Below are 53358 nucleotides of genomic sequence, written 5' to 3'. Positions count from 1 at the left end.
GTGGATAGGGGGGTGCTCCCTCTGCTGTTTCCTAAATTCTGTAACATTGTCTACTCTGATTTTTTTTTTAACTACTGTAAGGCCTAGGCCTACTTACAGTGGTAGCATACACACTTCAATGCCAAAAATAAAATGTCTCTTCACCTGCTAAATCTACTGTATGTTAGCAACCGCGTTCTCTTTCGGATGCGTAGAGCAAAAACGTATAATAGCCTATCTAAATGAGAGATGCGCATGCATGGTAATTTGTTGTATGGTTACTTTGGGAATATGAACTCAGAAAAGGAAAAGGTGCAATGGTTATGAAAAGGTGCAATGGTTATGATATATGTATTATATTTATAAATATTGTCTAGGCTACTCGAGAAACGCGATATTACAGTGTGGCGATTTTAGCATGTAAATCATGGTGGGGCAAACTCAACCATTTTTTTTTTAGATGCATGCCAGCAAAGCCACTACATTACACAACACGAAACAATACATTAATTGCACTATATCACTGACAAACGGTGCCTACAAACTGTTAGGGCCTACATAAAGCTGTCCCAACAGCGGAGCTTTCCTTTCAGCACCATGGAGTGAATCCTTACCACAGCTACACCTGGCTATTAGCAGAGCCACGTCTGGCAGCGAAACGGTTCATTCAGCCTCATTTACTGCCTTTTTAAAAACCATAGTTGATATGACTGACTTGCTTAAAAGGATCGAGCCCTTTTTTTCAATTTTCGCCTAAAATAACATACCCAAATCTAACTGCCTATAGCTCCGGACCTGAAGCAAGGATATGCATATTCTTGATTACACTTTGAAGTTTGAGGAAATGTGAAATTAATGTAGGAGAATATAACACATTAGATCTGGTAAATGATAATACAAAGAAAAAAACATGCATATTTATTTTTTATCATCTTTGAAATGCAAGAGAAAGGCCAAAATGTAAAATACCAGGTTAGGCGCAATTTAGATTTTGGCCACTAGATGGCAGCAGTGTATGTGCAAAGTTTTAGACTGATTCAATGAACCATTGCATTTATGTTCAAAATGTTATCAAGATTGCCCAAATGTGCCTAATTGGTTTATTAATACATTTTCAACTTCATAACTGTGCACTCTCCTCAAACAATAGCATTGTATTCTTTCACTGTAATAGCTACTGTAAATTGGACAGTGCAGTTTGATTAACAAGAATTTAAGCTTTCTGCCAATATCAGATATGCCTATGTCCTGGGAAATGTTCTTGTTACTTACAACCTCATGCTAATCCTTAGCTCAACCATCCCACGGGGGGACCAATCCTGTAGTGGTTTAAAAAAAAAAAGGTTTCTAGTGACTCCTTGTGGATTTGTGTAACTCGATAAGAACCGCATTCTCCTTCAATAATAATGAATGCAGACATGAGTTTTGACTTTTTAACCATACACAAACATTATTACATTTACTGTATATTCAGTAAATTCATAATGTTTGCTCTTACATCATTAACACTTACCCCAATGTATAAGCAAGTGCAAGCAAATTAACTGCAACGAGGTAAGCCTTTGTTCAGCACTTTCAAAATGGACACTGACAGAAATTCAGATAGATCTTAGTTCAGAGGCATTAACTTTGCTCTTCTTAAGTCAGCACACAAAGAGAGAGCGAAAGAGAGTGAAAGAGACAAGGTTAGCCTACCATTTTAAGTATTTTATTAAGCCTATGTGGTTTAAAAAGGAAGGAAAATACAATCACTACAAGGGGCGCAATTTCCGCTGTGGATGAGTGGGATATGACATTCCCATATTCTAAAACTGCATTTTTATCATTGTACTGTTGATACTAAAATTGGCAGCGGTGTGCTTTAGGACCATGCGGACGCCTCAGAAAGGCACGGTGCTGCTGCCTGGAGCTGCTGTTTCTGTGTGTGTTGTTTCTCAGTTTAAACAGAAGTAAATGAACTTGGCTAGTCATTTGTTGTACCATTAGAGCTAGCCAAAAGTTGGCTAACATTAGCTAACTAGTTCACTAATTTTAGATTTGACTTTTGCCTCAATCACACTAGACCTGAATCAAACGATGAAACCAGTGGCCAAGCAATTGAATACCGATATTCTGACGTTCTTTGACAGCGCAATGTGAGTTTTTATTAGAGTCAGTGTAGCAATGTAATGTTATTGATCGGTCAGTTTCCCGAGCTAATTTCCTACTTTTCACACTGACACAGTATTAGAAGCTCAACAGGCTACACTGTCATGGTGCACAGTCAGTACACAACACTATGCTCATCATGTCTTAGCAGGATCAGATGGTAACAGGTGTCGCTGCAGCGTCAAACAGCCAGGGAAGTCCAGTCTACGGAGCTCAGGTGAATTTTGCAGTATATTAGCTATAACAGTCAGTGAATGGATACAAAGTTCCATGTTGAGTTGATGGGTAGACTACAGTCTGGGATCTGGGAATAATGGTCATTTCAATTATTGAACCATTGATTCTGTTATTGGATAATATAATGTATACATGTACGTGAAGGTAATTCTTTGTCATGCCTCATCTGAGCAGGATCAGATGGTGACTGGTCTCAGCAGGGTCAGGCAGCCAGGGAAGGCCTGTCTGTGACGGAACTGAGGTGAACTTTTGCAGATGCAACACTTTATTCTCTCTGTGCAGCAAACACTGGATAAGCCAGAAACTTCAAAATTGAAACTATTTTAAGACAAACCTGAAGTTGATTTTCAAACTGTATCAAAGGGCGATAGAGGCTTTCCCCGATGACACAAAACATGTCAAACAAAAATGTGAGGAAGACCTGGGAGACACTATTGATGATGAATGGATACAGATATGTTTGAATGCCCAGTCATGTTCATATCATCTCAGACATAAATTACTGCAGTTTAAAAATTCTTAAGGTTAGGTGGGGTGCTAGGGACCCACCTCGCCAACATCCGGTGAAATTGAAGGGTGCGAAATTCAAAATACAAAAATCGTAATATTAAACATTCATAAAAATACAAGTGTCATACATAATTTAAAAGCTTAACTTCTTGTTAATCCAGCCGCTTTGTCAGATTTCAAAAAGTCTTTATGGCGAAAGCATACCATGCGATTGTCTGAGGACAGTTTTTCCTAGCCACCGTGCTTCTACACCTGCATTGCTTGCTGTTTGGGGTTTTAGGCTAGGTTTCTGTACAGCACTTTGAGATATCAGCTTATGTAAGAAGGGCTATATAAATACATTTTATTTTATTTGACAGCGCCCCACATACAAAATCATTAAAAACATTTTCCAAACCAGCAGAGGCGTCACAAAAGTCATAAATAGCGATAAAATAAATCACTTTCCTTTGAAGATCTTCCTCTGTTTGCAATCCCAAGGGTCCTAATTACACAACAAATGGTTGTTTTGCTCGATAAAGTCCTTCTTTATATCCCAAAAAAGTCAGTTTAGTTGGCGCGTTTGATTCAGTAATCCACCCGTTCCAGTCGTTCAACATGCAGTCAAAGCAATCCCAAAAGTTACCAATAAACTTCGTCCAAACAAGTCAAACAACGTTTATCATCAATCCTCAGGTACCCTAATATGTACATAAACAATACAATTTAAGATGGAGAATAGTATGTTCAATACCAGAGATAAATAACAAAGTGCGCTCCCACGCGCGCCACAAAACTACAGTCCAAATGAGAACCAACTTGAAAAACTACAAATTCTAGCTAATTTTTCCAAAAACAAGCCTGAAACCCCTTCTAAAGACTGTTGACATCTAGTGGAAGCCATAGGAACTGCAATCTGGGAGGATTTCCTTTGAATTGGTGACCTCAAAAAAATTATCCTTGGGTTTTCGCCTGCCATATCAGTTCTGTTATACTCACAGACATTATTTTAACCGTTTTAGAAACTTCAGAGTGTTTTCTATCCACTACTACGTATTATATGCATATCCTAGCTTCAGGGCCCGAGTAACAGGCAGTTTACTTTGGGCACGTCAGTCATCTGAACTTCCGAATACTGCCCCCTAGCTTTAAGAAGATTTATTAAGACCATCCATAGAACATGCTATATGCCAGTGAAATGAAATATCATGCACTCAGAAATATAATTCCTTTGCTGGAGTTGTAAAACACAAAAGGGAACATATTTGCATGTTGTGGTCTTGTGAAGGCTGGCTGAATTCTGGCAAAGAGTATGTTCTTTTATCTCAGCATGTCTACAGATTCTCTGTTCTCCCTGTTTATGTTTGTTTGGAAATGTTGATACGGGAGACTGTTATCTGAAGAAACTTTGTAACCAATCATTTATAGCAGCTAAGAAATGCACTGCCATTAATCGGAAGGCTGGTTATCCTCCCACAATGGATGGAAGAAATGTCAAGTTTTGTATTTGATTCATTACAAGATTAAGGGTATACTGTGCAACTTTCATATGGAATACTATATGACCAAAGGGGTCTGTACTGAAAACATGAGATTTCTTTAGTCCAGCAGTTGCAAGTAGTTACATTTTTTTGTGCCTGTCTCAGTGGACTAATCCATTGAGGAGGCCGCAGGGATGACACGGTCCAAGAATACGGGGATTGTGGCTCAGATGCAAAAGGCACATCTCTCTCCAGAATGCGCTCGCTCCCGCCATATCGTGGGTATTCATTATTTCATAACTTAATTGTATGCATTGTTTGCTGTGTCTATCAGTTGTCCATTACATTTATCACCAGTAGTAGCCGACATTAATCGTTAATTCCCATCATTTCTAATCTGCAATGTTTGGCAAATGGTTACGGTAATTTCTGTTAATGCACTGCACCCTTGATCACTAGGATCCACTTTCATAGATAATATACTGACACACATTATAATATACTGACACACATTGTGCAAACAAACCAACCCTTGCAATATCAACTGTCAATTGCTGAACTTTTTGTTTACAAAATAATAATTTAAAGGGAAGAGTCACTGACAAACATGGTTACAGACCCAACAACATCATAGGCCTGTAGTATCCCCTCCTCGTGTAGAAAAGCATGAGCTAATTATAATACACAAGGGAAGCAAAACAATGAAATACATAATTCCAACATTGCCTAAAATAATGATTAAGATACTAATAAGATAGAACTATATTAGCAATATAGTTCCATACCAATCATTGTTGAATTTACGATTTTCTACATGTGCAATTTTTACGTCCAATGGCCGTTGAGCTGCGTTAGATTTTCAAAAAAAATTCTCTTCATATTACAAGGATAGAAATGCATTTGCCAATAGATTGTCGACATAATTAATGATGATGACTGTTTGTCTAGCTAGCTTGCTTGCAAGCTAAGATTTTCAAAGTATGATGTTGACATGATCAGTCCAATCAAAGCTACAGCAGATATAACGCCCTTTTATCTGTGGCCAATGACCTTGATCCTTCTTAGACGAGCACTTCTAATGTAAATCTATAGCAGCTCCCAAGGGTGCTTGAACTGCCGAGCTCTCATGGTTGATTCTGTGGTGACATAGTGTCCCCATGAGTGACAGAACACTGAGCCAATCACAGTGCAACTAGAGCAGATTACCAATGCCTACACTCCGAGCTTTCGCTGGCTGCCCCTCCAACACAGAAAGCATTGATCACTGAAACATCTGCATTTTGTAGCAGCCTTACTCAAGAAAGCAAGAAAGAGACCATGTTTGTATGCAGATTAATTTTTTTAATACATTGTTCGCAAACTGATACATACCTTGAATTAATGTCAAAATAACATGCACGGGTCGCCACTGATTGAGACATAGCCTACAAACATCAATGGAAAAGGTGAACAGTGGATCGCATAGTGCAAAATACCGGTAGTTTATCTAGCCTATTCACTACCGTGAAGTGGGTCCAATCCTAACTTGTAGGTGAATGCTATTTCATGAGTATGAAACTATAACACCCAGAAAAGATGAGGAATTTATTCTGCAATGATTATGGAAATGAAATCATCTGAAATAGATTTCTTATTTTTGAACGCAAAGAAAATCGAATTTCGCTGTTCTCAATAAGAGCAGTCCGGGGTCGGCGGCGAGGGTCCCCGCTCTAGAGGCGCCACCTAAGTGGGCCGAGCCAGAGGTGGCGCGGGGTCTACGTCCCTCAACAGAGCCGCCACTGCGGAGAAATGCCCACCCAGACCCTCCCCTATGGGTTCAGGTTTTGCAGCCGGAGTCCGCACCTTTGGGGGGGGTACTGTCACGCCCTGACCGTAGAGAGCTTTTTATGTCTCTATTTTGGTTTGGTCAGGGTGTGATTTGGGTGGGCATTCTATGTTCTTTTTTCTATGTTTTGGGCCAGGTTATGGTACTCAATCAGGGACAGCTTTACTATGTTGTCTCTGATTGGGAACCATACTTAGGTAGCTTTTCCACACCGATGCTTTGTGAGTAGTTATTTTCTGTTTGTGTTTTCTGCACCTGACAGGACTGTTTCGGTTTAGTTTATTTCACTTTGTTATTTTGCTTTAATGTTCAGTTGTAAATAAAAATCATGAAACCCTTACCACGCTGCGCTTTGGTCCGATTCTCCTCATCCGACGGACGACACCGTTACACATTAAAAAAGCGAAAGCTACGGTTTGCAACTGCACATGGGGACAAAGATGGTACTTTTTTGGAGAAATGTCTCTGGTCTGATGAAACAAAAATTGAACTGTTTGGCCATAACGACCATCGTTATGTTTGGAGGAAAAAGGGGGATGCTTGCAAGCCGGAAGAACACCATTCCCAACCATGAAAGCATGGGATGGCAGCATCTGTTTTGTGAGGTGTGCTTTGCTGCAGGAGGGATTGGTACACTTCACCAAAAATAGATGGCATCATGAGGAAAATTATGTGGATATATTGAAGCAACATCTCCAAGACATCAGTCAGGAAGTTTTTGGGCAGAACTGAAAAACTGTGTGCGATCAAGGAGGCCTACAAACCTGACTCAGTTACACCAGCTCTGTCAGGAGGAATGGGCCAAAATTCACCCAACTTATTTGGGGAAGCTGTGTGAAGGCTACCCAAAACGGTTGACCCAAGTTAAACAATTTAAAGGCAATGCTACCAAATACTCATTGAGTGTATGTAAATTCTGACCCACTGGGGAATGTGATGAAGAATAAAAGCTGAAATAAATAATTCTCTCTACTATTATTCTGATATTTCACCATTCTTAAATAAAGATGGTGATCCTAACTGACCTAAGACAGGGCATTTTTATTAGGATTAAATGTCAGGAATTGTGAAAAACTGAGTTTAAATGTCTGTGCTAAGGTGTATGTAAAACTTCAGACTTCAACTGTATGTTATGCACCGGCGGCCACCTATCATCTAAACCTGGGAACGACCCTCATACTGTCTTTCTACCCCCTGCTTTATAAATTCACCTGAATTATATTAAGGAAATCCAGAACACAAATTAAACATTTAAAACATGATCAAAAAGTCAAGGGCAAAATAAACATTCACAATAATTTATGCTTTTTATTTTTAAAAAACAACAAAATAACCCAAAATAGAATATAAAAACAAAAAGTAAAAACCAACAGTATTTTCATGACTTTAGATCATAATTACACAAACTTTTAACGAGTGGAAGAAGTTGACAAACTGTTTACACATCACAAAATGTCTGCCAGGTCTGTCCATTTACAATGCTTGCATCTCTATTTTGTGATTGTCTAAAAATAACTAAACAAATCACACAAAACCACACAAATAGCCTACAAGCACAAGCATCATATTTATGGACGCTATCCACAAAAAGAACCAAAACGGAAGAACATATTTAGCTGACAGTTATACTTCTGTTTTCTCTTCATTCTCTCATAATATACATATTTTTTATGTTGGTTTGTTTTTTTAGTGTTTCAACACTTTGCAGCAAAAAAACAAGGAGCAATTTTTCTCCTCAAAAGTTAAAATTATTGATATCATTATTACACGGACAGATGTAATTTTTCAGTCACTGTTATGTCCCAATGAAGTTCGTTTGACATTCTTCTCGCTCATGCAGTACATAGATGAATTTCATTTTTAGGGAACAAAAAATTCAGGTGAAGTTCTTATGTCATTCATTAGGACAGTTGTGGTACATTTTACTGGACAAAAACACCTCTTCTTTCCCCTTCAAGCTTAAGTGTCTCGATTATAGTAATACAAATGGCAGACAATCATTATAATAATACATATGGGTCTGAGTTCTGTACAATACAATAATACACAAAATCTGTTATCAAGATATTGCTTTTGGAGACACTTCTCACATTATCCCAGTCTGTATATACATAACTTGGCACTGTACAACTTTCTGTCCTCTTTCTGTCAGTTTCTTTACTCTCTCGTTCTGTCAGTCCATCTTGATAGGACATTTCGGGTCAAAGTTCCATTTTAAACAGAAGCGTTTGAAAAAAAGAAATCTCATCAAATCACACAAATTATTTAAAAGTATTCTCCATGGCAACCAGAACACATTTGAAGAATAAAATGTACAGCTAGAATTCCCTCCCTCCCAACAAATACCCCTCACAGAATATATGAAAATATGACCATCACGATACATTTTATGTTTCCATAATTTCCCATAAAATGTTAATTGCCATCAAGCCCTTAATTTTTTTCTTTTTTTCTTCAAGAATTCTGGCAGATTACTGACACACAAATGTGCATACACACACTCACGCAAGGCAGTCAGGGATCACGGCGTTCTAAGGCGTTACAGTAAGAGCCAGTGTTCCGCCACCTGACTTAGTTAAGCTGGTGAATCAGGTACTTCAGAAAGAGGGGTGAAGTGGACTGCCTCACAAACCGAACAAGACACTTGACTGACCAAAAGCGTACACTCCATCTTCCCAGAGACCACCAGCCATTCTCCCGTCCTTCCTTCTCTGTTCCTATATATATATATATATATATATAAGATAATATACTTATTAACTTGCTTTTCAGACGGCATCATCCAATACTGTGTTAGTGTGTCTCGTTGATACATTACAGAGCGCCAACAATATCCATGGTACCAAAGTGCAGTTGACCAACCTCGTTCCTGCTGCTTCTCTCCTAGTTCATCGTCAACAGTGTATGCTTACTGTACACTGCATAGCCTCTGAGCATAGTTCTGGTACATTAACCCTACGTTTAGTTTGTCATCACCACTTAGTCTCACTAGGGGGCGCCAGTCTCCAGTGTTCTCATTCCCATTTGATGTTGTTTAAAAAAACGAAGTCAATATGAGTCTATGGCTGTATGCCACAGCCATGTTCAGTACCACTTTGTTCCTTTATTTTGCTCATCAAAAATAATTGACTCAAGGTTGCACTGATGAGCCATGTATGGATAATGTGACACCTATGTAATTGTCTCTCTGTCCCAAGTAACAGGGCCGTCTTTGATGAATATATGTTCAATGCGCATTTTTAAGTGCATGGGGTACATTTTCCTATGTAAAAAAATTAAAAATAAAATATGCATTTGCATTGTACTTCAATAAGTCTGGGTCCACCCTCCTGAGAAGTCCTTGGGTCCCCTACAAAACCGTTATCAATGATCACGACTGCTGAGTGCAATGCTTCAAACCGTTTATTTGTTGAGTTGTTTCATCACTTGAGATGAAAGGTTGGGGAAGAGGGGACACCACCCGAAGGGGGGTCAGAGAAGGGGACCAACCTTTTCACTTTGTGGTCACCTTCTCTTTGTAAATGTCGTCTTCCCTCTTTCCATTTCCCCCCCACCTCTCCCAAGTAAATGAAAGGGGAATGTGCTTGCCAGGTAAGTGGCAACATCATTTTCTAACCACAAAGTCTCCAAATCCAAGTGTCCGTCTACGTAATCGCCGTCCTGACCCCTCCTCTAGAAGATAAGTGACATCTATGGCTGTTGGAAGAAGAGAGAGAAGTTACCAAACACCAATGACACATTAAGTTACCTGTCCGATATTTCCCCCTCATCAATTCAACAGTTTCCATTCTTCATCAAACCACCCCTCTGTCGTAATACCCGTTTCCTCATTGCCTGCTCACCGTTCTTATTGGGTGTTCTGTGTAGCAGATCCAGCAGAATCTTGTTTAGCCGATCCCTTTGCGCCTCCCTCCTGGCCCAGTCCGGAGTGATGGAGGGGTGGAGGGAAGAACATGGAGGAGGAGCTTCCAGCACGTCAACTCCTCTCTCTGCCCTTACCTTCCTCAGCCCCTATGCTCCTCTACCTCCTGCCCCGCCTCCTCCTTTCTCCCTCCCTTTGGCCCATCTGGCCCGTGGTTGGGCAGCGGTAGGGAGTGTGGTTCTTCATGGCAGTGTCCATGTCCCCGCACCACTCTTCCATTTTCACTCTCGGACGGAAGTCGTCGCATGGGGAAGCGTCGTTCCTCACAGGCCCTCCAACTGCTTTGGGCGCTCGCGCTTCCAGGGCGAAACGCCCCCGTTGCTTCTTGTAGTTGTCCGGAACGTAGTGCGTGCTTGTGGCGAGGTGGTAAGGAACAAAGGCGCTTTTAATTGATACAAGTGCTCATACGGACTTCGTTTTGGATTATTAACAATTTGGTTTACTTAATTGTGTATAAGCTGGACCCCAAACTTCTCTCTTAGGATAACCCGTTTATGCTGGCAGCGTATTTGAAAACTGGAAAATATGTGCAAATTTTCAAACGGCCTCTTAATCAATTTTTGCTCTTACAATATGCATATTATTATGTACTAATTGATAGAAAACAGTCTTCTAGTTTCTAAAACGTGTTTAAATTATTTCTCTAAGTGCGGAACAGAACAATCTTACAGCCCATTTCCTATTCCGGAAGTGAGATTCCAAAAATCGATGTCGCTTTTCAAGCCCTTGTCCTATAAAAGGGCATGTGGCACTCTAGGACTGTAGAAACACGTCATCGCCTTCTCTGGGTGTCATGCGGAAGTGAGAGGGAAGAAATGTAGTGATTATCTTCGTGTCAGGGGTTGTATACAACCTTCTTGGAGTGAGAAGGTGCGCACTTTAATTTTTTGGAAGGCGCGAAGTTGGGATCTGGAGGACCTCCTGGAAAAACCGTCGTTATAGGTGAATATGATCTCTGGCCTTCGATTTTATTTGATACATGTCACAATATCATCCTAAAGTACTGTTTTTCAATATACTTTAATTATATTTCTTTGAAATTTATGGACTTTAGAGGTGATGCGTCGCAAGATGGGTTCGAAGAACGAGAGGTTAGCAACGCACGGCCAGTGTGCTTGCTAATTCTGAGGAAATCGTTCGTTATGGATCCAAATAAAGTCGGTTCTGAACAAAGACCCTTGGAGAACAATTTCTTGATGAAGATCAAAAAAGATAAGGACCAATTGGGATGCTATTCATATATATATTGTCGAATGTCTATCCCTAGCGTTGGACTAGGAATCAATTGCTAGCTGTGGTTGTTAGCTATTGTAGTTAAGCTTAAGTTATAACGACTATATTTGTGTTTTCGCTGTAAACACTTCAAAAATCGAATATTGGCTGTATTGCGCAAGATATGTTTGTTTTCATTAGCTATTCCACCATATATTTGTTCTGAAATGTTTTATGATGAGTAATTAGGTAGTTGACGTTGGTGTCTGTATTTACTCTGGCTACTCCCATGCGATTTCTGACCTGTAGCTATGATGGTAGCAGTAATGTAAAAACTGATTTATAGCTCAAATATGCAATTTTTTCGAACAAACATAGATTTATTGTGTAACATGTTATAGGACTGTCATCTGAGGTAGTTTTTTCTGGTTATTTAGGTTGGTTCTTAGGTTGGTTTAGGTTAGTTAGGTCTTGTGCATGCTACTTGCATCTACGTTGTGCGTGAAAAATGTCTGTGTCTTTTTATTTGGTGGTGAGCTAACATAATATATGTGGTGTTTTCGCTGTAAAACACTTCAAAAAATCGGAATATTGGTCTATATTCACAGATATTTGTTCTTTCATTTAGCTATCCACCATATATTGAATTCTGAATGTTTTATGATGTGTAATGGGTAGTTAGTTTTGACGTTGGTGTCTGTATTTACTCTGGCTACTCCCATGCGATTTCTGACTGTAGCTATGATGGTAGCAGTAATGTAAAACTGATTTATAGCTAAAATATGCACATTTTTCGAACAAAACATAGATTTATTGTGTAACATGTTATAGGACTGTCATCTGAGGTAGTTTTTTCTAGGTTATTTAGGTTGGTTCTAGGTTAGTTAGGTTGGCTTGTGCATGCTACTTGCATCCTACTTGTGCTGTGAAAAATGTCTGTCCTCCTTTTTTATTTGGTGGTGAGCTAACATAAATATATGTGGTGTTTTCTCTGTAAAACATTAAAAAAATCGGACATGTTGGCTGGATTGACAAGATGTTTATCTTTCAAATGCTGTATTGGACTTGTTAATGTGTGAAAGTTAAATATTTAAAAAAAAATAGATTTTGAATTTCACGCTGTGCACTTGAGCTGGATGTTGTCATAGGTGTACCGGCGTCGGGATGACGTCGGGCTGCAGCCATAACAGGATAACTAGCGGTTTGAAAAGAATGGTAGGCACATATCAGTCGCCACTGGTGCACGATCAACCTCTTTGATAAAAACAACTTTGATACACTTCTCTAGTTGCACTCAATTCAAGCCCATAATGGAACCTTATATCAATACTACCTCATCAAACTAGCCTCACTAAAACTACATACGGAAACTTCAATACAAACAACCCCCACCCCTCTTCGACCCTCTTACTGAGAAGTCTCTCTTGGGGGCCAGCCTCTTTGGAAAGTGGTTGAAGGCGTAGGGCTTAGTGCACACGGGGAAGCGGTTGCGGTGGATCTTGTAGAAGAGGTGCGCCGACTTGTCCAGGCGGTAGTCGCAGATGTACACGTCCTGCTCCTTCACTCCTTTCGGCCGCCCTGAAAAAAAAAAAACGCACCACGGGTCAGGCGAGGTAATAATGTGTGTTAGCGCAGTGTTTGTTTTTAACTCCCTTACAAAGTGTGTGTGCGTGCGTGCGTGAGTCTCACCTTTGCAGTAGGTGTAGAGATCGAGGACGCAGCAGGTCCCGACCACGGCCTCCAGAGGGATGATCTCGTAGAGTGGCACACGGAACAGCTCGTTGTGGTAGAAGCGGCGCGAGGGCGAGTGGTGCGTCTCGTGGGGCCTGAAGTAATGATGGCCAAAGGCAAACCTCTCACCCCTACAGGGCACCCACACAAGGAGACAAGAGCGAGTCAGAGGAAAAAAAGACAGCAATGAAATGGCTGATGGTGCTCAGCGCTGGCTCAATGGGGCTCCCCCCTCCCTTACTTTTCACTCTTCCAGAGTTTCTCGATGCGGAAGATGTCTAGCTTGTCTCTGTTGACATGGGACAGGAGACGGTAGGACTGCCTGACTGGCTGTCCCTCTGGGGTGCGTCTGCTGTCCCTCATCAGGTACACACAGTCACCTGGTCAGACAGGTTACATAACATTATCATGATTTTTATTTATACATAATGTTTTTTAAATGACCCCTTTTTTTCTCCCCAATTTCGTAATTACGATCTTGTCTCATCGCTGCAACTCCCCAATGGGCTTGGGAAAGGTTGAGTCATGCGTCCTCCGAAACATGACCGACCAAGCCGCACTTCTTAACACTTGCTCGCTTAACCCGGAAGCCAGCTGCACCAATGTTTCGGAGGAAACACTGTTCAACTGACGACCGAAGTTAGCCTGCAGGCCCCCGGCCCGCCACAAGGAGTCGCTAGAGCTCGATGGGCCAAGTGAAGCCCCCCACGGGCCAAAGCCTCGCCAAACACGGGCGACGCTGGGTCACGGCTGGTTGTGATACAGCCTGGGATCGAACCCCCTTAGTGATGCCGCAACACTGCGATATAGAGCCTTAGACCGCTGTGCCACTCGGGAAGCCGGTATAAGGCACATTTATCACACCCCAAGTTGCTATACAACAATTATTCCACGTGGCAAGCTGTGCAACTGACACAAAAACACACTACAACATTGATGTGGCCTCATACATGGGGTTACATCCGAAATGGCACGCTATTACCTATATAATGCACTACTTTTGACCAGAGCCCTATACTTCTGAGCAGGGCCCTGTTCAAAAGTAGTGCACTATATAGGGCATAGGGTGCCATGGTTATAGTCCCCATCCATACCTTGGTGCAGCAGCAGTTCGTCTCGCAGCAGACAGATGTAGTATATTGAGCCAGACTGGGCGTAGCTGGGCTGGGGCAGCATTGGCACCTCCTGGAGCACCAACGGGACAGGATATGACATCAGATCAAACACGAAGTTGAAACAAAAGACAAAGCATTCCTTTGAAATTACCACCTGTGAGGAGTGGAGTGCCTGAAACAACAATGGCTATGTCCCAAATGGCACCCTATTCCCTGATACATTTACAAGGAGCAATCTGCGATTGGTACATCCATTTTTGGACTTGTAAATTACTGATTATATACCCATTGATTCTTGAAGAATATAACTTATGAAATGCCTTATGAGCTTAGTTCAACTGTCATTCCCTATCAGAAACCAAAATATAAGCAAGTCTTACTCCATTGTTGGTAAGCAATGTAATTGTAAACAAATACTGTATAGCCTCAAAACATGGTTAAAACTGTACATTTGATATCATGGATGCTCAGTCCTTGAATCAATAGCTCTGTGTATACATTTGAGATTGGTTGTACACCCCCATCCCTCCACTGTTTTCCAAATCAGTGGCAGGGTGAAGCTTTCTTAGTTTCAACTGCATATTGCCCCTTTATTTACACTTTCTGTAAAGTGTGTTGTGACTGTTAAATGCACTTATCTTAGTTTTGGGATGTGCATATCACCTTTTTCTTCACTGACTGAACACATCTCTCATGGGCTGTTTCGCAATATGCATACTACCGTGTACGAGCACGCAAATTGAAGCACGGGAGGGTAGGAGAATGAGTTCCAAATCAAAGTATGCGGCGCAAAAGTTTATTGAAATTAATGGCGGCCATTATTTGAGCTCAAGAGGAGAAAATAAACCCAGACTTCGGAATGAGATGTTGCCCATTCACATCTCATATGTTGCCTGATTGCAATATTTTATCTTGATACATTAATAAATACATACAGTACTCATTTTGGCATGTTTACCTGCCTACAATACCCACTTTAGTGTGCGTAGATTGCAAGCCCATTGTAAGTCAATAGAGCGAACTGGCTAGCTAGCTAACCATGAAGTACTGACAGTCATCTATCTACCTTGCATAACATTATCTTTAGGTAGTTTTTGCCTGTTAAACTAGCTGGCTAGTGCAGGTTATTACGTTCAGCGAATGGGGGAGGTGAAGCGTGACGTAATACAGTAGGGGGAGTGCGAGTGCCTCTCAAATGTAATATTTCATCCACACTCATCCTCACAAGAACGCACTCAAGAGAGCGTTCACAAAAAATGCACTCGGAACATGAGTGTGGAGAAGAGTAGTATGCATATTGAGAAACACCCATCGTCTGATAACCCAGCTGTGACCTTCCAGTGGGTTTCTTTGAGGGGTTGGAAGCAAAATTATTTCCCCGATCGTTTCATTCTGAATCATTTACTTTCATTCCACTGTTCTGACCAGCAAAATAAAGTTAGAACCGGTTCGAACACAAAAATAAAGTTACGGTTTATATCATTCCTTTCTGTTCCTTTTTAAACCTCTGAAATCATATATTTAAAAAAAACATTTAGCTCGACATTGAATTACTTCACCAATCAGTGCAGATAGAGCAGCTTGCTATGGAGCGGGCAAGCTATAGTTGTTTACACACATTGGACAGGCAAGGGTGGGGAGCAAGAGAGGGTGGAGGAAGAGGCTTGGCTTGAAGTGCTGGGCATCTTGTTATGACATGCATTATCTGAATCAGGCCCCTCAGAATTATACCTATGCAGGAGTGGCTTTTATGAAGGAACTTTGAATGTCTTTGGCCTTCCCGAGAGTTGGCTTAATGTTGGACTAGAGCTAGTTAGCTAGCTAGCATGTGTGTGTGTGCAGAGAGGCACCAGAAATAAAAACATATCTTACCTTTTTGTAGTTAATAAATCGAATGTGAAATGTGATAACTATAGTATCCTTAACTATCATTGAAAAGGTTAATCTCTCATTAAAAATGTCTCTCCCTAATTTCAGAATCACGCTTGTAACGTCAGTAGGCTACAGTAGTCTATGCTCCGGCGAGGGAGGGGCTGATAGCCTACACACAGACACAGTAGCAAAGATTTTTTTGCTGGCAGCAGACACTGGAATATGTTTCTGAGTGACATAGTGAGGGCTTTGCATAGGTGCTTTGTTGCATTTTTGGTGGGACTGGAAAATGCCCAGAATGTAAAATAACATTATTAACCAGTTCCCATGCTTTTAAAATAACGGTTCTGTTCCGGAATAGTATAGATCACTTTCGTTCCCAGTTCTGATTCCCCCCCCCCCCAAATTTTTTTTTATTGAGTTTTCTGTTCTGTTCCCTGAACTGGTTCCAACTTGTGGTTTCTATAGACCATGGGGTGTGATTAAGATTAGGTTAAGGGGGACAACACTCACCCTGTCCACAGGTCGGGGGTCGCACTGCTCACACAGGTAGTGTTCCACCTCCGCCTCCAGCCGCATGCAGTCAAAGTGCTGCCACACCTGAGAGACAGACGCATCACCGTTTACCCTGACACTACAATCACAGCCAAAACTAACGCTAACAATATATTAGACTACCACACTTAGTAATCTTTCCCACAATCAACTCGTGCTCTCAAAAACATTGCTTCCACTGACAGGAACAAACACTCGCCATTCACTCAGAATCATCAGGCAAGTACCACTACATTCAACTAGCCTGGAATCCAAACTGTATATTGCCTCATGGATTCAGTAAGGAACTGATATTCAGTTTTATCCATATTCAGTTAGGCTAACATTCAACAACAGGTTAAACTTCAACAACACAACTCGGAGCCTGCAATGTTAGGCTGTGTCCCGCGATCTCTTACCATGCACTTCTCACACTGGATCATCAGGCCCTCGTCCTTGTACATGCCGCAGATGCAGCGGATGATGTCATCGTCCTTGTCGTGTGAGCCCGGCCAGCCCCCTCCGTGGTGGTGGTGATGATGGGCATGGTCTCGCTCCAGCGAATCCGAACTGTCCGCTTCGCTGGCTGTTTCTCCGACGATTTCGTCAATCTGGACAGCGGCTTCATGGCGCGCGCCGTAGTAGGCCTTCCTCAGCCGGCACACGTCCCTCCCTACTGACGACTTCCGCCCGTAGTATTTCTGCTAGGATGGAGGGAGCATAGGGCAATGACGTTGAGAATTTGGAAAATACAGTTTGTGTGTTGTAAAGTCGAGTAAAAGACCAGCTTACGCCACAGCAACCTAAACAAGTTCGACCAGACTTCCAGAATCCCACTTAGAATTCTAAGCCCCTGCAAAATTATACATTTTCAGACAGATAGCAACAATGGCAAGAAGCTGCCATGTGGGGAATCGTGGCTCGTATCAGCTTGTTGTGCCTTGTTATTGATACCATGTCTTCTTTTGAGACGTTTTGACTCGTCACGTCTATGCTAATATTTGGTAGCTAGCTAACCACCAACTGTAATGGTGTATTTGGGAGACAAGTGCTCATTGTGCAAATGTATGCATATTTTCAATAATGATTTGGAGAGGAAATATAGTTTACATGTTATCAACACTACTTTGATTCTAAAGCCAAACCCGACTGTTTTGATCCACGGTTGCGCACACATTGGGTTTTGTTGCTAAATAACCCACCTGTCTATAGGGTTGAGTACCCTTCAAAGGATTTGAGTGGCACTCACACAGCCTCCACACAACACAAATGTAAAAAAGAGTCCTCTGTGTGTAGGTGTGTGTAAAAAAAAGTCCTGTGTTTAGGTGTGTGTGTAAAGGATCTGTGGCTGTATATATCCAATAAGGAGGAGGGTTGAGGGAGACCCACCTCTGCGTTGCGGAACACTTTGAGCATGTCAGTGTCAAATGCCTCCACGGTCTTGTAGTGCCCTGTGGTGATTTGCTTCTCAATGGTACTCAGGTCCAGCGGGTCTGACACCTTCTCATAGTACTGCGTGTTCCTGGGGTCACACACAAACACGAGTCATGGGGTGAGAGTCAAAACTGTGCCTCTTGTCTCATGAATCCAAACATGATCGTTATCATGTTTGGATTCATGAGACAAGAGTGTTGGATAACACACAAAGCGTTGCACAACACACCTACATACAGTAAACATCGGTGAAAGATTCTTCTCTTCTGTCTCTGCTGCTAAAGCCAATTTCTACCACTCTAAATTCCAAGCATCTGCCTCTAACCCTAGGAAGCTCTTTGCCACCTTCTCCTCCCTCCTGAATCCTCCTCCCCCTCCTCCCCCCTCCTCCCTCTCTGCTGATGACTTCGTCAACCATTTTGAAAAGAAGGTCGACGACATCCGATCCTCGTTTGCTAAGTCAAACGACACCGTGGGTTCTGCTCATAACTTGCCCCTACCCTGTGCCTTTGGACCTTTTCCCCCCTCGTCTCTCCAGATGAAATCTCCGCGTCTTGTGACGGCCGGCCCGCCTCAACAACCTGCCCGCTTGACCTCTATCGCCCTCGCTCCTTCTTCTCCAGACAATTTCGGAGACCTTCTCCCTTACCGTCACTCGCTCACTCACTCATTCCTTGACCGCTGGCTACGTCCCTTCCGTCTTCAAGAGAGCGGAGTTGGCACTCCTTACTGAAAAAAAACCTACACTCGATCCCTCCGATGTCAACAACTTACAGACCAGTATCCCTTCTTTTTTTCTCTGCCAAAACTCTATGAACGTGCCGTCCTTGGCCAGTCTTCCTGCTAATCTTCTCAAAGATGACCTTCTTGAAATCCAAATCAGTCGGTTTCAGACTAGTCATTACTGAGACGCCTGCTCTTCTCTGTGTCACCGGAGGCGCTCCGCACTGCTAAAGCAACTCTCTCCCCTCTGCTCCTCATCCTTCTAGAACCTAAGTCGGGCTGCCTTTGATACTGTGAACGCATCAGATCCTGCTCTCCACCCTTCTCCGAGCTGGGCCATCTTTCCGGCGCGGCCCACGCTTGGATTGCGTCCTTACCTGACAGGTCGCTCCTACAGGTGGCGTGGCGAGAATCTGTCTCCGCAGCCACGTGCTCTCACCATGTGGTCCCCAGGGCTCTGTTCTAGGCCCTCTCCTATTCTCGCTATACCGCTAAGTCACTTGGCTCGTCATATCCTCACATGGTCTCCTCCTATCATCTGGCTATGGCAGACGAACACAATTTAATCTTCTACTTTTCCCCGCTCTGATAACCAGGTGGTGAATCGCATCTCTGCATGTCTGGCAGACCATATCAGTGTGGGGGGGGATTGACGCGAAAAATCCAACCACCTCAAGCTGAAAACCTCGGCAAGACAGGAGCCTGCTTCCTCACGGGGAGGCTGCCCGTTCCATGATCTCGCCATCGACGGTTGAACAATCCTGTGTCCTCCTCCCAGAAGTGCTGAAGAAGCCTTGGCGTGATCCTGGACAACCCCTGTCCGTTCTCAACTAACATCAAGGCGGTGACCTAACAGTTCCTGTAGGTTCATCCGCTCTACAAACATTCGCAGAGATAACGACCCTGCCTCAACGCAGGAAGCGGCGCTAAGGTCGTAAATGCCAAGGCACTTGTCAGTCTCCCTCTGGATTACTGCAACTCGCTGTTGGCTGGGCTCCCTGCCTGTGCATTTAAACCCCCTACAACTCATCCAGAACGCCGCAGCCCGTCTGGTGTTCAACTTTCCCAAGTTCTCTCACGTCACCCCGCTCCTCCGCTCTCTCCACTGGCTTCCCAGTTGAAGCTCGCATCCGCTACAAGACCATGGTGCTTGCCTACGGAGCTGTGAGGGGAACGGCACCTCCGTACCTTCAGGCTCTGATCAGGCCCTACACCCAAACAGGGGCACTGCGTTCATCCACCTCTGGCCTGCTCGCCTCCCTACTCTGAGGAAGTACAGTTCCGCTCAGACCCAGTCAAAACTGTTCTGCTGCTCTGGCACCCAATGGTGGAACAAACTCCCTCACCGACGCTCCAGGATGGCGGGAGTCAATCACCACCTTCCGGAGACACCTGAAACCCCACCTCTTTAAGGAATACCTAGGATAGGATAAAGTAATCCTTCTAACCCCCCCCCCTTAAAAGAGTTAGATGCACTATTGTAAAGTGGTTGTTCCACTGGATATCATAAGGTGAATGCACCAATTTGTAAGTCGCTCTGGATAAGAGCGTCTGCTAAATGACTTAAATGTAAATGTAAAGAGCTAGCATGCACACACAAACAAACAAGCAAATACATACCGCTTTCTTGAGGGTAGGTTTACCAGTGGAGCAGCAAGGGTCTGACCAGCTGAGTCTATGGAAAGAGAGATTATCTTCAGCAGAGTACCTTCTACTTTTATAGTGCATAAATATACTCAGGGAAAAATGAGTCTGCACACTTGAATCAGATCTACAACAGCAGATGTTTGTAGAAGCAAAAGCCAAACAGGTAAGCCAGTAGTAGTGGTCAGTACACGCACATGGACTGAGTCCTGTTGAGACTGGGTTGCGTTACACAGAAGTGTTGACTTTGTCATGTCTTTGCCATTTGACCAGCAGTTTCTCTGAAGGCACCAGGGATGTTTAGAGACTAGGAAGTTCATGGGAAGTGTAACGTCTGCGTCCAGCTCACACTCCCAAACACGTAGATCCCCAGAACTCTGACCACTTTCCATCTCACTGTCCAGATCCCAATCACCGGAATTCTAATCACCTGTTCACACACCTGCATGTCATCATCCCACAATATTTAGTTCAGTTCCTTGCACCTCATCACTGTGAGGCATTGTTTGTTTTGAGACACACTTCTCTCGGAGCACTGGTTTTTCCCGTCCTTCACTCCTGCCGTGTAGGATAGTTTTTGCCCGCCTCACTCACAACGCCTATTCCCTGCCTGTACTGTTGCCATTTTTGGACCTACCGTGTATGACCTTCTGCCTGCCCCTGGACCCAGCTACCTGCCTTCTCCTAAGGTCCCTTCCAATAAACACCTGCTGCTCCCTGCGCTTGAAACCAGCTCTCTGTCTCCTATCGTGTTCAATACAGGAAGGAGTTCAGTGTGTGCGCAAGTTTTAGAGTAAGTGATCGAGAGAGTGTGAGTGTGTGTATGCTGGAGGGGTGGTTGGTGTTTACAGGGAAGGCTGCACACACCCACACACACACACGCGTACACACAAAGCTCTGCCATCCCTTACAGCAGGGTTCCCCAACTGGCGGCCCGTGGGCCAAATCTGGCCCGCCAGCAATACTATTTGGCCTCACAAAGCCCCCCCAAATAATTATGAATATTTTTTTTAAAATGATAATATAACAATATCGGGCCTGACATGCAAAAATTCCAAAATGCAATGTTCCAAGAAGGAAGTTACACTACCTAAATAAGGCAAAAGTTACATATTAACTTAATTCATGAGGAGAGAGAATGCAGGAGACGGTCAACTAATAAAGCAGGCATTTTATAGGGAGCCGCTGAAACGTAAATCTGCAAACGCAGCGCAATCAATAGGAGGTGAACAGCGCCTGGTGCTGAAAATATACAGTACCAGTCAAAAGTTTGGACACACCTACTCATTCAAGGGTTGTTATTTGTAGAATAATAGTGAAGACATCAAAACCATGAAAAAACACATATGAAATCATGCAGTAACCAAAACAGTGTTAAACAAATAATATATTTGAAATTCATCAAAGTAGCCACCCTTTGTCTTGATGACAGCTTTGCACACTCTTGGCATTCTCTCAACCAGCTTCATGAGGTAGCCACCTGGAATGCATTTCAATAAACAGGCGTGCCTTGTTAAAAGTTAATTTGTGGAATTTCTTTCCTTCTTAATGCGTTTGAGCCAATCAGTTGTGTTGTGACAAGGTAGGGGTGGTATAAAGAAAATCGCCCTATTTGGTAAAAGACCAAGTCCATATTATGGCAAGAACAGCTCAAATAAGCAAAGAGAAACAACAGTCCATCATTACTTTAAGACATTAAGGTCAGTTAATCTGGAAAATTTCAAGAACTTTTAAAGTTTCTTCTAGTGCAGTTGCAAAAACCATCAAGCGCAATGATGAAACTGTCTCTCATGAGGACCGCCACAGGAAAGGAAGACCCAGAGTTACCTCTGCTGCAGAGGATAAGTTCACTAGAGTTACCAACCTCAGAAATTGCAGCCCACATAAATGCTGCACAGAGTTCAAGTAACAGACACATCTCAATATCAACTGTTCAGAGGAGACTGCGTGAATCAGGCCTTCATGGTTGAATCGCTGCAAAGAAACCACTACTAAAGGACACTAATAAGAAGAAGAGACATACTTGGGCCAAGAAACACGAGCAATGGACATTAGACCGGTGGAAATCTGTCCTTTGGTCTGATGAGTCCAAATTTGAGATTTTTGGTTCCAACCACTGTGTCTTTGTGAGACAGAGTAGGTGAACGGATGATCTCTGCATGTGTGGTTCCCACCATGAAGCATGGAGGAGGGTGTGTGATGGTGCTTTGCTGGTGACACTGTCAGTGATTTATTTCACTTAACCAGTATGGGTGGCTACCATAGACTTATACACCATTTTATTGATCCCCAATCCTTAGGTAAAGCTGTACAGTGCGATATGAAGGTCAATACACACAATATGCTGACTGGGGAGGTGATTTCACACAGTCACAGTCCTGCGATAAGAGCTACAACGCTAGTATTTGCGTAAACTCTTCACAGTTGTGTTCTGTAGGTGTCATTCCAACCTGGTTTAACATTATCTAGTCTAAATATGGCATAATTCCACCAATTGTAAACTTCTGCATCACGTTCAAAAAGGTACTTTTATTTTGAAGGCAAACCGCAAAGTCCACTATTGTGCCTAATCCTTATTGTGGCTAGCATCACAACACATAGCCGGTTCGGTGGAGCCTCACTAGCCAGATGACGCTAGCTGGTTGCTTATAACATTAGCTTTGGGCAACAGGGTTAAGTAACTGGATAGCTATTTATTTTCATGAACTGAAGTTCAATTTCAATAGGCGAACAACAAGTGGCTACCTAGCTAATACTTACTCACAATGATTCCTAAATCATTGCTAAGAATGAAAATGACTGCAGTTTCTACTGGCCATTGTTTTCAGGCTGGTTGTATTGGTGCTAGCTAGGTACCAAGCTAAAGGTAGCTACCTACCCCAGAAGTTGCGGTCAAACAAATAATGCTTTATTACCAACGTGGTATTGTAAACACATTGTTCGTGGCCGGTGTTTGCTTGTTTGCAGCTTTGACAGTGCTACTGATAGTAGTGGTGGCGCTTGGCTTGCACGTGCAAATTCAGTACTGTAGCTAACTTGTTATGCAAGTGTTGAACAGCAACAGATGGAGAAAAACTACACCAGTCGAGTAACTAACTTCAACAATAATCTTCATTTTAATTTGACTTTACAAACAAACAACAAAAGGGCTTCATTGTAGTCTATTTCATCCGAGCCTAGGCCTATATAAAATAACTTAACTGGCTAAGGTAGGCTATGAGGCTTAACAACACCTTCCACAATAAGAAAATATATGGCCTAATAGAAGCAGGATTTCTTTTGTTATTAGCCCTAATTACAACTGTAACTGGTCAAAAAGGTAGCATCCTACATAAAACAATAATTGAAAGAAAAAATGTCGATGTCTGTGTCTGAATGTCTGTATTGGGATAGCCTGCTCCTGTAAAGACAGAACAAACAGAAAATACTGTCAGCTTGAGAACTAAATATCCTTGGATAGGCACTCACAATAAGCTAGTATTTACTAAACTACAGTCATATAGGCCACTAAGTTACTTACTGTACCTAATGTGAAAAGTTGCATTTCCCCTCGGACACGATCTTGTGGATGTCGAGTGAGATGGATGAGATTTTGATGCGCAGGCAGTCCTCGATTGACTTAAGTGAAAGCCGGAAAGCCGAGTCTATATTATGTTCATAGAGGAAAACGAGGACTCGCATGTGTAAATCGATCCAAACATTGTTAGCACATAAAATGCAAGTTTCTTTATTGTGCTGTATTCCTCTGAGCATGCCACCCAAAACGCACACAAGGACTCGGCACTACTACTGATCGCATCCCTGATTTGGCTCGATATCTGGAATTCAGTTTGAATTGCGGCCTCATCCAGCGACGGTATTGTTTTCTTAGCAAGGGAGGAGTATTCTCCACCTGGGCGGACTGTGAGAGGATCACGTACAAACGCAATGATATCCTTGGGCATGCTGTAGTCTTCAAATCTGGTGGAGAAGTTGTCCCTCAGCTGCTTGATGAAATCTTCCATCACCTGTGTGACAATGCTGCGGCCTGGTCCCTCTGCCTGTTGTTTCTTCAGTGTGCTGAAGTGCAGTAGCCTTCCAGATGACAAGTCTAAATCGAACAACTCAAGCTTCCTAGTAAAGGCATCAAGTTTTTCCACCATCTCCACAGGGGTTTTCCTTCTTCCTTGTAACTGCAGATTTAACCCGTTTAAGTGACAGAATGTCAGCCCAAAAATCTGTGTGTGTAGCTTGCAGTTAACGCTTCAACCTTTCTGCTTCGGGCCACTTGAAAGTTCCATGCTTAGATTAATAATGACTTCTGAGATTGAACTATTGGCAAACAGTGACATTTTCATTGCAAATAAGACACACTGGCTTCGCATTGGGAAAAGATGGTAAGATGAACGCATATCTCTCTGTACATTCTTCCCTGAAACCTAGATGTTCCTTATCTACCTTTCTTTTGATACTATTGATACAAGCTAATGGATCTGAACGAATGTTGATGTAAAAAAAAGTAGTGTAGCCTACAGTAGGCTAGTAGACCTGTTTTTCCCCACCAATCAACGCACAGAAAAATATACATTTTTTTATTTATTGAGACATGGTGATTTTATTTCGCGTATTTAGATCAAAATTATTATGGTATGGTCACTTTGTATTATGTACAAATCAGATGTGTTAAAAATGTTGTTCAATTTGTAGTGTAGGCCAATTAATTGTGCTAATATTATATCCCGTCAGTGTAAATAAGAAATTTACTTGTCTAGTTAAATAAAGGTGTGTGAGCGTGTTGCATGTGTGCGCGAGCGCAAATGTGTGTATGTGTGTCACTGACCCTTGTAGCTGGTGATCATGTCACAGATCTCCTTGAAGATGTGCGCCAGGCGGGCGGTGCGGGTGACCTCCGTGTTCTCCTCGGCTGCCGCCAGCCTCCGCGTGCGCACCGACCGCGACGTCTGCAGCGCCGAGAACTGTGTCAGGAACACGTCTGCGATGACAAAGGGACACACGCACAGAGCGATTGAGTCGACAAGCCATCACAAACACTCCCCTTGACGCCACATACAAAAAACAGCATTCATATTCCGGATTTAACTGGGGTTTCTCCGAAAAGCTTTGTAGCACTAACGTCATCATAAGTCTATTGTAGGGAAAGGATGAAATATTATCTTAGTGCTACAAAGCTTTTGGGAAAACTTACCCCGGGCACATTCCTGCATATAAAAATATACTGAGCAAAAATATATTTCAACGATTTTACTGAGTTATATGAACTGTAAGGAAATCAGCCAATTGAAATACATTCATTAGGCCCTCATCTCTGGATTTCACATGACTCGGCATGGGCCAATCAGAATCAGTTTTACCCCACAAAAGGGCTTTATTACAGACAGAAATACTCCTCAGTTTCATCAGCTCTCCGGGTGGCTGGTCTCAGACGAGCCCGCAGGTGAAGAAGCCTGATGTGGAGGTCCTGGGCTGGCGTGGTTACACGTGGTCTGTGGTTGTGAGGTCGGGTTGGACGTACTGCCAAATTCTCAAAAACAATGTTGGAGGCGGCTTATAGTAGAGAAATGAACATTCAATTCTCTGGCAACCACTCTGGTGGACATTCCTGCAGTTAGCCTGCTGTCAGGTGGACACCTGTCAGGTGGATGGTTATCTGGGCAAAGGAGAAATGCTCACTAACAGGGATGTAAACTAATTTCTGCACAAAATGTTTGACATTTTGGGGATATTTTATTTCAGCTCATGAAAAATGGGACCAACACTTTACCTGTTCATATTTCTGTTCAGTATAGAATGATTATTCTATTCAGTCTAGTTCTGTTTTGCTGCACATGTGGGTCTCACACACCTTTGACTCCTCACAGACACAGACACACACACACACACACAACACAAAAACACACAACACAACCACACACACAAACACACACACACACACACACACACACACACACACACACACACACACCTGACTTGATGTTCCCGTCGTCGCGGATGACTCCTCCCCAGCGTGTGTAGATGGACAGGCCGCCACTGGCCTCCCTCTCGCTTCCCTCTTTAACAGTCTCTGCTTCTCCTCATCTTCTCCCAGTTCCTCAGTAGGAACACACAGTGCTTGAGCACGAAGTTCCTGAGCCACAGAGAGAGAGAGTGGTGAGTTGTGTGTGTTCTGTTGGCGTGGGTATGTGTGTGTGAAGGGCGGTGGGGTGTGTTTGGCACGTGTGCTGTGTGTGTACCTCTCTCTGTTGGACATGGGTTTCATAAGAAGGTGGGGATAAAACTTGCTGCTGTCACTTGAATCCTCCTCCTTGGAAAAGAGAAGAGGGGGAGAGTTAGAGATAAAGGAGTACTGATCCTATGCTGCTGTCACTTGAATCCTCCTCCTTGGGAAAGAAAGAGGGGGAGAGTTAGAGATAAAGGAGTACTGATCCTATGCTGCTGTCACTTGAATCCTCCTCCTTGGGAAAGAAGAAGAGGGGAGAGTTAGAGATAAAGGAGTACTGATCATATGCTGCTGTCACTTGAATCCTCCTTGGGAAAGAGAAGAGGGGGAGAGTTAGAGATAAAGGAGTACTGATCCTATGCTGTTGTTCAGTCCAGCCCTCTCACTATTCAAGTCCATTGTGTCATTTTTTTTATCGAACCTTCCACCTCACAAAAAGCTCCTTTGATACAAAGAACACTCTGTTCTACATACACAGTGCCCTTAAAATAAACTTAGCCGCTCTCTAGGTTATAGAGCTAAAGACATGGCAAAAACTTGACTGATTTAGGACCAGAGTACAATTTCTTTGCCTATAGGCTCCAATAAAACGCTGTCGTTAAAACATTTGATGACGGTAAATATCAAAGACCCATTGTAGCGGCGTAGCAAGACACCTGATATAACATTTCCTCTAGTTCTCTCTCCTTACACGCACTCGTTTTTTCAGCTGGTGCTTGGACTTGCGTTTCTCCTTGAGTCGACCCAGCCGCCGTGCCCCGCTGTCTTTCCAGGCATCCCGTTGATTCGCTGGCTTTTCCCTCCGATGATCCCCGGCAGCCCTCTGAGCCACATTTACACACTTGCTGTAGAGAGAGTGAGAGCGAGAAGAGAGAGAGAGAGAGAGAGAGAGCGAGAGCGAGTAGAGAGAGAGCGAGAGAGAGGGAGTAGAGAGAGCGAGAGAGAGGGAGTAGAGAGAGAGAGGGGGGGGAGTAGAGAGAGGGGAGTAGAGAGAGCGAGGGGAGTAAAGAAAGAGAGGGGAGGAGAGAGCGAGGGAGTAGAGAAAGAGAGGGAGTAGGGAGTAGAGAGAGCGAGGGGGAGTAGAAGAGAGGGGAGTAGAGAGAGAGAGATGGGAGTAGAAAGAGAGGAGATGGGAGTAGAGGAGAGATGGGAGTAAGAGAGAGAGAGAGGGGAGTAGAGTAAGCGAGGGGAGTAGAGAGAGAGAGGAGTAGAGTAAGAGAGGGGAGTAGAGAGAGAGAGAGAGCGAGAGAAGTAAGCAGCAGTAGAGGGGGGATGAAAGGGGAGAGAAGTTCAAGGTAAGAGGTGACACAGGTAAAGGAATGTGAAGTGTGTGCCAAAAACAGGAAAAGGGAACGGTGTGGGAAAATTGAGATCGAAACCCAAACCCAGTGGAGTGTGCTCTTGAATGCTAAAACGACCAAGATAGATTTTTTGCCGCGGCACAAACAGATCTGGAACAAGGCTAAATTGAGGCTGTAACTGGGAGTGGATCGGGGGAAATGGTTAATGTGCCGCCACACCCACCTGCTCTTCGGTGTTGAAGGAGTGGAAGTTGTAGTCGTAGGTGAGCTCCGTGCCGCTGCTCATGTCCTTGAGGGCAAAGAGGCCGATCCTGTACACCCCATTCACCGACCTGCAGGAGTAACAGACACGAGGGAAGAAGAGTGAGGAGGGAGAACTCAGATTTGCCCAGGCAGGCTATGAAATGGCTACCCGGACTATTTGCATTGTGTGCCCCCCCCAACCCCTCTTTTTACGCTGCTGCTACTCTCTGTTCATCATATATGCATAGTCACTTTAACCATATCTACATGTACATACTACCTCAATCAGCCCGACTAACCGGTGTCGGTATGTAGCCTCGCTCCTTTTATAGCCTCGCTACTGTATATAGCCTGTCTTTTTACTGTTGTTTTTACTTCTTTACCTACCTATTGTTCACCTAATACAGGCTCTAACCAATAGTGCAAAAAAAGTAAGTAAGCATTTCATTGTATTTGGCGCACATGACAAATAAACTTTGATATGATTTGAACTTGAGCATAGGGCACAGCCAGAGCATAGGGCTCTGGTCAAAAGTGCACTATACAGGGAATAGGGTGCCATTTCGGGAGCACACTTTTTTAATCTCTCTGCACGGTACAACCGTGTAGGCTGCACTTTGCTGTATAATATACTCTTTCTGGGAGCACAAAAGGCAGTTTCAGCACATTGTCTAGGGGCACTAATACAGCTGTGTCCAAGGCCCCAGCTACAACGTCGTATAATCGCTATTCTGTGACAAGATGGAGGACTGGCCTCACGCTGGAAAAGCTCTATCCCTGTAGAATCTCTTATTCGAGGCCCACGCCACAACACCCCACAGCACTACAGAGAGACAGTTGTTAGATCGGTGTGTCCTAGTTTACTCACTGGACGTTCAAGAAGGAAAACAGGTGTCTTTTCTCAAAGGTCCTTAACCGTTTTTACGGTCTGTGTTCAAGCCCTTTTGGGGTTAACAAAACTTTTAACAATAAAGAAGCTTTTTATTAACTTCAACTGTCCTCCAAGAGTTGCTGAAATTCCTCTTCACTTAAACGGTGGGTTTAACATGTTGAGGTCCTCCTGTTTTACTTACTTTCAATATCGTAACCTTGGTTTAACTTGTGTTCTACCTTTCATGTATTATTCCTTGTAAAAAAATAACAAGCTTTATAGACACTTAGTAAAACGTACCATTGTGTGTTATTAACAGACTGTCTTCTGTACTAGAGGTGGTGTTCTGGACATTAGCCTAAGGACTTTCAATGGAGAATATCCATTGAACATGCTTTTCAGTAAGTAGCAAGTGCGCAACCATGTCGGTTGGCTTGGTCTGTGTCCAGGAAACCATTCCTAGGTGAACCCCAAACACTACTAGAGTTGAACTGTGTGGCTAAGTTGGTAGAGCATGGGGGCTTTTAATGCCAAGGATTGCAGGTTCTATTCCCGCTCAGACGGTCTGGATAAAAGCGTCTGCGAAATGGCATGTTGTTGTACTATTAGTAGTAGTCCTACTAACTTACCACTTCTGCATCTCACAGTTGGGTTCACAGCTGTGGTTGATGAAGCGAGCCTCGTTGCCCATCCGGTAGCTGTCGATCACCATGCCGCTGTCCAGGTTCAGACAGTATTGGCCGCTGTGGGCGAAGTACTGCTCCATCATGCGACTTCTACAGGACACACAGAGGGGGGAGAGAGAGGGACATTAGAAGACATGGATATGAGAATATAAAGCAGAGTTTAGGAATACAGATGAACTCCATAGAACCATTCAAAATGCCCACAAAAATAATAGTGATTTAACATGAAAGAATAATACATTTGGCGGCGAATCCTTGCTAACTTCCACTTAAGGATGCGTTCGTAAATTCGCTCTGGCTATCTACTCCCGATTTCAGAGCATTCTCGTCTGAGTGTGCCAGAGCGCAGAATAACTGATGAATTTACGAACGCTCAACACCCGTTGAATATGGCCGGTGTCAGTAAACCTCTGCAAAAAAAGCATTATTAAATTGTTGCCAGGAGCACAGTTACAGTCCCCAACGCTCAGGATAACGTAACACCCTAACCAGCTCTGCTAGGTCGAGAAAAATGGTCAGAGTGAGGTGTTTGTCTGGAAGTAGCTAGCAAGTTAGCCAAAATTAGCCAGTTAGCTTGGGTGCTTGACTGGCATTGTGAGGTCAGAACGCTCGGATCAGCCAGAGCGTCTAGTGTGCGCTCTGAACGATCTGAGGAGGAAACGCTCTGAATTTACGAATGGACAATCTGACAACGCTCTGGATTTACTAATGCCTAGAGCGCACTCTGGCACTCCAGAGTGAATTTACGAATTCAACCCTAAGTTGAATTTTCACATAGTTATAAATTGATGTCAATGGGAGACTAAGCGCTCTATTTTCAACTGGCACTAAGGAGGCGCAAGTGTCAAACGCACGTTACCTGACCTGTCTAAGATCAGTGGTCTTGCGTTGAAGTGGGAGGGGTGCCAATTGTTAAGTTCATGTTTTAAGTATCCCTATATTTATGCTAAGTATCCCTATATTTATGCTATTACGGGGCTATCACTCAGTCAAGAGTGCGCCTGCGCAGGGAGTCTTGTTGTTGATGGACCTAGCCTGGAGTGGAATGGCTACCTTGTAGTATGTTCATATAGTATAGTAAACTTTGTTAAACTGGAACCTTGTCGTTGTGTCATTTCGAGTTAACACCAATATCCTCCTAACAATTCAGTCCTCCACCATATCAACGACAGATTCTTTATAGAGAATGTAGGGGGYGGGGGGGGGGGGGGMMTAATGGGGAGTCTATCAGTCTATACATCTACATTATATATAGATCTTTTTTTTTTAAACACTACACGCATGTAGGGGAGACACTGGATACAACTGACAGGAGCCTCCTATTCTGTATAGAAGTTTGAACGTTATGCATTTGAAGACATTTAGGCCTACATGTGCACACAGTGCCATGGAAAGCCCAGCCTATCAATAATGGGTTTGGCTCATGAGATTGCTTTGAAATACATATGAATCACCAAAGCTTTATCGAAAGATCAAGTTTGGGAGGAGCAAAACAATGAGCCGATATCCCCCTTTTAATTATTGTTTTAGCCAGATTTCATTATTATTTTGGATGTGCGTAAAAGCCTCCATAGTCTACCTTAATATTATATGCCCACGGGGAGCAATTATGGTGCTTGTAACTGTATTTAGACAGAGCCTATTTAAAACCAGTTGTTTTGTTTTGATTAGAATTTGTGTCACATCTACTCACGCCACCGGTCCTGGGATCCATCATTACACACACCTGGCATCAATCATTACGCACACCTGCACGTCATCATCAGACACACCTGTACTCCAGTACCTCACTTATTACTGGGCTGCACGATATATAGGTGAACATATCGGAATCAGCCGATATTAGCTAAAAATGCAAACATTTAACGCCGATGTGCAAAACCGATGTCAAAGCTGACGTGCATACCTATATAACGTAGGTACATGCACTAATGGCGGCACGTAAAATTTGGCGCTACACGTGCAACACAGCATTTATAACTTAGCCCACAATGTCTGCTGTGTGGATCGAGCAGTCAACAAGTAGATTAGTCATTTGAAAGAGTAAGAACATTTCAGCGAGACAACTCAAAAGGTGAAATCCGTTAAAGCCAAGATACTGGAATTCATTGCCTTTGACAATCAACCGTTCTCTGTCGTGGGTGATGTTGCCTTTCGCCGACTGGTCAAGCACAGGTACACAATCTCAAGTACGCTATTTTTCAGATGTTGCCCTACCGGAGTTACACAGTAATAGCGTCACTGCTATTAGCTTCAAGACATACATACTATGGAATGCTGTTAGGGTCTTTGCGTGTCAAAAAAGATACAGTAGCACTGTAAAAGCTGTACAAAAAAGTCGGCAAACAAGCAAACACCGGCCACGAAACCGCGTTAGTAATAAAGCATTGTTTGTTTGACCACAACTTCTGGGGTAGCTAGCTTTAGCTTGGTACCTAGCTAGCACCAATACAACCAGCCTGAAAACAATGACCAGTAGAAACTGCAGTCATTTTCATTATTCTTAGCAACGATTTAGGAATCCTTGTGAGTAAGTATTAGCTAGGTTGCCACTTGTTGTTCGCCTGTTGAAATTGAACTTCAGTTCATGAAAATGAATAGCTAGCCAGCTACTTAACCCTGTTGCCCAAAGCTAACGTTATAAGCAGCCAGCTAGCTTAATCTGGCTAGTGAGGCTCGACCGGACTGGGTTATGTGTTGTGAAGCTAGCCACAATAAGGATTAGGCACAATAGTGGACTTTGCGGTTTGCCTTCAAAATAAAAGTACCTTTTTGAAAGTGTTGAAGAAGTTTATAATTGGTGGATTCATGCCATATTTAGACTAGATAATGTTAAACCAGGTTGGAATGTGAAGCAATGAAATGGGGTATCAGTCTACTCGGTGACACCCACAGAACACAACTGAGTTTACGCAAATACTAGCGTTGTAGCTCTTATCGCAGAAATGTGACTGTGTCAAATCACCTCCCCAGTCAGCCAATTGTGTGTGGACGTTCATATTGCACTGTACAGCTTTACCTAAGGATTGGGGATCAATGAAATGGGGTATCAGTCTACTCAATCAGTCTACTCAATACCCAATATATTTATCAGTATTGTTTTTCCTCTGGAATAGTGTTCAATACACATAGGTTAACAATAAATGTGGCTCAATTCACAGTTGTTTCAGAGTCCCGCAATAAAGCTACGACGTTAATGTTCTCTGGGTGTCACTGAGTAGACTGATACCCCATGTCATTGATCCACAATCCATAGGTAGGGCTGTACAGTGATTTGATTTTATATAACAACATTCCAACCTCTTTTAGCATGATCTATTCAATTATGGCATAATTCTACTATTTGTATTGATTTGCCTCACTATCAATGACATACTTTTTATTTTGAAGGCTAACCGCAAAGTCCACTATTGTGGCTAATTCTTATTGTGGCTAGTCAAATAGTGTTATCTACTGGTCATTGTTTTCTTTTTTGACACGCAAAGACCCAAACGGTGTTCCATAGAAATCCTTGTTGAGAATGAAGCGACTGAACAAATGAACAATGAAACAGCACAGCAAGTAAGTGAAAGAAATAGGTTTTGATTATGTTTTACTGGTAATGGGGGCATACGTAAATGCCAACAAAATAACGTTTTGATCAGTGTGGTGTTTGTGTGTGTAACCTTTATTTAACTAGGAAAGTTAAGAACAAAATTCTTATTTACAGTGACAGCATATCCCGGCCAAACCAGGACGACGCTGGGCCACTTGTGCGCCGCCCTATGGGACTCCCAATCACGGCCGGATGTGATACAGCCTGGATTCGAAAACAGGGACTGTAGTGACGTCTCTTGCACTGAGATGTCGTGCCTTAGACCGCTGCGTCCATGTGTGTGTGTTAACTATTTAACTGTACTAGAATGCTTAAAAGGCCGCTAAAATGTTAAATATCGGTATCGTTTTTTTGTTGTCAAGGAAAATATCAGATATCGGTATCGGCTAAAAATGTCATATTGGTGCATCACAACTTATTACCTTCCCTATATCTGGCACTCCCTTAGGTTCCTTCCCCAGTCAGTATTGTTTATGTGTTTCATGTCTATACGTTACTTGTGCTTGTTATATTGTTCGATGTTCCGTTTATTATTAAACTCACCACATGCACTTGTTTCACTCCCAGCGTATACGTTACAATTTGATTAGAGTTATAGTCTTTTGTTTTATTTGCCACGGATATAAAGCACTCATCACGTCATCGTTGTTAAAATGGCAGAGAGTGAGACAGGGAAGCGACAGCAGGGAAGTCCTATATGGCAATACTGAGTTAAATGAGAAGGTGGTGAAATTTTGAAAGGTGGAATTGAGCTAATGGCAGTACAGGTACAATGCTTAACCATCTGAAACAGAGGCATCGTGAGACTCAAACCGTTGCTGGCAGCAGCGCAGGTCCCTGAAAACAGACATTTGACAGGCTCTTCACACCAAAGAAGTGCAATAATGGACAGCGTGAGAAAATGACACAGTGCTGATTATAGAAATGATTGCAGTTGATATGCAGCGGATGGAGAAATTGTGCAATGACGGCTCTGCAAGTACAAGTGTGTGCTCTCAAACAGCCCATACGCGACCTTAACAATAGGGCTGAGACAGTCATGGAATTTTGGATGACGGTAATTGGCCAGCCAAATGACTGCGGTCACCGTAATAACCATTTAAATGGCAACAACAAAATATCATCACTTCACTGACGAGTCGCGGTTTTGTCTCACCGGGGGTGAAGGTCGGATTCGCGTTTATCGTCGAAGGAATGAGCGTTATTACACCGAGGCCTGTAATCTGGAGCGGGATCGATTTGGAGGTGGAGGGTCCGTCATGGTCTGGGGCGATGTGTTACAGCATCATCGGACTGAGCTTGTTGTCATTGCAGGCAATCTCAATGCTGTGCGTTACAGGGAAGACATCCTCCTCCCTCATGTAGTACCCTTCCTGCAGGTTCATCCTGACATGACCCTACAGCATGACAATGCCACCAGCCATACTGCTCGTTCTGTGTGTGATTTCCTGCAAAACAGGAATGTCAGTGTTCTGCCATGGCCAGCATAGAGCCCGGATCTCAATCCCACATTGAAAACGTCTGGGCCTTGTTGGATCGGAGGGTGAGGGCTAGGGCCATTCCCCCCTGAAATGTCCTGGAACTTGCAGGTGCCTTGATAGAAGAGTGGGGTAACATCTCACAGCAAGAACTGGCAAATCTGGTGCAGTCCATGAGGAGGAGATGCACTGCAGTACTTAATGCAGCTGGTGGCCACACCAGATACTGACTGTTACTTTTGATTTTGACCCCCCCCTTTGATCAGGAACACATTATTCCATTTCTGTTAGTCACATGTCTGTGGAACTTGTTCAGTTTATGTCTCAGTTGTTGAATCTTGTTTGGTTCATACAAATATTTACACATGTTAAGTTTGCTGAAAATTTGACAGTTGACAGTGAGAGGACGTTTCTTTTTTTGATGAGTTTATGTAATAATATGAATAACCCACATATCAATACATGCATTCAAATCTATCTCACCTGAACTCGTGCTCGCTGACGACCTCTCCCAGGTACTCGATGATGAACTGGCCTGAGCGGAGGGGCTCCTTGGTGCGGATACCCCAGCCCTTGCCCTCGGCACGGAAGCGCTCCAGGCACTGCACCCACTCATGCCTCTGGATGTGCTGGTTGTCACACTGCTCCCCGCATGGACAAGTGCCGGGGGAGCACTCGGCAAAGCTCATCCTGAGGGAGTGGGAGGAAATACTTATATTGCAGTGGGAGACACCAAGATTATTTATTCATATTAAATTAAATTCACATCTTGAGATGCTATTCCAAGGCAGATTTCTGAACATTTATGTAGAATTGAAGACCCAAGCAGGGTCGAAAGCGTTTTCCTTGTAGATAAACATAGCACGCCTGGGAGCATATACCAGTGTGCCAGTCTATTTTAGTCTCCAACACCAGTGTTTATACCTGTTGAGGCATTCGTCAAGGCAGCCTCTGTCGATGGCTTCCCCGGAAGGCCTGCAGTTACAGGTGGTGGCTTCATAACCCGAGACAGGCTTCACATCCACATAGACGTCTACAGTTACACAAGGCAAGGACATATACACAATAGCTTGACCAGACCATGGCAGCGTCCCAAATGGCACCCTGTTCCCTATATAGTGCACAACTTTTGACCAGGGGCCAATAGGGCTCTGGTCTAAAGTAGTGCATTATATAGGGAACAGGGTGCCATTTGGGACACAGCATTAAATAGCGTTTGGTTACATTATAATTTTAGCGACTGGATCTTAAGACTGTGTACTCACTTGATCTGATCTTTTTATAAAGGGGGACATCGGGCTTCTCGTAGAGCTAAAACCACCAAGAAATGTAGGTTATTACATCATAAGTAAGTAGCCTTGTCCGAGCTAGAGCTGCTCATAGTCCAGGAGCCCATCTCCTGTTTATGTATCGTGAGGCAGCTTGATGTTCAAGTACACCTGCTGGACAGGACGCTAGTCTATCGCAGGCCTTACATCATAAAAGAGACAAATCCTTATATAGATAAGACAACTCCCTATTAAAGCTATTATAGCTTGTCGACTCTGAGGGGGAAAACACTTAGCAGTGATCACCTGGTCATGTTTCCACAGCCACAAGATGTCGTAAGGCAACTGGAAATCAATGCGCTTCTGTCTTAGGTACTTTCCTGAAAGGGGGGAGAGAGAAATGAAGTAACAAGTCATGACAAAGTGTGTGTGTGTGTGTGTGTGTGTGTGTGTGTGTGTGTGTGTGTGTGTGTGTGTGTGTGTGTGTGTGTGTGTGTGTGTGTGTGTGCTGTCTCTTATACACATCTAGATGTGTATAAGAGACAGGTGTGTGTGTGTGTGTGTGTGTGTGTGTGTGTGTGTGTGTGTGTGTGTGTGTGTGTGTGTGTGTGTGTGTGTGTGTGTGTATGCTTGCAGGCAAGAACACTCACCGACATGGATAGGGGCAGGAAAAAGCCCATACTCGTGTTCCCCAGGTGTGTACTCCAGTTTCTCTTTCTTCATCTGCAGGAGCTGACTACGAGGACTGAAAGAGAAACAGGAACAAAAAGAGAGTGAGATGTCCATATATGCCCTTAAATATTCCAGGTTTGACCTTTGGTAAGCAAACGGGTATATCCAGATTTGACATGTCTGTGTTTCTCTATTATGGGACTCACTCTGCCGACTTGTACACATCAGAGTAGAGACCCGCCTTTTGGAACTTCTTCTTTGGAGGCCTGGCTGCTCTCTTTTCCCGTTGGCTGGTTATAGGCATGGGTGGAGCTTGTTCCATGGAGACGGTGCCCGGACATTCCGGGGAGGAGGGGCCATCTGGTTTCCCCTCCAGAGCACTAAAATAGAACAAAGACTCAGTTTTTATATATATATATATATATATAACAGGCCAACACGTGATTGTAGCCTCAATGTTGAGAGTGGAGAACCGTGATTTTGTTGCAGCTTACTTCCATAGGCAGCGCTAATCTTAGATTTTAGCAGCTATATATATATATATATATATATATATATATATATAGCTGCTAAAATCTAAGATTAGCGCTGCCTATGGAAGTAAGCTGCAACAAAATCACGGTTCTCCACTCTCAACATTGAGGCTACAATCACGTGTTGGCCTGTAGTGGTGGTGGTTTTACCTGCGAAAGCGGTGCAGCTCCTCTTGGGTGAGCCAACCACTTCCTCCCTCAGCACTGGCCCTCACCCCCAGGCCACCCAGGTTCTCCTCCCTGTCCAGAGCTCGTCCCTCCACCTCCTCCTCTTCCTCCTCCTCCTCCCTGTCTCTCTCCCAGTGCTTCCTCTTCTGGCCTTTCCTGAACTGTCCCTGGACCACCGACTCGATCGCGTCCGTCACAGTGTCCCCCTTCCAAGCTCCTCCTCCACGTTCCCGGTGCCTGGTCTGGGTCACTTCGGCCAGAGGGGGCGGCGACGGGGGCGGGGAAGGCAAGGGATGCTTCCTGGGGCGCCCAGGGCCTCTCTTCTTGACCATGTTGTTGCCTGTCCTCGCCTGTCTCTGGAGCTTCTTTGCACGGAGGATCTTGTTGACGTGGTGCAGGCTGTGTTTAGAGGGCTGGGCCCGGTGGGAGTGGTGTGGCGGGGAGGCATCATCGTCCAGGCAGCAACCCTGGGACGGCGAGTTGTGGCCACAGTGAGAGAGGCAGGCGGAGGAGGAAGAGTGGAATAGAGGAGGGTGGTGGTGGTGCTGCCTGAGGTGGTCCTCAGGGGTAGAGTGGTCGGCTCGGGTCTGGACACTTGATGTACCGCCTGCACAGAAACAGACAAATAGAGAGAAGAGAGGGGAATTAGATGATGAACATAGGAATAAGCTGCAGCGTGACACTTATTAACGTATATTTATTATCCATTCCAAGCCCTAGCTTAGTTCCACTGTTAGGCCAACATATTTCCTCTGTCGGTCTTGTAAGGCTATCTAATAATTATCAAGGCTTAACCTTAAATTAAAAGGAAATTACTACATTTGCCATTGACATCCACTGCCAATTCCCTCACCAAAATGCAGCTCATTATGGATAAACATATAGGCTAAGCCCACCTCAGCAAACTGAAATACTATGTCACGTAATGAACAATGACTTCATACTTTTTCAGCTTTTCCTTTCAAGCCATAAAGTGTTGCATTACGTCCATCACATTTGTGAACGGTCCTACTATAAGTAAAGGGGGACTGTGTCAATTTGCCAATCGACAGCAAGCCACTCCAGCATCCACCCTGCTGCCTCTCCCCTCTTCTGGTTCACACTCCTGTGTGTGGTTTATCCCACGCTCTGCCTCCCTGCCTACTAGGCTACCTCCATGGTGGTGGTGACCGCAGAACGACCCTGTGTCCTGAGCTCTAATCCTGGATTACCCTGGCTGGGTTCAAACTACACCATGCCGCCTCACCAGGAGCCTTCCACCGAGCGTATCTGGCCTTCTCACACATAGAGTACACACACACTGTCATGTTTTGTCATTGATTATCATGTCTTGTCCCTGTGCTTCCCTTCTATTCGTTTCCCTCTGCTGGTCTTATTAGGTTCTTTCCCTCTTTCTATCCCTCTCTCTCCCCCTCCCTCTCTCCCTCTCTCGCTCCGTTCCTGCTCCCAGCTGTTCCTCATTCTCCTAACTACCTCATTTACTCTTTCACACCTGTCCCCTATTTTGCCCTCTGATTAGAGTCCCTATTTCTCCCTCTGTTTTCCGCTTCTGTCCTTGTCGGATCCTTGTTTGATGTTTGCTGTTCTGTGTCCTTGTTCCGCCCTGTCGTGTTTTTGCCTTCTTCAGATGCTGCGTGTGAGCAGGTGTCTATGTCAGCTACGGCCTGTGCCTTCCCGAAGCGACCTGCAGTCTGTGGTCGCGTCTCCAGTCGTTCCTCTCTACTGACGAGAGGATTTCAGTTTTCCTGTTTTGGATTTACCTAAGATAATATCCAGGAGTATCGTTTTTTGTTTAAGACTGGAATAAAGACTCTGTTTCTATTAAGTCGCTTTTGGGTCCTCATTCACCAGCATAACACACACACACACTTATCTCAGTCAATGGCAGCCAGGCAGCTTGATGGAGCCGAATCATTACCCAAATCACCCAGTCTTCCCTGTTCATCTATATTAGCTGAGAGCTAATAGTGTTTACACAGGGATCTAAGACAGAGATGCGCGCAGCCTTTCAGTTTGATAGCTTTTGATGGGGAAGCCTACCAAACATAGCCTGTAACAAAACGTCCAGCTCAACTATCACAGCGAGTCAACTATTCTTATGGAAATAGAACATCTCGCTGGACATCCTACAAGGCTACAATGACAACCACACAAAAGCAGGGCCAGTTTAAGTAATTATGGGGGTTTTGCTGCCGAGCCCTTAATCACTGGTTAGGGCTATCTAATGTCAGGGCCGGTGGAGGGTAGATGTACATACAGGGGATGGCATTGTGTTCCTCCAAGGGATTTCTAAAGGATAAATTTAAGCAATGAGGCACGAGGGGGTGTGGTATATGGTGGTATATGGTCAATATACGACGGCTAAGGACTACTGTTATTGAGCACGCCGCAACGCAGAGTGTTTGGATACAGCAGTCAGCTGTGGTATATTGGCCATACACATATATATACATCAATTAGGAGGTGCCTAATTGCTATTATAAACTGGTTACCAACGTAATTAAAGTAGTAAAAAGTCATTTTTGGTCCTACCCGTGGTATACGGTCTAATATACCATGGCTTTCAGCCAAATCAGCATTCAGGGCTCGAACCACCCCGTTTATAATGAGTCATTGAACACTGAGATTCAGCAGAGATATCTTGAAATTGGCCTGGTATGCATAACCATGAGTGACAGTATTGATTCCGGGGTTTTGTATCCATGCAGTGACCACTTTACAAACCACCATATGGCATAGTGAGCACTGAACATGGTTTGCGTCCCAAATGGCACCCTATTCCCCATAAAGCGCACTACTTTTAACCAGGGCTCTGGTCAGAAGTAGTGCACTATAAAGGGAATAGGATGCCATTTGGGACGCAAACCATGTTCAGTGCTCACTTATTGCCAAGAAATGAAACTAAGCGGACATCATCCAAACAAAATAGAAAGCTGAATTCTTGAGGCACTAGCAGCATAACTTTTTTTTAAAGTAAATTTGGTACACAATTCAAAAACCTTCACAATGTCAGATTCAATTTGGGTTAAATTCCAAAGAAGTACAAAGAAAGATATTGGTGCAGAAATCACATTCAGAGCAATAGCACAGGGATTTTAATTTGAGGGTATTTTGATCCATATCGGGCGAACCGTTTAGAAATGACAGTAGTTTTTGTACATCATCCCCCCCATTTTGGGAAAAATTCACTTATATGTGTATTAAAGTAGTCAAGTGTAGTATTTGGTCCCATATTCCTAGCATGCAATTATTACATTGTGACTACAAACTTGTTGGATGCATTTGCTGTTTGTTTTGGTTGTGTTTCAGATTATTTTGTGCCCAACAGAAATGTATGTTAATAATGTAGTGTCATTTTTAATGTATACTGAACAAAAATAAAATGTAACATGCAACAATTTCAAAGTTTTTACTGAGTTACAGTTCATATAAGGAAATAAGTCAATTGAAATAAATTCATTAGGCCCTAATCTATAGATTTCACATGACTGGGCAGGGGAGCCAGGTCAACCTGGCTACCAATGTGCCCGCAGGTGAAGAAGATGGATGTGGAGGTCGTCGGCTGGCGTGGTTACACGTGGTCTTCGGTTGAGGCCAGTTGGACATACTGCCAAATTTTCTAAAACGACGTTGGAGGTGGCTTAAGGTAGAGAAATTAACATTACATTCTCTAGCAATAACTCTGGTAGACATTCCTGCAGTCAGAATGACAATTGCACGCTCTTTCAAAACTTGAGAAATCTGTGGCATTGTGTTGTGACAAAAATGCACATTTTACAGTGGCCTTTAATTGTCCCCAGCACAAGCTGCACCTGTGTAATGATCATGCTGATTAATCAGCCTGTCAGGTGGATGGATTATCTTGACAATGGAAAAATCCTCACTAACAAGAATGTAAACAAATTTGTGCACAAAATTTGAGAGAAATAAGCTTTTGGTGCGTATGGAAAATTACTGGGATTTTTTCATTCAGCTCATGAAACCCAACACTTTACATGCTGCGCTTATATTTCTGTAAATATACAAAAATATGCAACACTTTACATGTTGCGTTTATATTTTTGTTCAGTGTAAATAAGAATAGAATAGGTTTCTAAACACTTTTACATGAATGTGGATGCTACCATGATGATGGATAATCCTGAATGAATCGTGAATAATGTGAGAGTGAGAGTGAGAAAGTTATAAAAGTGACTCCAAAATGACACAATACATTATTTACCATTCATTTCTATTGGGCACAAAATAATCTGAAACACAACCAAAACAAACAGAAAATGCATCCAACAAGTTTGTAAATGAAAGCTGACAGTCTACACTAACCTTTAGTCATTGTATAATTTAAAATCCAAAGTGCTGGAGTACAGAGACAAAACAAACTAAACATTTTCACTGTCCTAATACTTTTGGAGCTCACTGTATTTCAGCATATCGCTCTCTAACAGAAAGCCCTGTCACAATGACTCACCCATCTCTCTCCTCTCTGCTAACGTGGAGTGCTCTTTTCTCAGCATCCGCTCCATCCGGGTGAAGTTAGAACTCTCTGCCGCCCCTCCCTTCCTGACTCGGCCTCCTCTCAGCAAGGTAGGGGTCAGGGCGGTGGCAAACAGGTTGGTGTGGTGCGGGGGGTCCTGGGACTTGGGATCCGCCTCGTCTGTGGGTGTGAGGGGCTCCTCGTCTTCCTCTTCGCTGTCTGAGCAGCCCGCTGGATCTTCTCCCTGGCCGTCTGTGAACGGGCCCTGGCCGACCGCTGCGGGGTTTCGGGAGAGCTTAGCGTAGTCTGCCTCGGAGCTGCCCATCCTGAACCAGGACTCGACGTGTTGGTGGCCCCTGGGCCTGGCACTGCCCTGGGCCAGGCGAGAGGGCCCCAGGAAAGACAGGGATGTCTCCTTGCGCTTGTACCTCTCGGCTGAGGAAGAGGAAGACGAGGAAGGGGAGTTGGCCGAGGTGGCCGTGGCTTGTTTGTTGGCACTGGTGGTAGTAGGGGTGGAGTCTCTTCCAAAGCGACAGCGCTGCAGAGATTCGGCCATTCCGGCCCCGCGTTCTCCCCTTCCTGACCCCGGGCTCTCGGAAATTTCGGCTCCGCCTCGGCTCTCTCCTCCTCCCTCTTCCCCGTCGTCCTCTGCGCAGCGCTCTTGGTGTTTGTGTCTGTGTTTGTGTTTGTGATGCCAGCCGAACGACAGCTCTGAGGACATTGCCGGGTAGAGCACGGGAGACCGGCCCCCACCCAGGAACTCCTGTCTCAGCAGCTTGTGTTTCTTCTTGTGAAATTTGGAGGGGTTGAGCAGGAGGTGTGACGGGTGGTGGTGGTGCACGTAGGAKGGGGGAGGTGGRGGGMGGAAGGAGGGGGAYTGATGGGAGTGGTGGGARGGYGCAGAYWGGGYGTTCTGGTGATGGGGGTACAGGGCYCTGGCTGGGGGGTATCCTCTGTAGTAGCCCAGACCAAGGGGACCAGAGGAGTAGGGAACACTGTAGGATGGGTGGTAGAACCCACCGCTAGATAGCGGGAACCCCAGCCCATGAACGAATGGTACGTCTGACATGGACTCCCGCAGCTTGGGAGGGCGCCCGCGTTTCTTCTTCAGGTCTGGCTTGCGGACATAGTGCAGAGAGTCACAGGGGTACGAGGGGTGGGGGGAGTAGTAGCCGCTGAAGTTTATCCTGAAGATTGTTGGAAGCAAGTCTCTGTGCAGGTAGTGATGCGGAGGGGGGCCGCCAGCGCCTCCTATGGCCCCAGTGGCCCTGCCTACCGCCCCTGGTACTCTGCCCGCCCCTGCAGCTCCCGGGGGCATCCCCAGCCCACTGCCCAGCCTGAGCGCCGGGGTGCGGTGCGCTATCCTGATCTCACTCAGCCTCACCACAATCTCATCCAGCTCGGCCAGGAAGTCGGGGTCCTGGCGCCGGGAGCGCAGCTGCAGGTACTTCTTCTTGCGTTTGCGCTTCTGCCTCTTTAGCTTGTCGTAACCCGGGCAGCCGTGGCTCCGGCGCTTGCATTTGTGCTTGTGTTTCTCTTTGTGGCCCACTAGTGCAGAGGGAGGGGTCGCCAGGTGGGGCCTGCGGGGGTCTGGTGAGGACCTCGCCCCCAGTGGTGACGGAGAGGGCGAGGGGTGCTCCAGCAACACTGAGGACGAGTGTCTTAGTCCACCGCGAGGGTTTAGCCCAACCCCTACCCCCACGGCTGAGCCCATCACCCCTGGCATTAGCAGTCCACTGGCCATACCAGGTGGTATCCCCACGCTACCTAGGCCACTTGCCCCACCAGCCTTCTCACCCCGGTCAGAAGTGCTGTTGTTGTCTGTTCCTATGCCGCTGTCGCTGGGTACAGTCTCCTCACTGTGAGACTCACTGACAGGAGAGGGGGTGGCTTCCTTCAGCTCACTCAGAGGTGCAGGGGAGGTGGGGTGGAGGGGCCTAGGAGGGGATAGCTTACGGTAGTGGTAGTGCTGCCTGTAATGATGGTGGTGGTGATGGTAGCCACGGCACGACTTCTTCTGGGAGGCCACGGCAGCCGAGGAGCCGAGAGGGCCCAGAGTGCGAGGGGAGGGGGCTGAGAACGTCGGGGGAGGGAAGGGGAACGAGTGGTGGCCGTGGCTGTGGAAGTGCGGGTGCGTCAGGAAGTGCACTGCCCCTGGCGCCACAAAGCAGGAGTCACTGATGGGGCTCTGGCCTCCGCTGGACTGGGAGAGCGAGGGGGAGGGGAACACCTCGGCAGACGGGAGCTGGTGCTGCGGCTGAGACTGATGGTGGTGGAGTGGCGACGTGGTGTTTGGGGACAGGAAAGGCCCCTCGGTGGGTGGTGTTGGAGCTGCCAACGAGAGATTTGTTGGCGCTTTAGGTTTGCGCCCTCTCCTTTTCCCCATGTATATCGTCCCCTTTTTGCTTACGTTGATCTGGGGTCCCAGTTTGCCTCCGAAAGAAGCAGCCAAGGAGGATAGAGACTGGGTTGCAGCTGCTACCTGGCCCACCACCCCACTGGCAGTTCCTCTGGGGGGCTCCTGCTCTGGTCCGGACCCTGGTCCTAATAGGATCTGGCTGAGGAACCGTTTGCGTTTGACACTCTTCATCTTGTTGATCTTGCCTATGATAGTCTTCATGATGAGCTGCCCGTTGCCCTTGGTCCGGAACTGTTTGCCGTCCCCCGCTTCCGGTGCCAGAGTGGGGGGCTGACCCTCCTGCGGCAAGGTCGGGGGCAGGCGTTTGGGTCGCCCCCGCTTCCTGGGCATAGGTTTGGGAGGATTCAGATCTACCTCTGGATGGAGAACAGGGGGGTCCTGCTCCTCTTTCGACCTGTGTAAAGAAAATACCTTAGAGGGGGCCAGCTTGTGAGGGGGACGTCCCCGAGTGGGGGCATCCAGCCTTGGCATTTTAGACTTGGGCCGTCCCCTTTTCCTGGCTGGCTGAGGAAAGAGTTGAGACACAGCGGGAGGCTTGACCTTATTGGGGTTAGGAGGCCGTCCTACAGGCCTGCGTAGGGGCGGGGGAGTATCAAGGCCTGAGGAGAATAAAGGCATGATGGTTTCGCACTGGTCAACGGGGCTGTACTGGCCCGCCCTCTGTGTCCGGTTCACTACTCTGGTCCAGCGGGGCTTTCTGCCTCGCCGCTTCTTCAGGGGTTTGTTCTCCTGCTCTGGGGGCGAGCCCGGTGACTCGTATCCAGGGGACTCGTCTCTGAGAGGAGGGGGTGAATGGTTGCCGGCGGGCTCTGGTGGCGAGGCAGTCCGTCTCACAGACCCCGGGGGACTGGAGGTACCGCTGGTGTGACCGTCTCTTTCCCTGTTGGGACTGCGTTTATTGGGGGTGGGATTGCATTTAATGGTGTTGGGACTGCGTTTACTGGGGCTCAAGCTCTTGCCTCTCTCCCCTCTGAGTGACTGATTAGCCCCCTTGTCCTTGGCCTCCTGCTTGCCTAATGCTGAAGGAAGGGAGCATTTGGTTAAGTCTCTGGGGCCGTCCCGGTCACGCTCCTGCTCCCTCTCACTGCTCTCCCTCTCCTCTGCCTGGAAGGGACTGTCTCGGTCTCGGGAGTGGTGTCCTTGAGAGGCAGGGGAGCCCTGGCGACTTGGCCCGCTCCCCGTCCTCTTCTCTGAAGAGGAGCAGGATGACAAACGAGGTGGTGAGGGGGAAGAGGAGGAGACAGAGTGAGGCGGTGGGCAGTGAGTAAGACGTGACTGTAGTGGCTTCGCGCCATTACTGTTGCTGTCGTTACTGTCCTTTGAAATTGTTGCCAGGCGGTTATTGCCGCCACCGTAAGTTAATGTGGGGCTGCTGCTGCGACTGCTGTTGCTGTTGTTGCTGCTGCCAGACTTGCTGGCCCCATCTGTCTCCTCTTTCCCAGGCGGGGTGGATGACTTCTCCAAAACATTGTCTTTATTGTTCCGGGAGCCATAGGGGCGGCCAGGAGGGCGCGAGACGGGAGGGGGTGGAGCTAGGTGGACCGCTCTAGAATAGGTCGCCCTGTTGGCCATAGCGCGGTCTCGCTGCTTTGGGGTGGGGGCCATAAAATTAGAAGTGGTGTGGGTGGTGGGAGAGGAAGTAGTTTTGGGGGGTTTCACCTTGGTGGACTTTGAGGGAGGGCAGGTGGCGATGAGTTGCGCTAGTTTCTCAGTGACAGTAGGAGCGCCCCAACTAGGAACACCCCGGTCCTTCTCCCTCAGACCCTCACTGCTGTAAGTGTACCCAGGAGGTTTAGTAGCGGCTTCCACGCTGGGTTCCGGTGATGGGGGCGCAGGAGGGGAGGGCGAGGAGGTAGGAGACTTGGTTTGGGGCGTGGGCGTCTTCTTCCCAGAGGCATGATGCGTTTTGCCGTCTGCCAAAGGACGATGAAGATTCAGCGGTCTCTCCGTAGAGGCGGCGGATTTCCCGTCTGACTTCGCCTCAGATTTGTCCGACTTGCAGGCCAGTTTTGGAAGACCCTGCGAAAAGAGAATACAAATATTAAAATCTAAAAGGCCATTGATTGCAGATAAGGCCTACCCATTTCACAGAAAGGTAGTTCCCAGAAAGGTATTGTTGTGTTTCACTAAAAAGCTTTTTTAAATTTAAATGTCTAACTATTTTGACATTTGTAATCTTCTGATATGTATCCAAACCCAGGCAATGCTTTCTGGTAATTATCGTGAAGTGAAAACCTAATCGAAACAATTTTGCTCAGAAAGAAGCATTTGACAACCACATAAAGCAGGCTTAAAGCACAACCCTGTCAATAAGGCAACCTAGAAAGTCTATATGAAATCCAATCGAGTTTGAGTTTTGTTTATCCCTATGTACACTGTAATTCATTGATTTGGATTTCCTGTCCTCTACTGCTTCTCAGTTCTGCCCAGAGGGGAAGATCCTCTAGACCAGGGCTCTCCAACCCTGCTCCTAGAGCGCTACCGTCCTGTAGGTTTTTGCTCTAATCCTAATCTAGCACACTTCATTCTAATAATTAGCTGGTTGAATAGTTGAATCAGGTTAGCTATAGCTGAGGTTGGATCAAAAACCTACAGGAGGGTAGCTCTCCAGGAACAGAGTTGGAGAGCACTGCTCTAAACTCAAAACGTATTCGGGACAGACTAGGACAGAGCAGAGCAGAGAAGAGAGAAGGGAGAAGAGAAGCAGGGAATGATTGGAAGGGGAGACAAGCCAGAATGGGACACACAGTGAATACACTCAAAGAAACTGAGATGATTGTGTAAAATATGAAGAAATCGACTTTACAAGTAACAAATATCATTTGTGAATTCAAACCAGTGAAACAGTGTTGGAAGAATTGGAAATGTTCTCATATGTGTGAACTGGCTGTCAGTATTGCTTTGCCTATTTTTGGCAGTCCAAAGCCAGACACGTCTTGTGCAATTCCTAGTAGTCTCTTTGGATAGGATTCCTTGTTTGACAGGGATATGTTTTTTTTAATCAACGTCCTAGCATAATACATGCTTTCCTTGCTTACCCGTTTAGCTGGAGTACTCCCATTCACTGGACTGGGTGAAGTGGTGGAAGGAGCAGGAACAGTTGGAGGAGGAGTAGGGGCAGCAGCAGAGGGAGATGAAGACAATGGGATGGGTCGGTTCATGCCAGGACTCTGCTCTCTCTCCCTGCCGTGTGGAGGACTCTGGGTCTGGTTGCCCCCGTCGCCTGTCCCTACTCCTCCGCGGCTCCCCCGGCCACCTCCGCGCCCGCTTGGTCTCACGGTAGCCCTGAAGGCTGGCCGACACACGTAGTTCTCCAGAATCTTGGGTGGCTTCTTCATGCGTTTTGCCTGCAGGCCAATCTTGAGTTTGACATTGCCCTCATGGAGGCTAGTCTCTTTGACAGAGAACTGGGGTGGCTGCTGCTCACCGGAGCCCCCTCCTCCACCTGCAGCAGAAGAGGAGTCCCTCTGCGACCCCTCTCTCTCCTCCTTCTTCTCCTCCTCCTCATCTTTCTTCCCACCTCCTCCTTCCTTCTCTCGCTCTCCTGGGGGAGCAGTGGTGAGGAGGGGGGGTGGAGTAGCAGGCCCCCCCTGAGTCCTCTGATCCATCAGAGATTTAGGGGGTGAGGGGTGATTAGGGAGGGACGTTTGGGACGCCAGGTAGTTTCTAGGGAAAAGCCGTGGTGCAGAAGGAGAAGGGATAGGGGTGAAGGGGGAAAGGGGATATTTGGGAAGCTGAAAAGCAATCCTTGTTTGGTGGCTTTGCTCTTTTCCTGGCTGCCCAGCCCTCTTTCTCCGTCCTTCAAGCTGTAGAGTGAAAGACGGGTAGAGATGGGAGGGTGTAGGACAGGGTGGGGAATAGTAAAGACAAGAGTTTGATATTAGTCAACAGATAACAGAAGAGATTTTATCAAAAACAAAATAAATTTCTAAGCACTGCAGGGCATCCTTTACCATAGTGAGGGAGACGAGACAAAGGTGAAATATTTGTATCATCTATTTGCTTCGTGGCTGTCCTTCATCTCTAGGTGACTTTTTATGGATGTGTTCGTCCTTACAGCCTCCCTCAATCTGTGACCTATTTAGACAAATGGGCATCTATTCGACAAGAGAGGTGTAGTTCTGCTGCTCAAGAACTAAATAACAGCCATCCTCCTGAGAACTACAACTACCAACAGCCCTCCAGGTCTGTATGCCACTATCAAGCGTATCGGAGTAGGAGTGCTGGTTTAGGATCAGTTTTTACATGGACAGTGGGGACCTGATCCTAGATCAGCACTGACTTCTGCATTCTGACCCTCAGTATTATGGATACTGTAGTACATCATGCTACAGACTCCACCACCACTGCCCTGGTGATTTGTGATAAGCTGCTAAATTAACCATCCCCCATGGATCTCTTATTAGTTTTATTGAAAATGTGTCTCATAATGCTCACAGTGTAGTGCTGCGGCAAAGTTCCCATTTGTGTTCTTGGAGGAGGGAAGTGTCCGTATGAAAGAAATGGTCTGCTCCGGCTCCCTACGTCCACTGAGTGATTTAATGCGGGCTCGCCCAAAGCAGGTGCTTTCTCCGAGTGAAGTCATTTGGAGGCGATTCAGAACTGTGACCTCAGCACATTGGGCTCTCTGGGGGACAGGGGATGCGGCCGGTGTTCCCAACCACTCTGGAGCAGCCAATGAGAGAGAGCGAGAGAGAGCAGCATGCTGACAGTTTCTGTGTGCCTGCCCTACTGTGGCAGAAAGCACTAACAAATTCACTTAGTGGAGCCAGAGCGTGCGTCGGGTAAGTCATCCGATAAAGCAGTCAGAGAGCTTAAATCGACAATGTTCAGAAGCTTGCAAGACTACTTGTTCTGGATTGTTTTACTAGTAGCTAGTAGGGCTTAGGGGAGGCAGACGTTTTCTGCAAAATCACAATAACTGTGGTCCAGAACTTGGAGTCTTGCCTGTGTTTCCCCACACCCACTTCTCTATGTTTACTTCAATTACTCACTCCATTTCGCCTCAAACTTCCACCACATACACTGCTGCTACTCGCTGTTTATTATCTATGCATAGTCACTTTACCCCTACCTACATGTACAAATTACCTAGACTAACCTGTATTATGTCTTACTTTTTATTTCATTTTTTACTTTAGTTTTAGTAAATATTTTCTTAACTCTATTTCTGGAACTGCATTGCTGGTTAAGGGTTTGTAAGTAAGAATTTGTATCAGCAAGTGACAAATACAATTTGATTTGACATACATGACTCAAATCACACCTCCCTCCTGAGGGCTCCCGAGTGGTGCAGCGGTCTAAGGCACTACATCTCAGTGCTCGAGGGAGGTGTATAATTGGCCCAGCATCGTCCGGGTTTGGCTGGGGTAGGCCGTCATTGTAAATAAGAATTTGTTCTTAACGGACTTGCCTAGTTAAATAAAAGCTAAATGTAAAAAATACAACTTTGCTCCCTTTCACTCTAGGAACAGCAGACAAACTTGGGTTGCTGTTTTCCTACTAATCGAAAACACATCTCTCCCCCCACCCTTCCCTTTCTCTCCCCTTTCCCCATGTCCTCCACACTGTGACAATCATTCCCCTCTTTCTTCGATACTCGCTGCTTCAAGAAGTGTTAGTGTGTTTGCATTCATTTTGCAGCTTCCGCTGATCTGACTGCTGGTATGCCAAAAATAAGCTGCTGTAGTAGCAAGGGGTGTAAATGGCTATTGACAAGACTAGAGTAAAGCCTGACAAGTTAGTCAAAACATCTCTCTCACTCTTATACAGTCATACAAGGTGTTTTGCATGAACAGAACTACACTATGCCCATTACCTAGTTTAATATTTCCAAACAGACTGACCAAAGATCATACTTTTTTTCTCTTTCTGCATATTAAGCCTACATCGCAATATATCAAAATGCTGATGGAGAGCAGCTCTAATGTGTCCTTCTCTGGTCAGTGGGACAGTTATTCTCAGGACAGTGAAATTATGTATTAGCCTACTACTCTAGAGATACAATTAACATTCAGAAAGATTACTCCTACTGATGTTACAGAAGGAAATGTCACACTCTTTCTATTAGGGTACATTTCAACGTAGAGCTAATGTCATATGCACATAAAGAGATTTAGTAAAGTGATGTAGGGAATATTCCTTTTCCTACAAAAAAAAGGAGAAGTTGGAGATCAAAAAATCGTTTCCAAACCAGGAAACAGCAGGTGACAAGAGAGCAAAGGGGAGGAATTACAGAATTTGCAGGAGAAACTCTTCATAGAATGACAACGACCAAGAAATTAGGTGAAATGGGAACATAGTAAACCATTTGGAAAGCCCCCCCCCCCCCTCTCTCTCCTTCCCTCCTTTAACACACGTTAATGACTTCTGATTTCCCAATGGCATAGTATTGAAAGCAGCCTCGATAGCATTCTCAGGACAGGAACGATCTCTAAAGGTTTTCATTTTGAAATCATCATTGGCCGTTGACTCAATTATTATACATCTTTCCAAACTGTTATTAGTTATTACAATAAATGAGACCAAAGCCTCAACCACAACAGCAGGTGATGTGATCTTTACCTATGTGTTGTTGATAATAGACCGAGTAGCTAGACTGCTTACTTCCTAAATTCACAACAAAACGACTACTGAAGGACGTGACAAAACTAAAAAGGCCATGGTTTCTGATTTTTCAGAAGATTCATGATAAATCGGGGTCCCAAACGACTGTATCATCATCAACCCAAAACAAGTTCACTCAAATTATTTTGCCCGAGGTCCTTCGGGTTAGGCAGCTATGCCAATCATCCTGTTGGATGCACTTGTTGTAAGTAGCCTACAATAGAAGTGCAGTAAACCATGAATAAAATAAGGTTAACTGAGGATGATACTCTGACTGAATATTTCCAGGTTATGTGAAAAAGTGTGCTTGCATAACATTGTGGACAGGTGCAAATAATAAAGTAGGACAATAGTCTGTAAATCTTTCAGATGATGCATTCACTCACCTCCGTAAGGAGTCCAAAAAGTGAGCAGCCTACATCCTTATCTCTTTACAGTATATCCACGTTTTGTACTATACTTCAGCACCACTAATAACAGACTCTCATTTCCCTAACTTAAAGGGAAAGTTCACCACTTTTCAATCTCATTTTCTTTATCTCCAGCACAATACCAGCTTCAACATATGTGCACATTTCAATATTTTGTAGAAAAAAAAATTCCACCCTGTGATGTAACATAAGCATATTTTTTGGGACCTTTTATATATTTTTTACCAGAGATCCGTGCTGTTTTGACATATGTAGACTGGCTTGGTGCTGGAGATTATGAATTGGAGGTTGAAAGGTGGCAGAAGTACCCTTTAACCTACTTGTAAAATATAGCCTTGCTACACATACTGTAACGGAGTTAAAATTATTAAGATTGTCCATTTTCAACATCGCTTGGCCATATCAACACATCCACATCGCAAATGGTCCTTGCTATCCGGGATAATTGAGACTTCCCTACCCCGTTGAAGTTGAAAATGGTTAGGGTTAGATACGGGTTATGGTTCGGGTGCGAACGTCCCAAGGATTCTGGATAACATTAATCCTTCGCAAATAGCCTAACACGGTTTCAAAACATATCCTTGTGACGATTTCTGTGAATTTGATTTACAAATACGTGCAATGTAAAAGGGCCGAACACCTCTTTACAATATCAAATCACCTCGTGCAAGAAGGTTTGATCGTTATGCGCTGTAACGATGGGTGTGGGGGATTGTGAGCCCAAGAGCTAGCCATCAAAATACATATTGCATAATAAAAATGACCATATGGATTGACAATATCAACATCTACAATAGTCGCTAAATCTTTCAGATGATGCATCCACTCACCTCCGTAGGAGTACAACAGTGTTCACATTATGTGGATCGAAATCCTCCCTTCGTGCGTATCAACATGGTCGCCACAGTATTTATGTTCCCAACTGCTGATTTGTCAAAAACGCAGATGACAGAAATGTCAAAATTATACCTCCATTCCGATTTTGGGAGATCAATTATGAATTCAGACATGTACCCATTTCAAACTCTTTTGCATCAACTGCGAACGTTTCGACTTGATAATAGTACTGCTGTTATAAGCAAAGTGGTCAGCTATAACTAAATAGCTAACAAGCTAATATTGTAGTTATAGCTTAGCAGTGACCCCAACCGACGTCCTAACGCATGAGAATATTGCTTACAAGAGAAAAATAACCAAAAACAGAAAGTTATTAGACAGACGCCAAAAGACGATAAATTATTACATTGTTACCAATTCTAGAATTATTTTTTTTGGAACGAGGTAACAAAATATTGCGCGTGCGGTAGTGACTTGATACAATGTATACATTCAAAGAGAACGATGTAAATTTTGTAACAAGCTATCATCGGTCGTCCAATAATAACCTATGTTACATTGTATCAATGGTGCTCACTAGCAAACCATCATCTGGGCTGCCTTGCTATGATAACTTGGATTTCTAGCGACGTGGCCGTACTTGTGGGAAATGTATCCATCTGACAGTGTTACATAATTTGATAGTCTCCGTTTTGTTTCATAAAGTTCACGAATAAGGAAATACAAACTAAACCAAATAACTGAATAACCTGTCATTTTCGATTAGCCACTCGTGCTAGCTTTGTAGCTAAAGCTAAACTATGACGGCTAACGATGCAATTACATTTAGCTAACAAGCTAGCAAGTCAGCTAGTTAAGCCATGCCTTAGAATAGTCTTCTATCGAAGGAGTAAAGACAAATCCAATAGCAAAGAGGCTAGCAATATTTAAGAAAGCAGATAGATTTAAATAAAATAGATGCAGCGCTGTGTACGTTATAAAAAAACACGAACTGTCAACAAAATGGCGGCTGCGTTGAATCAAGAGACCCGAAATGGATCTCCCTCTATTTCTTCCCCCTCGACGTTTTTTTTCCTCACACAGCAATTCGTATCTTTGATATCTCCAAACACGATGGGACTCTTCTCCAACACAACGTTAGCTGAGCCGAGACGTGTCGGAATGGGCCTCGGTCATTAATCGGGCCTCCATGTCTGCTAAGCCCGTATCGTTT

At 44.8% G+C, this 53358-nt stretch overlaps 1 protein-coding gene and 1 pseudogene across 1 annotated transcript; both read right to left on the bottom strand.

Moving 5' to 3' along the window:
* Nucleotides 1–7965: 7965 nt before the first annotated feature.
* LOC112070640 (histone-lysine N-methyltransferase ASH1L-like) lies at nt 7966–10857 on the bottom strand (annotated as a pseudogene).
* Nucleotides 10858–12017: 1160 nt separating this feature from the next.
* On the bottom strand, nt 12018–49079 carry LOC112070639 (histone-lysine N-methyltransferase ASH1L-like). Its single transcript, XM_024138074.2, is given in 27 exon segments — nt 12018–12871; nt 12983–13155; nt 13266–13404; nt 14119–14209; nt 16525–16611; nt 16965–17246; nt 17935–18067; nt 20323–20377; nt 25166–25318; nt 26309–26400; nt 26402–26470; nt 26577–26647; nt 27261–27328; nt 27331–27372; nt 27375–27408; nt 28088–28196; nt 29608–29754; nt 35221–35427; nt 35662–35770; nt 36003–36048; nt 36312–36385; nt 36656–36750; nt 36884–37057; nt 37361–37985; nt 41847–46290; nt 47310–48077; nt 48709–49079. Coding segments are annotated over 27 exon segments (8520 nt in total). The 5' UTR covers nt 48736–49079; the 3' UTR covers nt 12018–12665.
* Nucleotides 49080–53358: the final 4279 nt, after the last annotated feature.

The sequence above is a fragment of the Salvelinus sp. IW2-2015 genome, unplaced genomic scaffold (assembly GCF_002910315.2).
Source record: "Salvelinus sp. IW2-2015 unplaced genomic scaffold, ASM291031v2 Un_scaffold1382, whole genome shotgun sequence".
Taxonomy (NCBI): Eukaryota; Metazoa; Chordata; class Actinopteri; order Salmoniformes; family Salmonidae; genus Salvelinus; species Salvelinus sp. IW2-2015.
This window is presented reverse-complemented; position numbering and strand designations above follow the sequence as displayed.